Raw genomic sequence first — 72,089 nt, forward strand, 5'->3', positions numbered from 1 at the left:
AGGATCAGAATCAGGCTCTAGATCTTCTTTCTACATTGTTCTTACAGTAGTTAAGTCTTATCGTTGAGGTCTTATTTCACTATGTTGACATAAGCTTCATTCTATCTCTGACAAACAGGGTATATAGGGATCCAGAGTTCTTCTTTGACAGTGTTGACTGAGCCATACATGAGAAGATAACAGAGTAGGGCCACAGGAGAACTTGGCGTGGGAGATTCTGAGTGGAACTGTAAGACAGCAAAGTGAACACAGACACTGAAGGACAGATGAAACACTGGAGGAGGACGAAGAGATGAAATAGTTAATGCAGCTGGCCAGGCCCTCAGTTGTACTGGGAACAGGGGAGATGCAGAGGAACCATTCATGGACTTTATATCCAACTTCCTAGCTAAACATAATGTAAACATAGACTATAGCAGCCTTAGAGTCTGACGTCTGGCTTTCAGCCACATCCTCTGTGCCAAAGCACCACTATGGCAAGGTCGTATGTGAGGTGCTACGGTGCCTTTCAGCCATTTAAGGTGGCCTTTCCAGGGCATTTCTCAGGTGCTTGGATGCTTCTGGTCAGGAGTCTGTGTTGGCTAAAGAGTTGCAAAACTTGGTTTATGGTACTAAAATTGTGTATTTTGACCCATGTCCGCATGATCAGTTTGGCACAATATTATACCTTACTAAGTGAGGTGGAATTAAATTTTCAGGTAATTACCACTGTTTGGCATATAATATAGATTAAGAATGTTATGATTGTGTCATTGTTTTAACAAACAGGATTCAGATAATACAAACCTGGGAAGGTCCTGGTTAAAATTACACTTCAAAGAAGTTCAGAGGTTTATGTACAGCAGGTCATGTTTAAATCAACCAGCCGTAACTGTGTCCTGTAGTGATGCTATATTGTTCCTGTGTGATTGTGGTTGGGGCATTTTCATTTTCATAATCTCACTTCTGATTGCAGCATCTCTCAAAGAGGTTTTAAGTGTTTCTTTTTTTCTTTTTTTTCCCTCATGGTGTCACTACAGGCCACACCTGATGTATCCTCAAGAATCCATATACACAAGCCTCACCACTCTGGAAGAGGTATTTGTGCTCTGCTGTCTCCAAAGGGAGAGTTGTCTTCCATGAGCTGCTACAGGGAGCACAAGAAATGGATAACTGTTGGGTGAGCATAAATTAGCGTGTGTTGGTTTGAGTGACTATACAGCTTGGGGGCTTCTCTTTCTACAAATCTTTAATTTATGCCCCTGGACAGTCGTTATTTTCAATATGAAAGAAGACAAGGCAAAGAGTCAGCAGTTGTGTTGGGCAGCAAATGTAGCAGATATTAAACTGTATACTAACTTTCTGGGCTTTATAGACTGAGACATTTTACTAAACTTTTAGAATAAATATTTTTATAAACTGGTGAAGGTCAACTGCAAAGGCAATGTTATTATCTGGCTTAAAATTATTACCTGTGAAGTGTTGTTACTAAAAGGTTATAATGTTCAGGCCTAGTTCTCTTACTGCTCATCATTAAGATACAGTTTATTGAAAGTGTTAGCAAATGTATGGTTCAAACGTAATTTCATTATGTGGAAGTCATTTTTTTTTACTACAAAAAGAGGAGGAGAGCATTTGGCAGTATCTACTTATGACAGCACACGTGACCTCCATTCCAGCTATTTATGTCGTATGCTAGCGTTTCATCTGTGTATTCCCAAAGTAGATCTGCTGTAAAAAGATGACCTCTGTCTTATTTATGGGCAGAACAGAGGTGACAATGGTCAAAATGCTGAGATTCTGAGCTCCTGACATTTTTATCAAACCCAGTAAGGCATTTCAGCTGGAAAACGCTGAAGTTGTCAACATACAATTTTTGGATATTGTGTCCCTGTCAGATTTTCTGTAATTCAGCATTTGTAGATGTTATTTTTACTTCTAAGGGAGTGTCTTACACCACATTTACTGCCTCAGACATTCCTGTACAAGCATGTAATTCATCCGTTTAATTTTCAAGAACCTTTCTGTCTTCTCATTAAATGGTAATTTCCTGTATCAGAAATTTAATGCCCTCTCTAATTGTAGGATGATATTTGAAGATCAGAAAATTATTTATTTTCATATGCTAAGTGGATTGGGGGGGTTTGGAATTCAGGTAAAATGCACAATTTTTTTTGTTTCTTATTGCTTTTGAGTTTTTACATCAAGTTGTTTGCAAATTAGTACTTTGACATTTTCATCACAAAACGACATACTAACCCTAGTCCTTCAGCTGTGATGAAAAACATTATTAAGATTGCAATGTCAAGCTTTCAGAAGCTAGGGGGAAAAAATGGCATCTTGTCTAACTTGGCCCTTACCTCAACTGAAGGCCTTTACAATATTACCTTTAATTATATGAAAACGTCCATTTTTCCCTTGCCATACTTAATATCCAAAGTAGACCTGTTTTGTAGATCAATTAGAATCATGTAATGAAGAAACGCAGGGTTTTGCTGCAGAAGTTGGAGAACTTGCTTGAGGATTCCAGGAAGAAAAAGGTTTGTCTATACTATGGCAATTACAGTTTGCCTTGAAGAGATGGATTCCACTCTTTCATCTGCCACAGTATTTCTGGACATGTTATTGAAATGAAACTTTTTACACATGGTCACTGGTTTCCTTCTTGCTTGGGATCATGAGGAATGTTCTGAACACTGAGAGTGGAAAGCCGGGGCAATGGGTGCTGGACTTTGAGCACATAAAATGCTATGCAGTAATTTCAGAAACGTGATGTCCAAAGTGAGTGCGTACATTCAACCTCAGCCTTTTTAAGCCTATGTTTCAAGATGTTCCTCACCTCTCAGGGTATTTTGAAAGTGAATTATATTATGGCTTTGAAAGATAACAGTAAAGTAATGATTGGGTCATTTTGTCTTCAGAGCAGTGTTTGAACTATGCACAGTAAGAAAGCCGCAGATACCCACGCCACCATGATGAGGACAGAATAAATAGTTGCTCATTACATGAAAAAAATCCTCCTCCACTGTGGCATGCAGGTGCTATACAAAGAAACAAAAAGTTAAAACACACTGAAAAAAATCATAAGAAAGCATACTGACAGCTACCTAATCAGACTGGAAATATCTAAGATGGGAGTTCTTGGGCTGTGGTATGTGTACCACTAGTGGTATGAAAACTATTTCAAAGTGGTCTCAAATAAAATCTGAGCATCTGAGCAGAAGAATGTCTCCTCTTGCATGTGAGTTCCTCTTATCGCATTCCCACAGGAAACTGGGATGAAGATCTGGAAGCATGAGTATGGTTTGGTTCATACCACATTTCCACCACCACCATCACTTGTATGCTAAAATGCAATTCTTTCTCTAGAGCAAACTCAAATGGTTGCTCTAGGCTTAAAGGATGGCTCATTAAGTGATAGGTCACATTACCTCAAAGTGCCATGTTATACACTTACTCCCCTCCTCCAAGTCTTATTTAGCAGGGAAGATGAAGCTAAATGTCATTGTGTCCTAGGCATATCCTCAGGTGCACTTCACAAGCTTTTGCCACGAAAGCTAATGGAGCCAGTGTTGTTGTTTTGTGTGATTTAAAGTAATTTGCTGACAGCCAAAGAACTGTGAGTATTAAATTGCATCCCAGGCATTCTAGTAGATAAACTATAACAGAGACTTTTCCCACCTGCTACTCCTTAAACCTGCCCTGACTCTTCTTATCCCTAGATTTCGTTTTCATCTGAGTATAATTCCCTGGCATTCACAGTTTGTATTCCTCAGACTTCTCATAGCTCCTTGCTCAGCACGTCCAGTTATCTCTCCAGTGATCTCCAGTGTTTCCTCAGCCCAGTCTCCCCGACTGTCCAGCCCCTGAACCCCACCTTCCCCCATCTTTGTCCAGGTCTCAAGTTCTGTCCACAGGCTCAGGCTATTTGTAACTGAGGCACAGCAGAGTCTTTAGGGCTTTACTACTCAATTCTGCATTTTCAGTGAGCAAATATTTTGAAACAAGTTTTTCTGAAAGTCTATAACTTAGCTGAAGCTGGGTGTTTTCACTGTAATGCTTGCTACATTTTTCTGATTAGAAGTTCCTGTTACAATGAGGTTGCTGGATAGATATGTACATTTTAAAAGTGTATTTAAATGAGTACTTTATATCATAATATACTCTATAGCTATGTAAACAACAATGTATATGTATATAACTATGTAAACTAAAAGTATAGATATAAGCTTAAGCAATTTTGCGTAGGTTATGTTATCTGAAAAATGAAAATTTCTTAAATGCATTATACCCAGCTAATGGGTAAACTTGTAATTAGTCATGCTGTGATTAACTAATCAAGTAAGTAGGTTAATTAATATGTGGCTGTGCATTTAAGAACCAGATTTGAACTCAAACACATATTAAAAATGATATTGCAATTTTATTTCACTTGGAATATTGATTCATCTGAACATTTATTCAAATAGAAGTGAGTATCCACTTAACTGCTAACAATATATAGATATACTGTGATTTTCAGATCAATACAATGCATCAGAATTAATGGTGCCCACTGAGTCTTAATCAATGAACAAAATTAAATGAGCAGAAGAATAACTCAGTATTTCCAACAGCATGGGAGGTGACAAGTAACGTTTCAAAGACATTCACAACTGACAAAGAAAAATGTATTAATGCTTCCTATTTAATATAGAAGTAAATATATGGGTGTACATCTTCGAATATATAGTTGTAAATACACATATGTGTATTAATTTGAATCTAATAGAGCAGTAGTATACAGTAATATGATTAATACGGGGCAATTTAAAAATAAGTTTAGTGGGCAGTCAGTGCTAATGGATTTACTCTTGTACCAAATAATCTATGCATAGCCATTGACTAGTCAATTACTAAAAGCAGTATTGATTGTTATCTTTTCAAAGCTAATATACTTAGGTAATAATCATTGGTAATCACTGGCTTACATAAGTACATAAGTAAGCTCTTTTGCTGTCTTTAAACATATACGGATGTTCAAAACTCTGCAATATTTATTAATACATGGTATCTTGACAGAGTCCCAATCTTCCTGCAAAGTTACTGCACTTCAGGTACTTTCTAGTACTTACAGATGAGTCTGAATGCTTTGCTGCTGTTTTTGAGAAGAGAAGGGAATTAGGGAAAGCCTGTTGAATATTCAGGAAAATATTCTGCTGCATAACTGAAGGAACAGGAGATCCATAAAACCAGTCCACAGAAATGCTGTGCGGTTTGTCAGTCTGTAGTGGAGGTGAATACTTCCCTGTGATTAAATCAGTGTTTACATTCCATTTTTGGTATTCATGCATAAACTGCTGTCTGTCAGCATGCAGCATTTTCCACAGAGGATTCAGAAAATAAGGTGTTTGGTAAAGCCAGTTTGGTGCTGGATAGGAAGGATAGTGTCCCCATGGCATGAAATAATTCACAGCAAGGCAACGCTCCAGCTCCTTTTGACATCTTCGCTTTCGCGACCTTCGATGTTGTCTGAAGTCCCCGTGAACAAAGTCATTTAAGTTTGATGGATGAATACTCCAGTAGTTTCCTTTGCCATCTTCACATCTTCCCACCTTGATGAAACAATCGTTTAGTGAAAGGTTGTGCCTTACACTGTTCCTCCAGCCTCGACCTTTGTTCCTGTAGAAAGGAAAATTATCTTCAATATATTTGTAGATAGCAGCTAAATTCAGTTTATTTGTAGGGGAGGAAAGAATTGCCTTTGCAATTAAGGCTATGTAAGATAGGGGTGGCTTTTCCAGAAATCTTGCTTCATCCACAGTCACAGAAAGACCCTTCATGACACGTATGTGAGAGCTGGGAATTCGGGTTGCAATCTTGTGAATCAGTTTTTCTTTCTCTTCTCCTCCTACTGTACAGGTGTCTAGACTTCCTTCATTGTTTTCAGAAAAGTCTTCACTCATTATAGCAGCACAAAGTCTAGCATTTATTTTAAGCGTCCTGATATTTTACTGCAAGTAGTCTGTTGAATAATTGGCTCACTGACTATAACCATCAGGAGAACAGAAAGTCGGTCTTTAAATGTGCTGCTTTCAGGTACCCAGATTCCTATTTTATACTCTGTTAAGTCAACATCCTTAACAATGAAAACTGAACTGCCTATGTTTACAAATGTCAAGGTGCAAGTCCTAGCTGAATGAAAAAAATACAAAATAACTATGTTAAGTATGAAGATAAACAGACCATGACGTTAGCCTCTCACTTCATTATAATCTGAGAAAACACCCTTCAGTGTTTCCCATTGAAACATAATGATTAATGAAAAATTGATGGTTGCTAGATAGAGTTGTGAAAGGATTAGACCCTCCAGTGATATGCAGAACAAATTGAAACCAACATGTATGTTCCTGTGTTCTATACTTAGTTAAACATGCTGTATTTAGTACAATAAACATTTGTTTTACGTGCTGAAAGAAAGTACTGTGTGGAATGAAACTCGCTATCAAATTTTGTAGCTGAAGGATACCTATTCTTGGTGAAACTGAATATAAACACCAAACCCCCCCAAATTGCTCCCTGTTTTTCTTATAAACTCCCTGATCCCAATTGAGCAACTAGTTTTCATGCTGAGCATGCATGTGACCCATCCTGCTGACCCAGGAGACCACTTGAGGGAGCAAGTACCACTCAGAGCAAGTGAGCGCTGTGCTCTGGGACCCTCAAAGCATGAACTGTTGCTTGAACTTTGACATTGCTCTCAACCTCCTGAGGTCTGACACTGTTTTGGACAAGATACTCATCTCATGTGATTTGTCAAAGAAGGTAATTAAATATGTTTAAATATGTTCTAACACAAAACAAAAGAAAGTGGTAGAAGCTTTGAAAGAAGACGTATTGTCCTCTCTTGGGTCACTTCTGATCTTCAAAACATGTATTCCCAAATGAGATCTGTGTTTCAAGACATCAACAACAGCCTCAAACATTCAACATTATGAGATTGAATTTGATATTGTTGTTCAGGCTCTGATGGATTTTTGAAAATAACCCTTGTTTGCTTCCTTCAGATGCTAATTGTGGCAAAGAGAGAGAGAGAGGGACTAGGGCACTCATTAAATTGATCCCTTTCCCTCTGAGCTTGAAGTTCACATCCTGGCTGACCATCTTGGTTGGGCACCTGCAAGCCTTTTCTCTGGCTTTCAAATCCACCAGCCCATTTTTCAGTTGGTAGGCACAATGTTTTTAGATCAGGAAACAAGTCTCATAATGCTATATTTCACATGGATTATCCAGCATTTCTGTGTCAGGGCAGAATTGTCACCTATTTGCTTGCAATATTTAATAGAGGAATTTTCTGCTAACCATTGGGAATGGGATGTACCTGGTATTTTAACAGCCTTGGCTCTTTAAAAGTCCTAGTGATGGCATGATGATCTACTAATTGTCTCAACAATGACTTCTTTTGAAGGCATCCATTTGACCTGCTCTGTCCCTACCAGAAATTGCCTGCCTGGCACATCCCAAAGTTGCCATCTTTCCATTACTGTTGGCTTTTCATAACCTTCTGATGACTAATTTACCCAGTTTGTTCTCCTTCTCTCTTATTTGCAGCTGAACGGTTGCCAGATCATAGTAGAAATTGTTGAGATTAGCTCTGAAACGTGTGATCTGGCACTTTAGACTATTTATTACAAATCATCCCATTTCTGTTGCTGCAACTGTAAGCAGGTCATGTCTAAAGGGGTTCCTACAATAATAACATCAAAAGTTTGATTTCAATTCAAAATACTGGATTTGTTATAGATTATTAGGTTATTTCTACTGAGATTTGGATTTTTATGGAACACTGCAGTTGCAAACTGGAGAACAAATGCCGCTCACTGTGACAAGGACTAGATGTTCCTTCCCCCTTATCTCCAACAAAGAAACATAGAATCAACCACGTGCTCTGCTATTTTAGCAATGACTTTGTAAATGGAGAGGATTTTATAGAAGGACTAGGCACAGAGACAAGACTTTGAGTGCCTACAAATATCCAAATTAAATAAAGAATAAGCAAAACCAGCTTAAATTTTTAAATTTAAGCGTAATTTTTTTTTAAATTTAGGGGTTTTAAATTTTAAGGGTAAGTTTTCAGAAACTGGGGAAACTGAGGTTATTAAAGGGAACCAGACTGAAGTCTTCAGAAAATTAAATGTATTAAAGGCCCAAAAGTCAAAAGCACAAAACTTGAACTCAAATCCTAAGCAAAAAGAAAAATGTGTAGCAAAGGGTTCTGTACATGAACAGATGAACAATCCTTTCAGTAAGTAAAGGAAGATTCTACAGGATGATCCAAAAGAGCTACATTTGGAAAAGCTGAAAGCCCTGATCTCCAAGAAAAATACCCTTTTTTTTTTGTCAGATAAGCCCTCAAGGAAAATATTAATCTTACACTTCTGGGCATCCTGCTTGTTTCTCCTTTCTCTGCTTTATTTCTGGAATTAACTTTTGTTTTCCTCTGACTCCTGTCTTTAAAGGCAAAAGGGTTAAAAGCCCTCTCCCCAACTGAAGGTTCCTTCTAAAAATGTCAGGCAAATTCCCTGTTTATTCTTTGTGGGAATCTCTTTGTCACTGCCTGAAATGTCCGCAAAGCTTTCACATTGGAGGGACAACCACCTTTACTGGCTCAATGTCCAATTTTATCTGAAAAGAAGAATCAGGGGCAGGGGAAGCATAGACTCCTCTTACTATCCAGACTTTTTCCAACCTGGTGAAGCAGATTCTTCTTCAAATATCCACACACACCTTATTAAAGCAGGTGTCCTTATGAGGACAGGCTGAGAGAGTTGGGATTGCTCAGCCTGGAGAAGAGAAGGCTCTGGGGAGACCTCTTTGTGGCCTTTTAGTGCAGGGGGTTGGACTAGATGACCTTTGAAAGTGCCTTCCAACCCAAACTACTCTCTCATTATATGATTCTCTAAAGCAGCATTTTTGTTACTGCTTCTCTGCAGTGCTGCTAAAACATAGGATGGTCAGAAATGTAAGATTTCCCACAAAACACCATAACAAAGAAGGGGCTAACTTTATCAGAGAGACTAATTACATTGTTTATGATTTTGATTTGCCAATAAATGAAATGCTTTGAAAAGATGAATGGGGGAAACAGAGCATTTGGAAATTCTGTTGCAGTAATGTAATCTCTTCTAAATTTTCACTGTGCGAAGATTGTCTTTTCCTCTGTCAGTGTTTGGTTCTCTATCATCAAGTTAGGTTAAAGAGAGTTTTATCAGTGACTTAGCCATTATTGTATGAATGCAGGCTATCCCCTTGCAATGATTCCAATGCATTATTGTTTATGTTTGTTTGTTTTGTGTGTGTGTGTTTAGGGGGGTGTTTGTTTTGGTTTTGTTTGTTTTTTAATATTGACTAATACTGCAATTTTTCTGCTTGGCACTGTGAAAACAACACAAGTTTTAAGGAGTGAACTTGTTTCTACTCTGGGTCACAGAGTAAACCAGTTGCAGTCATAGCACAAGGTTTTGTGAAAAAGAATAGACACTGCGTAGAATCTGTAACTAAGAGCAGAGAACTAAAGGCAGCTTTTGTCCTCACTCAGTCTATATTACTGATGTTTAACTTCAATCATGTGAAATTTAGAGACAAAATCTTCCGTGAGTGAAATGCTGTGCTTTCTTCCTTAGCTCTACATACTTTAAGAAAGAATTGCTGTTTCAAAATACCTCTTGCAATATGCCGGCAATGTTTTTTCTGAAGGATGTAATCTTTAAGATCTTTCTTCCGCCTCTTGTTCAGCACTTTTGACCATTTGACAGTCAGCTAAAATGGTGTTCTCTGCAAGTAGAAAATGTTTTTATGCCTTTTCCTAATAGATTTATTTAATAGCAATAAAGTAAGTAATACATCTCATATATTTAGCTGAAGAAGTGCAGTTTTCTAGGGCAGTGGGGAATACACTGTTAGGAAGCCAAGTGGAACCAGATTTTGTACTGCTTTTCTGTAGTTCATGCTTAAGACACAGTTGTTTTTCAGTTGACACAGTGTGTGTTTTCTCCTTGCAGTTAAGGCCAAGAAAGATCAAATGGACAGTGCTAATAATATATATGCCAAAAACATAGACAGGTGCAAGTATTTTTTAATTAAAGGCCTATTTGGCTACTGCTTTTGTTTTTCTGCTGCATGTTTAATTAAGCCCCAAGCCTGCCAACTCTGTGACGCTCTTCCCTGTAATGTTTATTACCCTGTTTAATAGAAAGGCTATCTCATATAGACCTCTCTTATTTTCTACACAGCCTTCTTAAATTCTACCTGTTGTTTCTACTGTTACTTGAACAGTGTTTAAAAACACCTGGAAACCATTTGTCTTTGTTCAACTTTTGAATCTGATGTGTTCAGAAACAGTAAGGAGGATGAGGCTTTAGGAAAGAAGTGATTAGAGAAGCTGTCCCATCACAATGTTCTAAAATTGTCTGGTGCTGTTACAACCTGAAAGGAAATAGTTACTCTGATGTATCACTTAGCTATTTTTGAGCACCATTTTGTAAGATGCAGAGAACAAATGATATTATTTTTCATTACAATATTTTCACAGTGTTAAAGCAATTCTTATACGTATAATTATGCTTGATTTGGAGTAACTCTATATTCACTTTTGATAAAATACTTGCACTGTCATTAAAAGTTTAACCCGGTACAAACTGTCTGGGCAAGTCCTAAATCAGGTGGAAAACAGACATGAACCTCTGCCTCCTTGCACTGAAGAAAATTAAGCTTATGGATAGGAAATTCCTTTCGACAAGAGTGTGGCCTTCCCCTCTTCTCAGCTATGTTTTTGGTCTCCACCCTTATAGCCACTGGTATTTCTTTCTTGTGTGAAGGCAGAATCTTTCCCTCTTTTATGTTGTTTATTTCTCATACAACATTTTTATTTCTTATTTTAACTGACCTAAGTACATGCTGCTTCTCTCACTAGATAATGTCACCAGGCTGAAGACTGTTGCTCAGTGGTAGCACTTAGGCTAAACTGCTAAATAACCCTTTGATTCCCAGCCCCATGTTTCTTTAGATCCATGATGGAAATAAGGGGTTTGAACTCAGTGAATGGCAAGACAGTTACAGGTAGAATAATCTGAGTCAATTAAAGTCACTAATATTACTCGGTTTAAAAAAATAAACATTTGAATACATTTTTGTTTTTGGAACATCCTGCAGCCTTTGTCATGGCATATAGTGATTAGATGACTTGGGCAGAATGTCTAACCTAGTACCCGCTGGAGCCAATTGAAAGAGTTTCCTTGACTGAACTGGTACTGGACTAGACCAAGACAAATTGCTGTTTGGTTTCACCAAGCATTAAGAGAACAGAAATTACAACAAAAAATAATCAACAGATCAAAACCCTCTTTAAGTGGACTTCAACCTGTTTTCATAAAGTGTAGCAGCAGTACTAGTTTCCGTAGTTTTTCTGCTTTTCTCCTTCCATTTTCAACTGGAAATAAACCCATTCTCAAAGCATGATTTGGTCTGAAATACACCTATCCTTCCCCCAAGTGCAGTCAGTGGGCAGCCCTTCTCCTTCCTGCACCTCTTATCTCTATGACCCCCCAGAGTCCACCGGGGTAGTTACCTTCCCATTTGCATTTGTCTGTGCAGTTTTTTGTAAAGAAACATACAGAATGAAAAAGGGGAAATGGCTTTTCACATAAATAGGTGTAACCATTACGGTAACAATGTCATAAATAAGTTCTCCTTGTTTGCACAGTTAGTGAGTAGTATTTTCTTAGATTGTGTTGACAGAAGAAATTGAGTTGCCATTGCAGCAAGAAGCCTCATTTGCCAAACTCAACCTAATTCACACAATACAAAGCCAAAATGTGCATGCAGCAAATCAGCTCTGCAGCTATGTGTAGAGCAGTAAGCAGGAGTAGGCAGAAGTGATGCTTCTGGGATGCCACCAAGTGAAACTGTGGACTCTTCCATGGGGGAAGCACTGGAGATCTCACTCTTTTCTTATACAATCATGAATATATGGCTGTATAGCACTATCATCTGTTTTTAAATAAGAAATCTTGAATGCTTTTTACTGTTGGGCCTTGTTGAAAAGTATGGCATCTTACAATACTGGTCCAAAATCAGTGACATCCCCAAGGTTTATGAGCTGTGGTAGGCATTATATAGTTCAGGGTAGAAAGCTATTTTATAATTCTCCCCTTGTATGCCATTGTCTCAAAGTATGATGGTACTAGAGAAGTGTCAACATTTTTACAGTAGCAGATGGGACAGCTATTGAGAGGTAAAGATGAAGAAGCAATGGAAAGAACTGGAGATGCTCTCATGGTGTGGGAGGATGCCTCATTAGAAAAAGGGATTCAAGAAAGACGTGGTTTACCTTGCTGTCTGGTAACAGACATACCCAGATCAGCTTTAAAGTTACCAGGGTCACCCTAACAACAGGGGAAAGTATTCAAGGTGACCTGCAAGGCCTGAGCCATTTGAAAATGTGTATGAAGAGTCAGGTTTCTAACCTGTTGCTGAAATCTGTGATGATGCCACTAGTGCTGTCAGTCTCTGACATGGCTAATTCCAAACAAGTCCTGTTGTATTTCTTATCTTGTATCGTGCTATTAGGTTGTAGTGTAGGTGTATCCTTTGAGGCAGACACAGGGGACATAGGAGAGGTTAAGCAATATGAAGGAAAAAGGTGACATTTCGAGTTCATGATCTTTGTCCCATAAAGACTGCATATTTCCATGCATGGATTGCCATAAAAGTATAAGCCAAATGTCGACTGATTAAGTTGATTGAAAAGCCAGGGTTTCTTTTCCTATCATGGGAAGGTACTCCTCACAAAACTTGAAAACCCTTTAAACAATGTAGTGTGTTTCTTCCTCCTGTTTATAGCTGTGTGGCACAGGATTTGTGTTTCAGGGTTGGCTGCACAGATTAATTCTATGAATGGCTTTTCTCCCCATTTGGCTGGGTGATGCTAAATGCAGTCTAGCACTAGATGATTTCATAATCTAATTAGTGATGAATTCAGTCATATTTACAATGGTGAGTTACAAGTTCATCTCCAGTGTACTCACTTCAATGTTTTAGAGCATGCCTGCTCCGTTTAGATTGTGATGGCTAATCTTTAGTTAGAAAAAGCTGGCATAGTCCTAGGATCTGGCCCATTGAGTTAGCATGGTATAAAGCCAGGGCAGAATGTGACATCACACTTTTATATCTGAAAATATTGTAAAAAAAGGGCCTTGAAAATTTATGCAGGAATAGTTTACAATATAGAAACTATTTACCTAATGAGGTATACACGCTAATCAGAGATGAATAGCTCCTCATTTGTGTAATATGCTGAATTCGTTGTGCAACATAAGTTGATCAACTAAAATAGCTCAATTTCTGCAGTTTAACTATGCAAAGAAGTTAGTTTTTAAATACTATTTTTCTTCTTAGCACGTAGAGACATAAAAATAGGGAATGCAATATTCGAAATGTATCGTTGAAATTATAACACCTAATACTGTCAGATGGAGAACAGGCCAACATAGCTCACACATCATAGCTTCTATTAATAGGCCTGACTCCCTTTTGCAATGTCAACTGTAACATTAATCCTGTTTTAAACCACAGTGTCTCAAATAACAGCTGCTACTAGCTGTACAGTTGTCTTTCAGTTTATATCAGAGAGCCCAATGGAGTCTTCTGAAGGACCTAGTCAGGTTAGCAGAGCTAACTTTTTAGAAGTCCCCGCTGTTAATGATTTCTCTTCAGAGGATGAAGATGTTAAACCTAACATTAATCTTCGTTTCTCTCCACTTCCCCGAAGGAGGAATTCTGCTTCTTCAGACGAAGAGGAGGCAGATACCCCCACCACCATTGCAAGAAAAGTTTCATTTGCTGATGCATTTGGGTTTGATCTTGTGTCTGTTAAGGAGTTTGATACCTGGGAAGTTCCAAATACAGGACAAAATGATGAGATAGAAGATGAAGTTTTCCCTCAGGAGGAATATTATTTCTCTCAACTGTTTACATTACCTGCTTCACAAGAAGAACTTTTGCAAAAAGTTCGAGAGCAGAAAGTCCTTTTGGAGTCAGTCGTGTTCCTGCCAGGGATTACCTGTATGAACGGCATTATACGAGTCCTCAATGTATCCTTTGAAAAAATGGTGTATGTTCGAATGACACTGAATAACTGGCTCAGTTATTACGATATCCTTGCAGAGTTCATGCCTAATTCTTGTGGTGATGAAACGGATCAGTTCTGCTTTAAGATTTCTTTGGTGCCTCCTTACCAGAAAGATGGAACTAAGGTGGAGTTCTGTATACGCTATGAGACATCGGTTGGTACCTTCTGGGCAAACAATGACGACAAAAATTACACCCTGATTTGTCACAAGAAAGAAGCTGCACCCAAGGTGGATAATAAACCACAAAAAGAGGTTACTGATAGACATCTTAAAGGATGCCTAAAGACATCACAAAGCAGGTGAGGTTACACCTTAACTTCAGTAACTTACAATATAGACGGCTAATTCTAATGTTCTAAGTGTGCTTGCTGGAACTAAGAATGCCTATATTTTTTTCTTCTTTTTTTTTTTTTTCAATGATAAATTAGACGGAGATTTGTTTGCAGTAAAGCTCTTATATATATAAGCCAGTAGTTTTCTACAGGCAGATTTGGTAGTATCATAGTTTTAACATACGGCATGCATGCCACTCATTTGAAAAGTAATGTGAGGGTATGTAAATTATGCGTTGTGTACCAAATCTGATCTTTGTAGGGTATAAATTGAGCTGATATCAGTGAGAGCTTTGCTCCAGACTTAGGTAGCCGTACAATTAAAACACTTTACATCCACTTCCTTGGTAAGTCAACAAAAATTTAAAAGCGACACAAATCCTGGGTTTTCACATGAGTTATATCATGGTTCACTCTCTACATGCAATTACTGAAGCAGAAGTGGCACTGGTGGTTCAGGAAGCTGACAATTCAGGGAAGGATCCTGTTTGCAATTAGAATAGCTGGCACAAATTTTTCTGCAAGTTGTTGGGCTATTCTGCGAGTTGTAAATTAGGGTAATAATTATTTTTTCCTGCCACTGGTTAATGTTTCTATTTCACAAATAGTGACATTAATAATGATCTATAAGGCAGAACTGGTAATATATTAAAGAAAAAATATATAGAATATGTCCCATATTATTCTAAGTAAATGTAGGCAAGTACCATGTTAATTTTAAAGTAAAGTGGCATTAGTTAACTGGTAACTTAACCCCACATGAAGAGGGACACTCAGGAACAGTAACTTTTGACTTCCTACTCTGTTTTTAACTTCTTTCTGTATGCAAAGCAATATTGCCCAACAAGATCTAAGTCTCAATTTTTTGCTCACCAAATTTGCTGTAGATCAGTTGGAGTTCTGCATAATCACATCTATATTTTACCTGCAGTGTCCTTTGCAGTACTTAGATCCAAGCACTAAATCCATGTTGAGTTTTTAGTTCCTGTACTATTTCTATTTTCTGTGCTGTTTAATTTCCCTGGTGCTCTTCCACTAGACTGAACTGGTGGGGAATGGGGAACAAAACCAAACTGCTGCAGTGGAGGGAGCTTAGGGAGGAGACAGCCAGGGCTTTCCCTGTGTAAAATTTCCTTCCCAAAACCCAGACTCAGTGTGCTGAGCCTTTGCCAGCCTGAATCACACATCAAACCTGTGAGGAGAAACGTGCAATTAACATTAGTCCCTGTATCAGCACCATGGTATGAGGAGCAGCCTCTGCTAACCCGAGGCCTCGTTCATAGCCAGTCCACAAAGCTCTCCTGGTAAGCATCTCCTAGGCCAGCCTTGGTGCCACCATGATGATGCTTCCATGGGTGAACATCCCGGTACGTCAGAGCAAAGGGAATGATACCTTTACGTGCCGTGTGGTCAGATCCTGACATTTATGCCCAGGTCTGTACGTTGTATCTGTCCTTTAAGAAGTGTCACACGACCCATTCTGGGTAAATAAGATAGTCTGAAGTGCCTTGCAGAAGGGCTGTGATATCAAGTACCACAGGCATATGCAGGCAGTGTGACTTCAGCTTGAGTTCAGGTAGCCCACATGGAGCAGATGATGGACATGGAGAGCTGACTCTAAATTTAGTGGGTCCTGGGCTTCCAGATGCTTTCAGGGCTGACCTGCAACTTTAGATACAATTGGGAATCTAAGGTCGAATGACTCCTAAGAGTTTAATTCCCTGAAGTCTCCTGTAACATGCCTAGCGCTAGCATAAGTTGTAGAAGTGTTTCTTCTGGGAGATCCACTGCTACATCTATATGTTAAACGTACTACATGTAAGTCAGGCAGACAGGTATTTAAAAAAAATGGGAAAGAAGATAACATGTCTACTCCTCAAGATAAAATTATCTTGTCTCTAAACAGAATGTGGAGTTGTCTACCTCCATATCAGGCTGCAGAGGAATGTCTATATGTATATATGTGTGTGTGTGAGTATATACATAAATATATATGTATATGTACATATATATGTGCATATTTGTTCATATATTAACATACACACATGTATATTTGTGATATTAAAATCAAAGTGGTCAGATTCCTGTTTACATTAAGATCTGTTACATGTGTTTGGGAAACGGTTAACTAACATGCTCTTTCAAGACCTTCTTTAGTGGCAGAAGGATGTAAGGAGACCTTACAGAAAATGCAAAAATGAGCTGAAAGTATTTTTGGAATATGGTTCCAGTGGTCGCCAAGGCTTCTGAAAGACAGTTCTGGCAGATTGTAATCCAGGACCAATTTTATGCTACGGGGACTTCATTGACTTCACAGGAGTTACAGCTTTCACCAGTGTAAATGAGGTCAGCATCAGGGCCTCTAGTTTCAAAAGAACTAAGATGCCAACCTCCATTGCTCACTTGTTTTTCAAAGTGTCTTTGTACATGTTGCCCCTTTGAGTGAGGAGGAACACCCTGCAGACATCTGCAAAAGTACCTCATTATTCTCCTTCAGACCCTCATTAAAACTCCTTTGCTTTGATCTGCAGAAAAAAGCACAAGAAAAACAAACCCCCCAAAATTGGCAAAGTGAGGTTGCTGATGTGCTATGACTCCTTCATATCACGTTGAACACTGCTGCCTGTTTCTCTGCTCTCTTCCATCAGCCTGTCTCTTTCACACCTCTTGTTTTATGTTTGGATGATAAGCTCTGCAGCATATATATATATGCTCTGATGGATGTTTATAGAACGTTTAGCAAAGTGAAGGTCCTGGACCATAACTAGCTTGTTTTAGGAGCTGCAGCAATGCAAACAGATATACTCAGAAGTAATAACAATTTTACCTGTGATTTACACAATAAATATGCAAATAAGGAATATTGCTATCCATACCCACGAGCCAGACAACTTAATTTAAATATTTCTTCATAATAATCTGAATAGAAAGATATTTTAACAGGATTATTTAGGTCACTATTTAAAATTTAGAAACCTGTTTTTATTTATTTATTTATTTATTTATTTATTTATTTATTTTAGATCTTGACTCTGAGATATTTATACTTTCTCTTAAAATGTTCAATTTATCTCTTCAGTTAAAAAATAGGACTGTTAAACAATTGTGTTTTTTAAGCAGAGAGTCTGATCCACTCTAGGGCATACTTGTGTGGCTCATTAAATGTCATTAGTGAGGATTAGTTGCGTTAGTTAAGTGAAAGGAATAATATGCACTTTCAGAGGAAGTTACTGAGGAAACACAATATGGCTATCATGTTACCCTTCAGAATATGAGCCAGAACAAAATTGTGTGAATGAGGGCGATGAGGTGGCTTCTAACACCATTATTAAGAAATAAAATAAAAATTGACTTAACTCTCAACAGCTGCACCTGAAAAAAATCATAGCGAAAAGCAAAACTGCATGGAATAATTAATGCTGAAAACTGCCTAGATTTGGATATTCAGAAACGCATGACTTAAAATCCTGCCTATTCATTCCATGCCTTATTTGCTTGTGCTTCTATGTCTAAGCATGAATAGAGTGTATTCTCTTAAAGTTTCATAAATTATTTGCTTCTAACTGTATTTTTCCAAGCCAAAATTCTTTCCAATATAAATTTTAACAATTTTTGTGTTTTAAAAAAATCTTGGAAGGATTCATAGGCACAAAATATATTGTGAAAAAAATAATGTGTGAATTAATTAATTTATGTTTTGGTCTATCTGAAAGCATGCATTTGGTTTATACATACTTGTAAATATATTTTGAGGAAAAAATTTGATTCCTAAAATTTTAAGGCTGTCACTGGAGAACAGAAATCTGCCAGTAAACAAGCCTGATATATACACATATATCTAACCATTCAAAAAAATGTATATGAATTGTATCAGCTCCACTCTTTTTTTTTGTTTGACTCTTGTGCTTTCGGGACATGGATAATGATTCTGAACACAAATTTTTCCTGGTCCTCAGGTTTGGACCAGATGATTTTGTTGTGGACCCCAGGCTCCTGCATCGGTCTGATCAGACAGGGACTGGTGGGGTGTTGCATGAGGCAAACTCCTATAGATCATGCTGCATGGCACAGTGATAACGACCTGCAAACCATTTCCCCCGCCACTGTTGAGGCTGCGCCCCATTTCTGTGCTTGGTCCTGGTTTGCCATCTCTCAAGGGAGCAGCGGAAGCAAGAGCAGAAGGAAAATGGCTGATAAGCATGAGAATGGTTTTACAAAAGGGTAAAACATGTATTTGGACTCCTGACCTCTGACAAGGAAGGGGGAAGCTAGTATTTTTATCAGAACTGTTAGAGTTATCGGTCTCTTACCTCTCTAAGCCCACAAGTGATGAACTGATGTTGGTCCTGTGCTTTTTTTCATAATTGCCAGACTGTACCTTTCTTTGAATGGTAGTGCATCAATTCACTTCCCTCCATGATGCCGCTTTAAAAGAGAACACAAGCTAGGGTATCATGGTACCACAGTATGTTTGGGATTGGAAGGGATCTCAAAAGATCATCTAGTCCAATCCCCCTGCTGGGTGATGTCTCATACAAGAGCTGCTCTATGTACAATGCATGATGAGAAGGAAGAGGTTAAAAACCCCAGGTCTGTGGGCCACTGATGCCAGCTTCAGCAGCATAAATATTGAATGGTCTCAAAGCAATTGCCAGTGAGAAAATTTCTTCTGTGCATAAGTACTCTCCTGTCTTCAGCTGCTGTCTCATCACCTTTCTGATGGAAGGCAAAGGAAGTAAGTTGCTGAAGATCCAGCCTGGCAGGACTGCACTGTTCTCGGTCAGTTTTCCCTGTGCAGATGGCAGACCAGTGCCTCGGTTGCCCCAAGAAGTGCAGTTCTGCATCAGCACCTCTCAGCTTTTCCTACAAACCCATGATGCGACTAAAAAAACCAAAGACTTTTGAGGAGGTGTTTGGAATTAGCTTCACATATACTTTGCTATGAGGAACAACTGTGTAATTCCCAGCTGGTCCATTTAAAATACAGCATTTAAATTATATTCCCTTTTAATCCTTGTTCTTTTGATTATTGCACATCATAATAGAAAAGGGAAAAGGAGAGCAGAAAAGGTGTTAAAACACACATCTTCCTTGTGTACTGCTATTTAATCTCAAGGTTGTTTCTGACATCTCAAGTCACAAGTTGCACCTTGATCAGCATACAGATATGGGATTTGACTAAAGTTTATGACTATTATTAGGAAGTGACTGCAGTCACTGTTTTTATCAGGAGAGCAGCTGCTAGAGAAGCTATCCATTCACAGGGAGCCAGCTAAAGGCAGCATTGCTCTGCTGTTCAAGCTGACCTAGTATTCCCAGCCCTTCCCTTGCATCCTGGTCATTGGCAGTCTTTGTCAATTGTACAAGTAGGTAGCACCAAAATAAGGTACTTGAGGACCATGATTACTGGGGGCACAGGATAATTATTTAAGGTGATCTAAAATACGTTATTCAGACAAGCAGGATACATGCAAGCTGTGGAACTGAGGCTGTTAGTAATGTTTCTTAACAGTGACTCTAGAATTATCTTTTAAGGAAATTGCTGCATCCTTACTCTCCAAAGTAATTTAAAATAAGCTAACTTTAAAAATGTTCTACAGGGAACAATTCTACTTGGCCAGGAACTACACCCAATGTTCTTTTTTCTATGTTTAACCATAATATTTTAAAAACCGTCTATGCTTACTATTTGAACTATGAAATATATTAAAGACCCTAAAGATAGATATCTAAGTTAGTGGCATGAAGCTTTGAATTTTATCACAGAAATGCTGAAGAAACAGGTGGAAGTTACTGATGAGGATACTATGCACAGAGCAAATCAACACCCATTAAATATGCTTGTGGTCTCCTAATTGGAGAGTACCTGAAGACTGAAAAACTTTCTCATTTTTGCATTTAGTGGTTGTGAACTGTGCTACCCATGTGCCATCCATTTGTTGCACTTGAAGTATGAAAGAAGTTTCAAAACTTTAAAGTAACAACATATGAAAATGTTGCTTTACTGGCAATCTCAGCAGAATATCTACTCTGGATCTTATTAATATCAGTGTTTTCTCATTCACTTCCATGGTCCACCTTAGAATCTGCTCTTGCCAATGTTACAGAACAGAAATTTGTGCTCTAATGTATGGGAAATATTGATTGCTATAAAGCTTTTTCACTTGTTTGCATAAAACCATATAAAACTGATACTTTGTAATCTGAGTGTCATCTCTCAATCATATGATAAGTAGTATTTGTAATTATACATGCATTGATTTGCTTTATACTTGTAAGATTTTTCTTGCAGTTACTACAATTTTATCAACTTATCTAAATATATGCCAATACTGTAACACTATTACAACTGACTCTTAGAGATCCTTAATTCAGCAACTGGCTTGATCCTGCAATAGGCACAATAAATAATTTAATGAACATCAGGAGTCTCACTGAACTTTGTGGAACTCTGCATGTGCAAAACTGTCCTCGACTGTTAATATTTACAGGACTGGAGATTATTTCTATGCTCTTTCTGATCACTGATTAATGACCTTCATGCACATAGAAATTTATTGCTAAATGAACTCTTGTATTCCATTGTTCAATGACTCTTTTGTTTAGGAAGATATCTGTTTTGCAAATCGAACCAGGCTGGTAGTGACTATTTCAATACGCTGTCCCCTGTCCACTCTTCAGGTATCACAGTTCATAAATGTTCAATTGGGAAAAGAAAAAAAACAGTTCCGTTACATTAACCTTGACTTGGCTAAATGTTAGTCTTAAAAAGAGGTTTAAAGTCAGTGAAACATTAACTGAGAGCACTGGAGTCATATTTAATCAATGCATTCACTACCAGTGTCATTTGAGCTGTTTATTCTGATTATGAACTTTAAGCCATGATCCAGTCACAGCACTGCAGCTCTGAAATCGAAGCAATTGATTCAGCTCCAGTGTAAGTCCAGAGAACAAATTGCCCACCGTATTTTTAACATAAAATATGGATTATCTTCTAGTTACAAAAGGTACAAAAATGGTCCAAACAAATACTTTGCAAGTCAAACACAGTCCCTGCTTTAGGGCAAAGGAAGAGATAAGACCTTTTGAATACCAGGGAAGCATGGTAGAAGTGGCTATTTGATCCCTAGGCTTTCAGTGACACACAGGAAAATATTACTTGATATGCCAAAGCATAATGGGGGGCTTGGTTTTCTAACTATGTCTCCACTCTCCTCCTAATCTGTGGAACCAGCTGATACTCTGACACTAAACCCAGAGATTTATTACTGCTGGTTACTAATAGAGTCCAAAAGAGCACTGAAGAGCACTGAGCTACGCAACTAAATATGAACTAGTTGGAGCTGACAGGTCCTTCTTTCCTTGCACGTAGGTACACCAAATGGATTTGCACTTACATTTTGCTTTGATGGATAATTATTGTCCCTGCAATAATGTTTATGGCTGCTGGACAATAAACATAAGTTGTCCAAACTTGGATCACTTCATATTATGGTAGAGGCTCAGGGAGTTTGTCAGTATTTCTTTCTCTCCAGCTACTCTAGTAAATCTGCACCAGTTCCTCCTAGGTTATATTCCAGACCTTCTTGATGGAAATATTGATACCTATCACACAGCCGCCTTCTTGCTATGTGGTAGTAAGACAGCATGTGAAATAAAAGGTTATAAAAGTCTCCTCTTGGCATGATAACACCTGGGAATTTTATCCTCTTCAGGTACTTGTTGAATTTACAATTGCTTTCCAAGATTTAGATCACAGTTGTCCTCTCTCAAGAAAGCTAAGGCTTTCTGTGGTCACCCATTCTGTTCTCCTCCCCACTGGTGGTATCTGTGTCTTAGTCTCACCTGACTGCCATTTATCTATCTACAGTCTCTCTGAGGCATCTGTCAGCTTCTTGCCTACATGCCTCAGCATATTGCAGTCAGCCTCTAGGAAATGAATCTCTTCTGACATGCCAGTAGGGAACTGCTTCTTCTCTACTTTTTCCATGTGAGATCCAGGGAAAGACCAGGTGCCACATAAGCTAAGGTCTTTTTACTCTCAGATGTATCCAAAACTGACACCATCTTGAGAGAAGTACAAGACCTGTTGATGGTATTTGCTTTTCTCTCCCTCCATCTTTTAAAACAGTGGGAGAAAAAAGCAAGAGAGCAACAGAGCAGCCTGCCCCCAACTTCTTTCTACAGCACCATTTTGATACTAGATCATGCCCCTTCCAGACAAAATAGCAACTTCAGAAGCATATCTTCTGACCTTATGCCAAGCCTAGCCCTCAGGAAATATGACTCCTCATTCACCTTTTCCTCTTTTTCAACCAGTTTGCCCAGGAGATAGGTAATGCCAATAGTAAGGTCCTGCTTTACTAATGCACAATGGAGTTGTCACTAGATCTTTTGTCTCTGTCCAGGGGAATCTTTCCTAAAGAAAGTCTCTGTTTCTGAAGTAGTTAGCCCATTCTGTTGAAGGACTTAAGCTATTTTCTGATCAATCCGTGTGTAAAACAGTTGTGTAACAAGACTTCTAAACTGATTTCTTTTCAACATTGTTATGTGGATAATGTAATAAGGTACAACAATCATGGCAGAGGTATAAAAAGTTGCTGAAAAAGTTGCAATATTTCTGTTCATATTTGCTGTAGATTAATTTGAGGTATAACAGACTTATAATACATGGGTTTTTTTGCAGTCTTCATACCTATACTAATGAGATTTGGGGATAGATAGGGCTATATTAAAGGTTTGAGTCTGACACAAAATTGGTGTTCAGCTCCTAGTTCAGACTGCATAGCACTAAGGTCTTCGAATGGACAGATATACATTTATATTTAAAAAAAAAAAATTGTATGAATGTTTTGCCATTAAAACTCAAGGTCTTTTTTAATGAGCTAGAAAATAAAGACTAATTTCTTGGGACTCTGTTTGCTTTGAGGCTATGATTATTCTCATCCCAAACCAGGCCAATGCATTTTGTTCTGTGCCACCTATGTCCCTGCTTCAATCATAAACTAAGACTGAAAAATGAAAATATTAGTAATTGGAAAATATAATCCCCTGGATAGCACCAATCCAATAATCTTAATAAAAATAGGTTTATTACAAACATTGCCTGAATCCTACTGGGAATTATCTTTTCAGAAAAAAACACTCAAATTCCCTTTCAGCTTCTCTCTTGATCAATTGTCCCCCTCGATACTATTAATCATCATACTACATACTGCTTATTCTGAGCATCTTTTTCCTTTTCACTTTCCAAACTGCCTTTCCAATTTCTCCTTGTTTAGAAGCTCCTGACAGTCCTTTATGGTCCTTTTGCAGGACCACCTTTTCTCCTTTTCTGATGTCAGCTCCTTTACTTAGATGAGATGCCCAAAACCAAGGGGAATTTCCTCAAGGTGGGAAATACCACAGATTAATATTCCCTTCCTCAGATTTCAGGCATTTAACTAGAGGTTCGTCGTGACTCTATTTTAATGCAAAATACTTGTGAAGGCTGCTAGACTGACTCTCCGGATAATGCAGCCTTCTGTTCACAGCATAGTTTCAAAATGGCAGCTGCAGTGCAGGCCTCAATTGCCACGACAGCGTGCGAATATCCTCACCCACTGCTCTAATGATGAGCGGGTCACTCCATCTCCCTGCCTTCATCCTCTGTGTCCTGACTATCAACAAGGGAGCTAATTAGTGTCAGTCCTGTTTGTTTGGTGGCACTTACTTACTAAGAACTGGATTGAACCTTCTCTAACACTGTTGGAAATTGAAGGTCATATAAGAAAATCAATCTTGCCTAGATTTGTAATAAGGGCTCTGATTTGATGTACATTTTTGTTCTAATAGGATCACTTGTAATGGCATAATATTTTAAAACATTATTTAGTAATTTCTACTCAATGTTCACACAGCTATTCATTTACGGCTGTTGACTTTCTTTGCAGCTTTTGCTTTAATTTCTGAATATTTTCCTGCATGGTCTGTTCAGAATCTCACAATGTAATTTAAATTATTGGTTTCTGCCTTGATTAAATTAAATTATTTTTCTGTTGTGCTTTTATCTTTTAAAAACTCCCTGAAAAAATGAAACATATAAACAGAAAACAATGATACTGCCACAGATGACGTGTAATAGCAGCGTTGTGGTTCAGGCACACATAACATGACATCTCCATAAGGCGGGATCATTTGAAGCCGAAATTCTCTTAGTTAGGAATTGGTCATATTTTCAGGTGAAGCCATCTGGCAAGTAGAAGTCCAGATGTGTGCGTTAGGAGCTCAGAACTGAGGAATGGTGCTCGCCGAGCTTCAGTTGTCATCTGCTTTTTTGCCAGCATGGACAGCAGTGCTCCACGCCATGCTCACACTGCTCTTTGCAGCCTTGGTCTGTCTGTAATTTGTGCAGCTGAGTTGGTTTCTGCTGCACCTAAGGTCTAATTCCCAGGACTTTACCTTGAGTTTTCATATAAGGCAGTTATTTTAGCCCATGGACACAGCCACCTGCCCAGGCCCACAACCCAGCCATCTCCCCAGCTCTGCTCCCCAGCACCTTCCTCAAATTCAGCCCAGCACCATCAGCTTCCAGCACAGCTATTATGCCCCTAGGTAGCATTAAGATCAGCTGCTCTTAACAGTAGAAAAAAGCCTGGAATTGACTTAGAGCATTTCCCTGAAAGGAAGGTGGTGCAACCGAGCACTTAGTTTCTTTGCAACTTTCCTTCAGAGCCATTTTACTGCTTTTGTTTTTCTCCTCTCTACTAGTGGATATGGTACTTCAGAGCTCACACATGCTGCAGCATTGACACCAAATGCCTTTTGCTTGTTGCCATCTTTGCTCTGCTGCTCACTCTGTCCTCTCCTCCAAACCTGGGGAAATGCTCCCCAGCTCTGACTTTATGTGCCCAGCACATCTGCCTTCTTGACCAGTAATAATTCTGTGTCCAGATGTTTAGTGCTCTCCCTAAGGTCTAATATTTAAATCGTATTTACTTGGGTTTTATCCCTATGTCCTATCTTAAAAGAACAGAGGAACATTTAATTTCTCATGTAGTAATGTCACTTTTCCTGTATTTTCTTCATATCTACCATAGTCTATCGCAACGTATCTCCTTGTTGGGTGCCTGCCTTTTTTTGCGCACTCTAATCTTCATATCCTGCAAATCTGGTTTGAATGATTGAAATTCTTTAGCAATCATGAAAAACTTTATATTTAGATGATTCCTAAGAAAAAATGTATTTCCTTAATTGCTAGCAAATTCTTATCAATACCTTTATATACAAATTGTTATGAAGATAAGCTATTCTTATCTAATCGTTTCTAGGAGTTTAAGACTGTCTCAGCAGGAGTTGCTGAGGGATGAAACTTCTAATGATGATTTAAAGCAGTGAAGTGTGTAGGCTGAAACTGAAATAATTATTGCTGTAACCCTCTAAGCACTCTAAGTTCCTCAAGAGAAAATACTTTATTCAGAACAGACCCTGAACAACAAAATGCTAAAAAAAAGTAAAATAATAATAATAAAAAAAAAACCCTTGGAGCAGGATGAAAATTTAGAACTAGAATCAGTATAATGTGAGGATGTTCTCAACAACTGCTCACAAATGCATCAGACATCACAATTAAAAAGGAATAATAATTATGGCCTCATTCTAAAGTAGGTAATATTCTATTCCATTCAATAAGCCATGAACACTTTAAAACCATCAGTGTAATCCACAAACCTATATTTACAACATTAAACTGGATGTTCTGCCTTTTCAATAACTGTCATCTCATCTCTATTATTTTCACCTCAGACTCTAATTGTTTCTTTTATAGGAGCTAACCTACCAGTGTCCTTGGCAGTACAGTTTATGGCTCATGCATTTACAGTAATTGTTTGGGCAATTTGCCACACAGTATAACAATCTTCACATCACAATCAGTTTTTATAATAAACAGCATTAGTTGTGAAAAATACAAGTGATGCATGATTCTTATAGTGGATAAAGGGCACTGAAGATGCCCTTTAGAAAAAGAAATAAAAATGCTCAAGCCTTGAACTGCTTGAGAAAAATACTGATGTCACAATAGAGCTAATTAATTTGATGGTACAAACAAGAAGGGGAAAGGGCCTTGCATTCATTAGTGTCAATTCTAAATGAGAGCAAACCATTCATAAAAAGAATATTCTGCCTTTATTTATTCAAAATGTGCAGGTAAACAGATTGTAAATAAGCACCAGTTCCTGTTGAAACTGTGATTTTGCTCCTTATCTTCATCAAGGCACATTGTCTTCTTCAGCCACAGGAAGCTCAAAGCCTGAGTAGGTACAACTTGGAGGTAGACCTCTGGGCAAGGCCAGATCCTGTTGCCCACCAGCCTGGCTGGCTCCAGTGTGGTCAGCACTGCTGCACACCACTGGGCACTGGAGCCACTGTGCATGAGTCTGCTCCTGGGAAGCTGAGCACACACTTAATGGCTTCTCCACACAACACATAGGTGGTTGCATGTAAAGATGTCCCACCACATGTGGGTTTGCTGCAGCCGTTTTGTGGCTTCTCAGTTTTCAAGCACCCAGAAATAAGAGGTCAAGCATTGCTCAGTGGATTGGCTGTTTGACACATCTCCAACAGCCACAGTATTTTCTGGCAGAAATTCTCCAGAGGAGAAATAAGGTATATGTCCTCTTACACCAGTGCACAGGCAGGCAATCCTCAGCCTCCTTGTCATCTCCACACCACCTCATGGACCCTGGCTTGTGCCACTGTGAGGGAAGGACCCAGGAAGCACAAAGGTGGCTTCAAGCCAAGGTTGTACCTCCCCTTCTTGCGCTAGGTTGTGAATTCTGTGGCAGCACCAGGTCTTAAGACTAAGAACCACATGTAATAAGAAATTGCGAAGTGATTGTATTATGACACTATACTTCAACAGTTGATGACATGAGTATCAATTCAAATCAGTACAAGACTTGTCCTCATAGTGAGTTTTGGACTGAGCCTTATGGAGTCAAAGAATGAGTTTATCCTTACTCGTTAAATATTTAGTTCATATATTTGGTAAGAGAGATAGTACGGAGACACCATCACAGGAGAAGTCAAAGTCTGCACTTTGGAGATCCACACCAGGATCCTTGATGGCTCCTGAACCCCTTTCATAAGTTGTCAAACAACAACGGAGAGGTCAGGACATGTTTTGGATCTAGATCCCAGAGGGTGGGAAGGTGTATCTTCAGTGGCAATCTCACCATGATAATGAGACCAGAATCAAGCTTACGTTTTTAATTTTTTTCTTATAGTACCAGGTTTTTTTCGCTTCTTGCATTTTCTTCTCTCCATGAATTGGTTTTGCTAATATTTTCTCCGCTGTCTCACTAATATTTTAAGACCATTATAAATAGAACAACCTTTAAAATGTTGTTTTCCAGTAAGCCAACTCTTACGGGAGGTTATGTTGGTAAAAAAAATTGGATTGAATTCTTACTCTACTGAGTTGTACAAACAATTTAATAGAACTTTAACACTCTGTTTAGAACTTTACACATATGCAGTCTTTCCTACTGCTTTCCAAAATTCCTTCTTCCTTAGAAATTTTTTTCTGCTGCATGTTTGTGGGTTTTGAATGACATTGCATACAATGTTACTGAGGCTCAGAATTACATGTGAAAAAAACCCCTATATTTAGTTTCTCATCAATGTCCTTTTAACTCAACTCCTCCAAACTTTTTACAGGCTTTCTGCTTCCAATGTGCACATAAGATTTTAAAAATAATTTTTGTTGTTGCTTTTTTTTTTTTTTTTAAATAAATGCAGCTATTTCCTTCCCTGCTTCCTTTTGACATGCTGCTAATGATACAAAAATAACCAAACCAAAGTGCCAGCCCTTCCCTCCCCTCATGTCCCTCCTTTCCCCAGCTCTGTGGGGTCACAGTTCTGTGCAGGTTGCCTGTTTGGCTCCAGTGACATATCAAACCTGATCACTTATCTGCACTAATTTACTTTTTGCTCTTCTGCTTCTCAGTAAAATGTTGCAGACACATTTAACTACTTCTTTTCAAGGATTTTTTATCTTGTTTACATCCCAGTTGCATCATTCTTCAGCAGGGCTAGCTATTTTTTGCATTAGATCCAAAAGCACTAGTTGCATTGAAGGTTGCTGCTGCATTAGGCTCCTCTTATGTTTAGAAATCTGAACTGAAATTAAAATATAATTATAATTTAGTTATCAACTTCCATCTTGCCAGCTTCTTTCATGAGGACATTTTAGCATCAATTAGAGGGCAGAAGAGGATTGTTTTGATATTTGAATCCACCTTGAAGTAAAAACCAGAAACATGAAAGATTCTGTGACAGCTTCAGCCTGTCTGGATTTTAAAATAAAATCGTATTGTAAACTTTTTCCCCTCTTACATGTTTTCTAAATATTTGAGAAATATATTCTTCAAATACTTTAAGGTCTCCATACCTCTTTAAATTTCAGATTAAATAATCCATTCCCACATTTTCTTTTAAATATGAGTTAATATAAAGTTGTTCAGGTTGCATAAATTTCAAGAGTTTTACAGGTACATTTTTGTCTTTCCATACTCTGTACTCCAACAATTTTAGCCTTTTCCCACTTTCTGTAAAATAAATATCTTGTGATTTAGGTATTCAGATCTAGCATAAATGGATATAACACAGAACAAAGTGAACAGTGCTGCAGGTTATACAAATATACAGACACAACTTCTGCCAAATATTGGTGTGTGAATTGAAACCACGACAAGCTATAACAACCTCACCCGTTATGAAGAGATTAGTAGCTCCTGGCTATAGTCTCAAGCTTGTTTCAGACCAGACCAAAGCACCTACTGTTCCTTGTGAAATATGCCCTCCTGAAAGCATAACTCTCAGGGCATATAGCTACATAGGAGCATTTGAAATAGGGCTGGACTGGGAGTATAGGACCACGAAGTCTTATCCCTTAGGAAATGTGTTGCATAATCCTGTTCAAAAAATATATCCATGTTTCCATACCAAGACCTTCTCAGTTTCAAGTGCCTGGTACTTGCACTGAAAGATTGCAGGATATACTTTTCTAATGTTTACAGATCTTCTTTTAATTTTCCACAACATTTTTTTTAAACTTTTTCTCTTAATATATTAACAAAGTCTTGCTGCTTAATATCTCTTCTGCCTTCTCAGTATTTACCCCTTTGCTATATTAATAAGAGACATTTATTTCTCCTCTCAACTTTATTTTGCTAGGCTAAAAATAGAAATACTCCATTTGTCTCCTTGGTCAATGTACATTTTCATCCCACCAGTCTTGTAGCCCTCTTCCGCACCTGTTCTAGTTTGAATTAATCTTTCTCAAACAGCATATACAAATGTTCCAGAGGAGCTCTTACTAGTGTCTGGTGCTGCAACATGAATATTTCCTGGAAGTCTTTCTTTACTGAGAATGCCTTTTCCGTCATTTCACTGCAGAACTCTATTTGCCTTGTTGCCACAGCCAGCTCACACTGGTATCTTGGAAACATTTTCTGCAAAAAGCAAACTCATATTTTTCTTGCTCATCTGTTTCTTCCAGTTTCTGAGCCCCCATTTTGTGTCGGAAATTCTTTCTAGTCCCTAAATGTGTAACCTGGCACTTTATAATTTTGAATTTTATCCCTTATCTATTATTCTGATCCTCCAGGCCACCCATTTGTTTCAATCCTCTTCTGTGTTGGTGGTGTCTCCCAGCATCCTATCTGCTACAGATTTAATTTAACTTTGACTTTTTGTGCCTTGGTCTGTAATAACATGACTGACTAAGTCTGATTACATGACCGGTCCTGTCCAATTCCTCGGTGATGTCTGCCAGCTCCGCACAGCGCAGCTCATGGGGCCGCCCCACTTGGCACTGAGCCCCTCTCCCACCGCCCAGCTCTTGTACTCATCTCCCTCTTCTCCAGTTTAATTAATAAATTTCCCTTGTGGCTCCACAACAAATGCTTTAATGGAGTCCAGATAGAATAGATAACTGATTTTTAGACAAGGGAAATATAGTAATCTTACCAAAGACAGATATTATCGGGTGAGATCGGCATTTTTATGCAATTTTCCATTTATCTGTATTTATTATCTCATTTAAGTTTTGTTCTAAATCTGTTGTGAAAACTTTTTGAAGACACCTGGGCATGTAGTTGCCCTGACACTACTTCTCTTCTTTTTCCTAAATATAGCTACTACTTCTCCTACTCTTCTGATACTGTTGCAGTAGTATCAGCACCAATTTGATAGATTTGAATAACAAAGATTTTAAACTAACGTGTGATTTCTTCTATTCCGTCTCTCAGTATTTTGTGTTAGAGATTATCTGCTTGTCTTAACTGGAGTGTATTTAAACACCAAGTTCTGCTTCCAGACTGGATAAAACAGTATCATTTTCTAAATCTCTTTTCCTCTGAGTGATGCTCTGTAAGATCTCTGTTCCTAAAAGATTCTGCCCCACTATTAACACTGTGGTAGGAAAGTTTAGAAGTCTTTTCATTGTGGGGTTATTAGTACATTATCTGAAATCTTGATCAAACCTCACTTCTAAAAAAAATTCCTGTTTAACTTAAAAAGATGCAATCCAAATCCTTAGCATGTCTTACTATAACCCAACCCTTTCTGAAGTCAAAGCAATATTGCTTATTGCTCCAATTAATCTTTTTTTTCTCATCACTTAGATATTATCTATTTACTCGTCACATCTTTAGCATTCAAATTTAACCATTTTTCTCTGTTTGGGATGCAAATTCCAAGTAACTTTGGGATTTCTGAACTTCTTTGTATAATGTCCATCAACTTCTCATTCCTCTTAGTCATACTAACTAGTCCCTGAACTTGCCATTTTTTTTTCTACATGCAAAATTATTGTGATAACCTGTTTTTATTCTTGATTTCTTTTTGTCACTTAGTCCAAGTGAATGTCAGTTCCATCAAGAATTAATCATATGTGCTTAAGTATTTTTTTTGAAGCTGGTAGAAATTCTTAAGTTCCTGTTGCTCATTGTGAAAATGTACCCCATTCATCTGAAGGAGAAAAGGCAATTGAACTTCTGCAGGTATACAGGTATTTACATTGGAGGGAAACTGTGCCAGCTAATATAATTAATTTTTACAGATTACATTGTTAGAATACCCAGCTCACTAAAAAATATAAAAAAAAAACGAAACAAAACCATTTTTGAAGTGAACACAAATCTTGTGTCTCTTACTACACAATATAGGTGCATTTAGACCACCCCCACAACACAGTGAGATTATTGATTTTGGAAACAAAACCTGAATTAATATTATAATTAAAAATCTTACAATGAAATGCTGATAGTGAGCTACAAGTTTTTCAGAAAAAATGTGAAGAAAAAACAGTCAGTCAAAAAACATGCTAACTAGACAAATGCTTTCCATGGACCACAAGGGGAAAGCACACTGTGGAAAAGCCGTGATCAAATGATGATCTGTTTTGATAGTAGAGTTTTTCTCCCATCTAATTGCTACTGTTTGATGAAAGGGCAAGTTTTTATTGGCTTTTGGGGAGTATTTAAGTCTTTAGAGTGTATATGTATGTTTGAGATTGTTCTGCAGTTGTAGCTGCCCACAGTCTCAGCATCTTCATGCCACTTCTTAGATTACAGTAGTGCTGTTAAACTACTATTGGTTTATGGTCCTTGTGATTCACAAAGACTGCAGTAGCTATATCCTCAATTTAAGTTAATTTTAGATTTCCCACTAGAATAATTATATGAGGGCAGATATTTCTGATGTAGAAGAAAAATAAGGAAAATAACTGTTACACTGACTTTCACTGTACCCAGGTATCTGCAGGATAGGCCTGTGCAAATACTGAGCTATAAACCAGTGACCTTTATAAAATTCAGTGCAACATTCAAGAACTCATGTTACAAGCCCTACAGCATGGGTCCAGGCTGTCAGGCTGTATTATCATTGCTATTTATTACCTGTGTTGTGGTTGTGAAAATAGACTTGAGGACCAGGTCTCCAGATGCTGCTAGAACAAGAGTTAAGGACAAATTCAACTCTGAGGGACTCAGACCGTGCACTCTGTGTTACACCCCCAGCCATTAAAAGTCAATCTCTAGGTTCCAGTTTGAATTTAGAGTTAAAAAGTGAGATTCACTCAGCCAGTTTCAGTTATCTAAAACATGGTTCCAGCCTAAGGCAGTCATTGTAGGTTCCCTTTATGGTCAATCTCTTCCAGAGGCAGAGAAGCTCCTTTGAAGGATATGTTGCTCCGTCTTTCTCATGATGTCCTTGACAGAGGGAATGAATCTCCCTTTGGAAGCATTAATCTCTCACAGCTGATAATAGGGCTGATGCACAAGACTGCCTGGGCACAGGTGCTTCGACAACTAAGGGTAGATAAGGTAAACACCATGCCGGTACACACCCATAAGCATCCAGCTTGAAGCAGCTTTATACCTGTTCATTTAAATGTTCAGAAAACAAGTACTCCTTAGCACCCTTATTAAAAGAATGGGTCTATGTTTTACACTGAAAAGGAAAAATAATCACTGGATAGGGAACACAGGGAACAGGAGACAGAATCGAGTTTCTCTTTTCTCTAAGGAATGAAGAGTAAACTAAAGAATATGGACCCTGCTTGTACATCAAACTTCCAGAACAGTAAGTAAATCTGCCCTCCAGTTTCATCCTGGATGGTCTGCATCCTAGTAATTTGGGTAATTTTTGGCTGTGTGTGCTGTGGTGTTTTTAATCACATCAGGGCTGGATAGAAGCTGAAATTGCCACTCACGTTGGATGTGAGCTCTCGCTACCAGTAGACTATTATGATAGATATGAGCATCAACATCTGTCCCCTTCTTCTGGGAATGCTTCTTGAAAGAAAAATATGTGTTGAGCTCCATTCCTTTAAGAAGTAGATGTGGGCCTCTTCTAGCAGCAAAGGATGCTATCCCTGCTTCCCAAAAGTTGCATCCACATCGCTGAACACCGCAGGTAGCCAGCTACCTTCAAAGAAAAGCTTTGACACTTTTTTTTTTCTCCACTGGATAGCAATAGAAGGTTTCCTGCTATGCCCATGTGTTTTTGGGATCATTATTTTGGGGTGACTGACTCAGCTCATGTGTTATGTGTGACTTGGCTACTGATTTGGGGGTTTTGCAGACATTGTATTAGCACCGAAATGCTTTAATGCATCTGCATCATGGTTAATCCCCAACCTACACAGTGTCTAGGCTTATGGAAGCAGGTGGGTGAAAAAGATGCAAAAGGGCAGAAGAAAATTTCGAACAAGATGTAACACTAAGGCAAGCATTTGAACAGATTAACAAAAAAAAAAAAGAAGAAAAAGAGAACAATGGTGTATAAGTAATAAGCATTAATGGTTTACCTTAAAAGTCCCATGGATCTACTGAAAATAGGGGCCTGGCTCTGCCTGCCTTTTCAGGACGAAATGCAGTTTATAGCAACTGCTGACAGGGGAGAGTAAATCTTGGTGTGAGTAGGAGAGTGAGAAACATGTGGAGGCTTATGCATGAACCGGAATTCAAGTGTGACATGACATTCATATAGATAGCAAGAATATTCAGCATTATTGCAATTAATGGTGAAAAAGAACTGTTGAGAGGGTGTTAAATCTTGTGCTTCAAGGACAGCTTCTAGCAACAAAAGGCCAAGAGGAAATGTAATAGGGTAGTGCAAATTACTCCAAGTATTTTCCTATAAGAAGTTTACATTTTCCCCCGAAGTATCTGGTGGTGGCCAGTGTCAGAGATCAGATGCTAGACTGACAGGATCTTCTCTATTCTTTAGTCTGGCATTCCCTATAAAGGCTGGATTTTAAAAAGTTGGTGACAGTCGATGTCTAGGTTCTTTTAACAGAGTATAAATTTAGCAACCTCCTTCTGAATTAAGCATTTAGGTGGCAGAGTTAATGTTATATCAATTCAAAGGAAAGACACTAAGATAAAATAGAAAGGGAAAAGACTAATATTTGAAAATTAGAAAGCAATTTTCAGTAACAGAGATGGACGGCTGGTTGAAAAACGCATAGATTAAGACCTAGAGAAAAAAAAAAATTGCTCCTCATAGAGAAATCATTAGGAGTGATATAATAATTTACATTTTACATAAGTGACATTCTTTTTACTTTTTTTTTCCTTTTCATCTAAAGGTTACATCCCTATAACCTCGCGATTCAAACTGCTATCACTTTGCATTGATATTGATGAGGACTGTAGGCACTCAGCGTCTCTCTGTAGATGTTTGTCATGTTGGACCTGGCCTTTGTTTTCACAGCCAGCAAAGCAACAACAGAAATTACACCAGCTGCAGGGAAGCAGAATTCATTCCTGCTGGCCAGGCACAGCTTAGCAACAGGATTTATACTGTATACACACAGGGAGAATCTTTTTATTTATTTTAGGTAACAAATACATATTTTTCTAGCAATCTCTGTATACATACAAATATTTCAAAAATATAAGCAAGAGAGAGGCCCAGTCTCTTGAACACATATATCCTTCCAGACCCCTGCCTGACCCCAAAGTTACGCTCTCCTGTCACTGACCCATCTAATCACCTTTGTGCTGCTTTCTCAGAAAAGGCCTGGGAAAACCCATCAGCTTTGCAATGTAATCTGAAGGTCAACACATTTTCATTTTCTTGGCCAGTTCTCTCTTTAACCAAGACTTAATATCAGGTCACTCAAAAAAACTACCTTTTATAAAGCTGTTCTTTTCAGAATATCAAACAGCATTCAAAATGTTGTGTAATTAACTAGTAGTCTTTATAGTTGAGTCTAAGAGGAATTAGAACAATTTTTTTTTTGCAGAATAACACAGGAAGTTTCTTTTTGTTTAACAGCAAAGAAGAAATATTGGCAACATCTGACAATGACACATGGAATAATTCAAGGACTTCAGGTACAACACCCGGTTTAATTAGTTCTTCCTTACTGCACATGTTAATTAAAAAAAAAATAGTGTGAAAAACAACCTTATGTAAATGATTCAAGTATGTTTTTGTTAACTCTTCAGATGCAAACATCCCAGAGATTGTTTATTCACAAGCAGAAGACAAAGACACCAAAACAGCTAATGAAAATATAAAAGATAAAAATGCAGAATACAACCAGGATGATCACGAAGATGATGAAAAAGAATTAGAGTTGCTGGTAAGTGTTATACAATTATATCTACAGTATTAAATGATATGAATCCATTTACGCTTCAAAGCTGGTGAAATGCTCCCTTTTAACAGAGCTGACTGATGTACTAATTTACAAATGTAAAGCCTTGGTCTCTACTTTCATTGAATCTCTAACTGATTCAACAATAGAAGGTGCTCTGATTTCACTATAGTGCAGCAACTTTTTCTAGTCTTAAATTAATTACTTCTCCCTTTTACTTCTTTACCAGAGGCTCTAAATGACAGTTTGAAGGAATTAGAAGAGTAGCATTTCAAAAAAATCTCTCCTCCTAGTTTCTAGGATAGGAATATTCTTCCATAAATGCTTGGTATTTAGTAAAATTCTCATATTTATAGTACTGTTTGTTTTGGGGGTTTTCAAAGGATAACTATGTAGCATGCTATATGAGCAAAATAAATATACTTATCTTTATAGCAGCAGATTATTCTGTATCAGTATTTGACATAAAATTTGTTAAAATAAATTTCACCCTCAGTGAACATTCAGTCTATTCGGATTTGTGCATGTGCATGTGTGTGTGAGGTTTGGCTTGCATTTTTCAGTATGGAAGAAAAAATGGCAATAAATGAGACACGTACAGCAATCTATTCTTCTCAGTGTCTGTTCTCAGCTCATATCATTTGGGTGCATAAATTCATAATCATAGATTATAATAGCTATCACCTGTGAAAATGTGAATGCTGAATCAGACAGGAGAGGAAGATGGGAACCATTCTTTTTTTTTTTCATGTTGATAGAGAATAAATTCCTCTTATTTGAATATAATTTTTTCTTGTCTTTTACTTGAAAAAAGTTGAAAATTGTTGCCTATTGTGGGACCTTTCACTGCCTGAAAGTCAGTGTCTCCTTTTTTTTTCTTTTAATGGTGAAACATTAAAAAGAAGATCTCTCAAATTCCTTGTTGTTCTCAGTCCACCCTTTTACAAAAAGCAGGATCAAATATAACCATTTGTTTATCAATTGCCAGGATTGTCCGTACAATAAATGAAGGGGGAGCTATAATTTAGATGTTAATTTGCACTATGTGCCCTTTAATGAATTAAACAATGAAGGCTTATAATAGATGGAAATACAACCAAATCTTTGAAATGCGCAGGCATTGGCTCACAAGACAGCTGTGCAGTTGACAAGTAACATGAGCCGTATGTGAGAAGAAGGGGAAATCGTAAGATTTGCATATAATTATTGAGATCATGCAAATGTCAGTTATGAGGAGGGGAAAAAAACACAGGCATCTCGCTGTTAAATCCTGACAGTTGGCATCACCGAAGAACTCAAATACACTTGAGCACTGGTTGGCAGAGGGTCATTAAAACAGAATTTGCAGAGACATTAGTTCCCTCACTTTTCTTTGAGTGACGTTTTACTATTAATAGTTTGCAGAGGCTTTGCAGAAAACATATTAATAAGAGAAACTGTAATGGGGTATCTACAGCAAGTGCAAATGCATAAAGGGGTGCCCAAGAAGGTAGCCTCTAATTGATCAGCCAGTGCTATCAGTGTGACTGTGCTAAAGTGAGAAGAGAGTGCAATGACAAGCAGGCATAGCTGAATAATACAATATCATGTTTGGGAGCTAGGAGGGAGAGTGATTAGTTTCTGGCCTTTTACTTCGCTAATCTCATTTCCAACTCATGTCTTACCAGATTGTCTAAAAACCGGTCTGGTTTGAAGCCTGTAAAATGGTCCCTGGGAGAAATGAAGCACAGATAATCCTTACAGTATTTGTCAGTGTGAAATGTGTCTTTGTTTTACTGGACAATACTGTACATTACCAGGCTTTGATGTACTGTATCAATGCCCTAATTTAAGTGCCAATCCTCCCCCACTCACCTCCCTCTCTCCAAACCTAGAACTGCATGTGTAGAGAATGAATTAGCCTCCCTTTAAGGGAATATTCTCTTCAGATTTAATTTGTATAAAATGCACTAGCAGCTTACTGAACTCATGAATAAAGAGAGAGGGTTCTGAATGCTGTTTTATTTCCTGCTCCTTTCAGCACCACCATAAAGCTCATTACCTATGTTAAAAAATACATACAATGCAAATTTTGCAAATGGTTTGGAACACGTTTCCATAAAATCTTTGTTACTGAAAACAAAACTTTCCATAACAAAATCCTGACTCCTTAATTTGGCATATTTTTGCAAAGTGCTTTTTGATCATTCTTTTCTATTCTATTGTTTCAGCTAAATCAGCACTTCACAGGAGCTAGAGGTACCTCTTCCAGAGATGAAAGGAATTTATACACAACAGAACCAGTTAATTTTCCAAGTGAAACTGAAGGATTGGAGAAAAAGCTAACCTGTATAGAAAGCAGCAGTGACTTACTGAGACACCCTGTGCCCATCAGCTCCTCATCCGAAAACACTTCACGAGCGGCAGGAGGAGAATTAAAAGATAAAGTTAAGTATTCCCTAAGAGATTATGATACTCAGTCATCAGGGAAGGAAGTAGCTGCTGGCTTGGTAAACAGCGGTGAGCGGTCGTTGGATCGTACTGGTACCAGTGAAAGCCTTTTATCAGCAAAATATTTTCCTGGGACAAAACAGAATGAGGCTATCGATACTATGACTACTGTCTCAAGCCAACAAGAAGAGAGCCAAACAGATATTTCAAAAGGTAAAACAGATAGTGCCTCGGGAAGTAAGATGATGGAGAGGTTATTCATCAGTGAGGATGCTGCTGATGCCTTGAAAGGGGCCTATGAAATGAGACCAGAAACCATTTCTCCGGAGCATGATGAATCCATGCAATTAAATGCACGCGTAGCAGGGACGCTGGATGGCAATGCTAATCCAGCTCCAGCGCACCAGGTGCCACAAATGTCTCACCAAACTCTGGATTCATTGTTGTCAGACACTGACAAAAATGAAGGAAAAATTGAGATGATTGAAAGCAAAGTTCGGGTACATTTAAGAGGAGATTTATATGCTGACACTTTTGCACATGATGATGCCTCTATAGATTCTGCCAAAAGCCAATATACACAAAAAAAAGGAGTTGGTGAAGTGTCAGCAAAGAACTGTAACACTGATGCAGGTAAGGAGAAGAAAGTAATTGAAGTAGCAGACTTAGCACTAATCGGTGAGGAGGAAGCACCCAAGCCTTTCAAGTCACAGAGAAAACACGCCGCCAAAGCGTTGAACACAACGCCTGTGTCAGCTGAAGACAACAAACAGGCACCCTGGCCTGCACAGGCAGATCCCCCGGCATCCTCTCCGTGGGATGAAAGGAGAGATGAAGACACTTGGGAACACAGAGGATTCACAAGGTTAAAAGACAGAGGAAAGTCAGACAACACAAACGAAGGAAGACTGATAGGAAAGGAAAGGGAAGCAAACCCCACAGAGCAGAGGTGGCACGAATGGGGTAGCGAGGTTCGGTGGGAAGCAAGGGGGAGCACGGGGGCTTGGGGTTCAGCTACCACAAAGGAAAAGTCTTCTGTCTCTGAGAAGGGTATCACAGAGGAAGCGGAGGCAGGTACAACTTATATAATTAAAACAACATCAGAAAGTGCTCCAGAAAAAATGTCTGCCAGTGAAAAAGCAGTAATTGCTAAGCTACCTCAAGAGACTGCACTAAGTGACAGGCCCACAGAGGAAAAGGAAACAGCATTTGATACACATGAAGGGAGAAATGATGGTTCACATTATGCTCTTTGTCAACTCAACACAGTGGGTGTATTATATGACACCGAATTTGAAAAGGAATCAGTTTTAGGTATTTATAATGCACGTGTACATGAGACACTGCAAGGAGAAACGATGTCTGTACGCAATAGCAGGGAAAAACGTGCCAAAGCACAACCAGACATCGGCAATATTCTACCTGGAGGAGAAGCAGTAAAGGCTTCTAGTACAGAAAAGAAAGCAGATTTGCAGCAAGGTTTATATTCAGAAGTATCTAAATATCCCCCAGGTGTCCAGAAGCATCTATACGGTGAGGAAGCAGAAGTGCTCTGTAGGGAAGAAAGCCGTGTTGGCACACTTTCCTATTCACGTGCTGAAGCTGAAACAAAAATGCCACCTTCTGGTACAAATGCTGTGCCAGGTTATCATTATAAAAGCTCTTCAGTGGCATCTTCTGAAGGGGCCATTGTGGCAGGAGATAGGGAGCATCTGTATAGACACTTTGAATTCAAAGTCATTGACAAGGTTGCTGCTGAGTCAGGGTACAATTTAAGTGTACCGAATGAAATGACATCTATTAATAAAAACATCTCTCCTGAAGCTTCAGACATAGAGATTTCTAGAGAAGGAAGAGGAAGGAATATAGGTCAACGTTTCCATCAAGCAGAGTTCAAAGAAGAGAAGTCATCAAGGCCAGAGGTTTCAATTAGTAAGCCTGCTGAAGAAGCTGGAGGGAGAAGCTCTCAATCTGACCGTTTAATAACTGAGCGGAAAACGCTAAACTGGCTTGATGACTCACAGAAGGAAAGCCAGCACATTTCCGATTCTGCAGATGTTTCTAACCAGAAGAGTGAAGCGCTTAAGTTACCTAGTGAGCTTCCAGGCTTAAAACATATTGCTTGCAAAATATTTTATTTCTTCTTCTTTCTTTCATTTGCTGCAACACTCTACCACTATGATTTGATGGTTTGTCTTGCACTCTACCTGTTTTCCTTGTACTGGCTATACTCCGAAGGAGGAAGAAACAAGGAATCTGTCAAGAAGGAATAACATTGATTGTCAACTGTGCTCAGGATCCATGGTCAATAGTCTCCAACCCCTCCAAAGCATTTTCACTGTTAAAGAGCTTATTCATTTTTAGAACCAAAGCAAGTTTTCCACTGAAGCATCTTTTAAAAAGATTACATATGAAGTTGAGTCTTCATGTAAGTAATTATACTATATAGGACCATTATGTTTGGATCATTAAATACCTATATGAATATGAGTTCTGAAGCACGTCAAGTTAGAATCCAGTACAGCTGTTGCTCCTTAGAAGGATATGAAGAAACAATGCTTCATATCTCTTTAGTACTTAAAACCACCATTTTCTTGCATTAATTTCTATTGCAGTAAAGCTTTGTATTTCTCTGGGATTTTTTTTTTCTAAGGTTTTGTGTCATACATAACACAAGGAACGGTATAAAAACTAAGTCAGTATTTTGGTATTGATATTACAGTTGATAATCTGCTAGTGTAATTAACCAACACTCTAAGAAGTATGACACCTGTTGATAAGCTAACATTTTTTTCCAAATTTTTATTTCATTGTTTTGACCTAGAGCTCCAGCTGTACCACTGTTTGAAAAATGTAAGGCTTTGACTTTGGTAACATCATGTAACTTTCAGGATGTAACTGCATAGCAGAATAGATAATGTTGTTTCTACCCTGAAGAGATTGAAGGCCACAGCCACAGGCTTCTTACCATTCGCTCACATGCACAAATGTTTTTGGTTTTTGTAAATGAGGACTGTGTAACATGACTGAGAACTTCACTGGATTGTTATTACAGACAAAGCCTTTGAATTACATTTTTTCATCGTGTTGCTTAAGCGTATCTACAAAGCATTAAATAAATTTTACAAAGGAGTGCCATGATTGTGTTGAGCATGTCTGAATTAGGTTTACTGCATTTTTCCATGGCTTGTTACCTGAAGCTAATCAAACACCAAGAGAAAATACAGGGAATAGCCCTGGCATTCAGTGAGGCTACTTTGTGTGGTTTGGGTGAAGCAGGAAAGCCTGGTATCTGCCCGCAGGAGAGCCCAGGATGATCCCACACAAGAGTCCCACAGGGCAGGCGCACGGGCGGCTCTGGTGTTCCATCATCGTGGGTCTCCCAAGCTGGGTCATGCACAAAGTTTGTCCAGAAAGAAAACAATAGATAGATTATGTTACATTTCAGCAATATTCTGAGTGATAGTCACAAATGTCATCGTAGGTAGTCTGTTAAAAGAAACACCAAGGCTACATAATGTTACTGACAGACTAGAATTTAAGAAGGAAAAAGTGTTGTTTTAAGCTATATTTGTTTCACTGCCACTGTGAAATACCACATCAACTGTGAAAGTTTTAGTTGCAACATATAGCTGAAGCTACATAATAGTGAAGTTTTTTAGTTCTTTGCTTAGCTCTGAAATATTTTACAATAGTTCTAAAATTTATTTACATGTTTCAGGATGTTAGGGAACTCTGATACATGATGTATCTTGGCATTTATGTTCTCCAGGGGGACAGAACTGTGGAGCACACTGGGAGTGGTGCATTCAGCAGAGTGAGCAAATGTGTGGGTGTTCTGTTGCCAGTGTGCATGCTGATGGCTGGATACCCTGAAAACTTTTGACAGCAATCCATAAATGAGTGATAGTGTTGCCCTAGAGACATTCAGGAGTGACACAGAAGGCTGTGATACTGGTCCAGATGTTCAAAGGTGTATAGGAGCTAAATGTTAATTGAGATAAAGAAATTAATTCAGTAGGCATTAGGAGCTAGATCCAATAAAAAGCTTAGGCTTAGACTTAAAGCAGGGTTGATGTTGAATCTGTATAAGTCCAAAACAATAATCACAAACCCTTCTTTACCTGAAGACCACAAATGCTAAAAGAACCTAGCCTTTTCTTGATGCTTATAGGCACTTTTCAAAAAAAAGCATGACATTCCCTTACTGTTGGTGGTTCACTCTCTAGAGTGTGACAAGCCCCTGGTCTAAGTGGTTCAAAATTTCAGCTTCACTGGGACAGAGATGTCACATATTGCTTTGCTTCCCAGTACAGCGTGAGCTCTTGAGTAGTGTCTTATATATTCTGAAAGGATCAAGGTCCTCAGTTGGAGAGCCCAAAAGGTGAAGACACCACCCTGCATATGTCCTACTGAAATTGTCAACATGCAGTCAGGTACCAAACTCCTGGGGCCAGAGAGAACAAGCACATGAGACACATTTTAGTCTAATAGTTAAAAACACCATGCCAGTAAGAAGAATATTTAGATTCGGTTTTCAGTTCAAAACCTTCTTCAATCTAATTTACCTTATTAAAGCAAAATTCATAAAATTCAGAGCAAGGACCAAAAACCAGGTTCCTGTCCTCTTAGGTAAATGTTCTATCTGCTAAACCACAAGATTCAAACCCATGTTTGAATATCTTCAGCTTTACCAAACCTGGCTCTTCCATCCAGCAGGATGTAGTTTAATCATTAGGCTACTGTTGTTGTCAGGAGCATTCTGATCCCCAGGGCTTGCAAGGACCTCTGTGTGTAGGTGGGTTCCTTCTTTCTCAGCTGAATTAAGCTGAAAATGCTTCTCTGCTCAAAATAATAGCTAGTGTGCTTTCCATTTGAGGGTAGAGCTGATTGGACAGCAAGAAAAGGGGTCGGGGTAATTGATGGATCCAGGACTGTGGGTGAAAGAAAGTCATTGAATTGAATCAGCCTCTCGAGAATGGCAGAAAAATGTTACAGAGAGCCCAGGAGAGTCCATATGACCTGCAAAAAGAATGCAGAGGATAAATAGAGAGGATCTATTAATACAGACATTCATTAAAAATTAGTAGGATTTTAGTGTGTGTCATAATATACTTAAACCTGTTGCTAAATATCAACTAAAATTTAGCTAAGTTACTTGATTTTCTAAAGAAATCTACCTTCAAACAGCTGTATTCCTGTGTCCAACAGGTTAAACATCTGGGTCTGTCATTTTAACACGTACAGTCGTTCAAAGTCGGAATTTAGGGTAAATATTTGAATATTAGAATAAGCATATTTCATCTACATACAAGTGGAATACTGTTAGCATTTCTCAGATTTGGAATGGGATTTTATGTTCTATATTTAAGTTATTTAGCCAGCATATCGTACCTTATGATTGCAAAATAGGACTCTAGACTGATCTGTGAACACAGGTGCCCGAACTTATAAGTATTTATATACTTAAAACAACAAAGCAAATAATTTTATCTTTTTTGTTTATCATTTGATAAGCTATCTTCTAAAAATCCTCTTACTTCTGTTTATAGTATGAAAACAACACCTTTAAAACATTGGCAAAATATTTGGCTTTTACTTACAAGTAAAAGGGAATAAGTGAGGTGTTGCATTTTTGCAATGATTCATATTTATCTGCCTACTAGGCCTCAATAGCATATTTCTAGTTAATACTTTCATTCCTAGTAGTTTCTAGTTATTTCTTTAGGCTGTGCAACAGAAAGAAGGTATGATCCTATGTGGCAGGCCCATGGTCATGAAAGGCTCAACTCTGATATAATACAGAGGTTAAAATTAATATAGTGGGTTTGATTGCGTTACTACAGTTATATGAGGTATACACATCCCATACCATGAGAGATGTGTCCCATGGCTATGATCTGAACTGTAATTGCCATAATTACATTAGTTTTCATATTGTGGCATCTGTAATCTGTTGAATGTAATAAAACCTAAATTTGTGGCAACAGGGAGAGGAGTGGGAGGAAGTTCTGTACCCAGATACCTTGCTAGGAGATAGTGACAACAGGCCACATCATTAACGCTTCAAATATTTGTTGTTATCAACTTCTTGTTGCTTCTTATCCATCAGTGACTTTTGTCTTGACAGTAGATAGGCTACAGAAACAGGCTACAGGCTTTAAAGGTCTATTTAACATTGGAAATGAAAAATTAGGATGACGGAGTATCCCTGAAGGTAGGATAATATGGTAATGTTTGGAGTCACTATACTGAATTTTAGGTGCTTAGTGGCACCTCTGAATAAAACACTTAAACTCTCTAGTCATCTGACCTGCAAATGAGAATCGAAAGAGACAATGTGCTGAATAGGGACCTGCCAAAGTTTTCTAATAGGAAACCCCAATGACTGAGTTGGGTTCTATACCCTTCCCCTGTCACAGGGATTAAACACTTAATGCTGGGTTTCAGGGACACGTTTTTATCAGGTTTATCAGTTTTCATATTCTGCAGCTCTCTTGTGCACTGAGGAACCTAATCCGCTGCTTTCAGAAACAGAACGCTTTGCAGAAGACAATCCTAGCATTTTGACTAGAGAAAGGACAAGTTTAACCCCTTAAAGCATAGATTGGGACTTGTGTACTTTATGTGAAATTCTAGTTAGGTAAAAGACGAAACTGACGCCAAGACCTTCATGTCTTCTCAGTGAGGTCAGCTTAGTCTATAACGTCACTCTTCCAGGCCTACACCAATGCCTCATGAACCAGGACTGAAGAATTGTTCTAGCCATTAAGGTGTCATAAGAAAAGGGGTAACATCTCCCATGGCTGAGCCCGCTGTGCTTTTTGAAGAACTTGATCTTGTAACTGTACTTTTAGGTCAGGCACCTACTGATCAAGCACCATCAGGATTGCTCTGCTCGGTTACATAGACTGGGCCAAGGAACTGGATTGGCAAAATGTGTAAATGTCTAAAGATACGTGGAATTTGTGGATTTCTGTCTTAGACCTAGAAAGGTGCTTAAATCCCAGCACAGTCTCACCTCAAACAGCTATGTCCTTTTGTGAATCTCAGCTGAGCTTTCAAAGACTTGCAGCTCTTCTGAGAGCACTGTCTGCAAAGGAAACCATAGAGGTACATGGATAAGGATGGGACTGATCTAAGAGGTCTTGATGCTTCTGAGGTTCAGAGTTGCACTTCAGGGTTGAGGTGGTAATCCAGAGCTTGGATCTTCTTTGGGTATCAGTGGAGTTTATTTGACCAAAACTACATATGCCCAAGTGAGGATAATATTTATGAAACAGTGTGAGTAGGTTGAAATGGAATTGATAATTTCTGCATTCTGAGCAGGCATGAACTAGGTGAGCTGAATCATTTAATGAGGGAGATACGTATGACTTGGTGGTACACATGAGATATGTGTGTGCATATGTGTGTGGGTGGCACTAGGACAAGTGGGTGGAAAGGTGAGAGCTAGATTTCAAGGGCAAATGGAGAAATAATAAACAGAATGGTTAATTGGAAAGTTTCTGGACAGCTTTCTCTAGAGAAGTGAAAGTTTAATAAGTTCTGAGTAGATTGGACAGATGATAAATACAGTATTAGCTATATAAAGTAGTAAAATTTAAAGTATATGCTAACTTCTTTTTGTAACTTATCAATTACTACTTAATTGAATTATAGTGGAGAATATCCTGCCCTTGACCTAATATTCAATGATTCAAGATTGGAGCATTGCTCTGAGGACAAGAAACATGCACTCCTTCTCAGGATTCTATAGCCGTCCAGGGAGAGACAGCCTGTAGTTGGAGCCACGAATCTGCCTTGAGGACATTAATGCTGGTCAGTCCCCAATGGCATGTGCATCAAGAGAAAACAAGAGTACATGTCAGCCTGCAGTTATTGGTGCAGAAATAAAAAAATATATGTAGATAGTTAAGCTCCCACCATGCCTGTGGTGCCTAGTATAGGTTCCTGGGACCACAGTACATGAGCGTGCCTTGCATATGTGTGATGGCAGGGAGATGACAGGACATAGATGAGCCACTATATTGGCTGTATTTATTTGGAAATGTATTCTCCTTTTCACTAGGGGATCTTTCTGGGGCTGAGTGTGCCAATTGCTTGTGCTCCTGGCACTGCCTTCTCCAGGGAAGACAAGACAGCTCCATACTGCCATACTTGGTGTCTTTGAAGAAGGAATGAGAACTGCCAAGTGACAGACAGTGAAAGAGCCAGCTTACTAATTAAGGCCTTTGTATTACAGACAGATGCTTTCAACTCCCAGGGCAATCAGGGATACTTAGGAGTAGCCTGAACTCTTTAAATACAACAACAGTGACCTGTTTGGGGGAAAGTCCTGATTAAGTTCCTCAGAAACTCCTTATGTCTTCATATAAACTACATGCCTGTCCGTCCCTCTCTACTATGGATGAGCCAAGATCCATGACTGATAGATGACAAGGGTAGGAGACGTCATGTGTAGGTTTCTTACCTCCTTGAATAATCTTGGCTGTTGAATAGCTTGGGGCAGTTAGATACAGCAGGCAATGTCTTGACCATCCTCAGAATTAGGCAAACCTCTGGGAAATGCAGCAATCACAGGGGCACTTGGCTTGTGCCCATCATTATTTCATGTTATGAGGGACAGAAGTCAGGCTTTTATGAGAGATTATGTGTGAAAGAGAAATACTGGTTGATAAACTACTGGTTTATCCATAGCAAAGTATTTGCTTAACAAAAGGACCTTTTAAGTACTAACTAGAACCTTTATGCAATTTTGTGATGTAATTTTAGTGTCTAATCCTTTCATATAATGCGGTATTTTTGTAGAATTATGGTAGAATAACTAATAAAACTTACAAAACAGAGGGAAGAAAAGAAGAGACAGAACTGGAAAAGAGAGAGACAAAGCAAGAAGCAAGCATGTGTCTGCATTGTTCCATAGTAGGTAAGAGATTCAGAAACTGGAGAATTACCTTCTTCCAAGTCAGGTTGAACTTGTAATCAACACATCATTGTTCTCTAAGACTTGCTGCACTCCAGGAAAGGGCACAAACCCAGACAAGCTTTTTCATTTCCCCCCTTGTATATTGGTAATAACAAAATAATCAGTAATAGAAAGCAAATTAATGAAGGCTTTGTTCCTGGGCACAAAGGCAATGCCCCTGTTGCCTTTGCAGGGTGCTGTAAATGCAGAGTATTTGGATGACGTGGTCGGGACGTGCTAACAGCGGCTTTTCTGGTATTCTGCTTCCATGTTTCACACACATTCGCTCGTGTGATCATTATTAATCACTTAAGCCACTTACGTACCGGAGCGTAAACACTTGCCATCAATCTTACGCTAAAAGACTATGGTGAACTGCACATATAGGAGCACACTGTCTTATTCATTACATGATATATAATTTGGCATAAAGAAATGTTTAAAGAAGCTGTTATTATCTTGTACTTATCAAACATTGCAAGACATAAAGTTCAAGAAACTCAACACTAGCAACTGTGGCTGCGACCTTTTAGACTAGCTGATCTGGACAGACATACACCTGCAGCTGTACATCATCTTCTAGTACAGACATATCAAGTGAGAAGCAAATATTGTGACTTTTCAGAAGTGTGTTGTCTGATACTGCATAAGGCAATAGCATGACTTGCCATGTACTTTCCTTTTAATTCTACAAAAGTCAAGGACATACACATTCAATAAACATTGATTATAAATTAGATTAATGACAACTGTAATCTCATTAATTGACTTTTTAATAAACAAGTGCTAAACCATGTTCTATTGTGTCGATAAAAAGCTACATTTTTTTGTTATGCATTAGGCATCACAATTTTGATGTTTATTTGTCCTGTGAGATATTTAAGCCAGTCATACTCTTGTGGACAAGTTTTCTTCACAGTTCACAGGGCTTGACCCAGGGGAGGGCTCAGGTGCCCACCAGCTGGGAGTGCAACCCAGACCCCTGAGTGAGGCTTCTGTGCTTGTTATCCAATACAATGGAAAATGAGTTGTTTCAGAAAGACATCTCAAAAACCTACTGACTATGGACTCACCTCTCTTTTGAACAGAAATTCACCTGGTGAGCTTAAATAAATCCAGAATTAGGTAGAAGCCATGGCCGAGTATACACAGTGGGGAAGAGATGCCAATACTCTGGAAAGTCTTACCCCCAGAGAACTTCCTGGTCAGAACTTGAAGCTGGGGAAGACTGGGCTGCCCCACCACTCCTCTGCGCATCTGTTTCCTTCTCTGGCATCACTGAGAGGAAGGGACACCAGGGCTAATGTCAGATCTCCTGATGAGAATGACGAGGAAACCATAACTTGGGGCACACTGTGGACCCTGGCTTACAATGGAAAGCCATCGTGAGTCACTGGATTATGACTTTGACTTTACATAACTCAGCTCCACCTAATTCTTGTTGCAGGCACCTGAGACCTTTATTGAATATAGGCTAGTATTATTCAGCCTTGGTGCATGAGAACAGACAATATTTTGCAATAGAATTTAATGTTGCTCTTAATTAAATTAGCAATAAAACCTCACAGTTCCCATTCAATAACTACCTTGTTTCTGTCTTGACATCATGGCTGTAATTAAGAGAACTTCCTTTTCAGGTGCCCAGTTCTTTAATACTTAGGTCCTTTTAAACGTCCATATTCCACAAGCACTCCCATTCAGTTTGACATTATGGAGACTTCATTTGGCTTCTCTTACATCTGCTTAGCACAAAGGCATATTTATACAAAGATATAGCAGATACTTTATTCATATGCGAATAAACCCCATAGGATTAATTCATTAATTACCATTACATTAGTGGTAAGCCAATCATGGCCCAAAATGGACAGGTGCCAGATGGGTTGGTGCTGCAGTCAAGCAGATAGAGCTCTGCCATGGTGAGTCTAGACAGAAATGACTGCAAAAGCAGAGAAGTCAAACTCCTGACCCTGCCATGTCTGTTGAATGGCTTCTTCTCTAAAGGGAAAGAAACCCTCCCCGTATTACAGATCCTGAAGATTTCAGGGAGAACCCCTCTAACCACAATATTAAAATTGCAATCCTCCTTCTAGTAGCTACCTTGTTGTGTTCACAATATTTTCCCTCCTATTTGTCATCAAAGGCAAAGCTGTTTATTAATCATGCTATAATTCCTTCTCTTGGCATGAAGGCTCCTGCAGCAGGTGATCTGTGACTGTAGGTATGTCTAAATGGTACACTGCAGGCAGGAGGGGCTTGGTCAGCTCATACACTGGGTCAGCACAGGCTGCTCTTCTGGGCAAAAATGGTCAAGCACACTGCCAAGTGTGACTGGTGAGCTCTCCCTGGGATGAACTACTCTGAACTATTGAGGTGTGAAAATGGTCTTTGGTTGGTGCAAATTTTGGCACAATGAGCCCACATTCGCTTGAAGTAATGGAAGAAATAGCTTATATATTGACTGGGTAATGGTGAAGGTGCTGAGGAACTGAAGGTGGCCGAAGAGGCTTAAAATCATGCCAAGTGAATTATTCTACAAATTCCAATCTGGAATGCCTGAACTCTAGACAATTTTTTTTACATGGATTTGCTCTTATTGACTTCTTCTACATTTAAAAAATGTACAAACTAGAAGTTTTATCATGTCGCTTTGCAATGATACACTTGCAATTTCAAGAAATTGATTAAAATTTCACAGTGATACTTAGAATTAATTCTCTCAAAGTGTTAGTAGAAAATCTTTCAGTAAAAATCTGAGCATTGGACAGCACTGACAAAAAATGCTTATTTAAAAAACTACATGCGTAGGACACAACCTGTAGAGTAGTTCTGTGTTGCCTGAGAGTGACTGGAAGGTCTAACAAATCACACTGCATGACTTTTGAGGTAATTTTGTCTGCAGCCTTTGTTACATGCTACAGTGAAAATCTATTTCCTTGCATTGTATTAACAACACCTCCTTGCTATTATTAGTTATGCTCTGTATTATGAAGACCATGTATTTTGGGCTGAATATTTTCTCATAACAACATACTTGAGACCACAGCTACATGTTCGTCCCTTGAAACTGAGGGGAAATTAAAAATGCTGAATAAAATTACAAATATAACAAGGAGAGTTTCTGAGGATCCTGCCTGCTGCCTGGGAGCTGCAGTTGCCTCCACTGAGCTGTGGAACGAGAAGAAAGCAGAAAAGAGGATAGAGAGGAAGCAGAAAGAAGCCATTGTGGCACAGTCCCTTTGTCCCCTTGTGCTACCTGACTTATAAGTACTGTTTAGACCAGCAATAACTCCTCTGCTTAGGATCTATACTCATCCAGTGCCTGGATGCTGGGAATAATTTAGGCTGGATTTAGGTGATGAACCCTCAAGCGACTGGCTCTGTCCTTTAGTGAGCACAGGTACATCCCCTGGGCTCCGAGTTCCTCTGGTTATTGAGGTGAGAGGCAGGTCTGGTCGGCAGTCCCAGACAGAGCAGGAGGGGGTGGAATACTCAGGGCAGAAATGGGGAAAATTCTGCACTGGAGTGGAATTTGGCTCACTGCTTTGCAAGAGGTATGTAAGCTGTTCATGCCTGGGACAGCATTTAATTCAGTATTTGAACAACTCTTGGTGCAAAAAGGTCCAAATATTTAAGTCTAAGAAGAAACAGCTGTGTTTTTAAAGGTATTGGGGTAGTGAAATCAATGAAAGATGGCTAAAACACCTCTTAATTGGGCTCTTATATCTTAATAAAATATGTGGGATAACTTTTTCTTTTATAAAACATTTTCAGAGCAATTACTGTATTATTCTTATTCTAACAAGTAAAGAGATTTCCAGGCCAGGTGGAGGGCTGTACTAGGGACAACGTGACAGTTGCAGACCAAATGGGGACAAATATCTCTGAAACTTGCTGGCTGTTTTATCTGCAGGAAAGAGGGATTGCAGGCTGGTGGCAGCTGACAGGAGCCAGAGCTCAGGGATTTGCTATGTGAGTGTCCCAGGAGCCAAAATGTTCTTTGACATCTCTGGCAAAAAATGACCATCATTATTATGATCTCCTGCATAGCACGGGTAGTGGAACTTCAAATAAATGATCCCAGGGTAAGAGATGGTGTCTTTTAAAAACAGACCTGCCTGTGAAAGAGGTAGGTTTTAAAGAGGGTGAATGAGAATGTATCATATCCTTTGATAGTCTTTCCCAGCGGTTAATTATTCTCACTGTCAAAAATGCATGCCTTTTTTTCTTGTTTGGATGTATGCTAATTTCAAACAGGTGTTTGATTTTGATTGTGCAATTAAAAAACTGTGGAGAAATCTACAAGGCACTTTAAACAAATGGAAATTCTGAAATAGTCCTGTATTAGAAAACTTCATAGTTGTATAATTACGATAAAACGTTTTTTCATTTCTCTCTTTAGCTAGCTTATAATGATTTTTGAAAGAATTTGGCATTTAAAGCTGTAATTAGGAAGTTGCAAGACATTCTTATTACTGTAAAACAAATGTGGATTTTATTTTAACTGGGAAAAACACTCTAAGTTAGTAGTTTATTACCAGCTTAACTATACGGCCACAGCTTTCGCCAATCAAAACAGGACTCTACTAAGTGTGAGACAGACCATTCTGTGACAGCCCCAAAATAAAGCTGGTCTCAGAGTCTCAAAGGATAAAATGGGGAAAAAAATAACAAGTTAAGACCCATGTGCGGTTGCTGCACTGAGTACTGAGTCACAGTACTGCCTTACCCACCTCTCTATGGCCTACGATAGCCTTTCCCTACATGCATGATCCTACAGAACATCTCTGGCTGTCTGAGAGTGGGCTCTATGAGCTCTTGGCAGTGATGCTGCTGCTTGTTCACACACAGCCCGTGGCACCACATGTGGCTGCATCCAGCTCCGGCCAAAGCAGCTGCTTAAGGGTCAGAATTATGTGTGAAGGATCAGCCAAGTGTGGTGGTGATGGTGGTGGCGGTTCAGCCTAAGGCCTGCACACAGCTGGAGCAATGTGGGCCCACGTGATGGGAAATACATTTGCCAGTAGCCGCATGACATCAGCCCCTGCCTTCCACAGACTGCAGATGGGGAGATGCTGAGGTTCAGTGTGCTGTTTGAAGTCTTTACTATTATGGCTTCCTTCACCAAAGCCCAGCTTTATGTCCTCAAGCGTATATCCTAGCATATCTCACATGAAAGGTCTGTGTGGATTTCCTTTGTTCTTCACACACATTGTTAGCAACAAGATCTTGCAGCATCTAAGAGCAGAGCAGAACTCTGTGAATATAGCAGAATCTCCCTCTTGGGATTTAAATCAGTTCTGGACATATTGGACATGTAGTTTGGACTAAATATACTTTATAATGCTCATCTCTTTCCTTGCAGTTGCTCAAGAGGTAGCAGAGAAACAACAAGCAGAATGGGAAGCAAAGATTTTGCTTGGATGGATGTATTTCCTTAGTGAATCTACATTTCTTCCGTGGTAGCTTAGACACACTGCAGCACAAGCTCTCTAGCAAGCTGCCAGGTCAAGATGTGACTTTCAGCTGGCCAGTGGGAAAAAATGATAGGGCCTCTGGCAAGTGAAATGTCAGTAAAGAGGCATAACATTTGGCACATTTGTGAAGGTGCTTTGTGATTTTGGGTGCTCAGCTGAAATAGAATATGGACCAGGCATCTTTGATGGGCACAGGAGCTGCTTTTGGAAATATTAGCTGTGATGTCTCACACATGATGTAGTCACGTTGTAGTCAGCAGGGCACTGTGTGTCATGACATAGCACAGAATTTGCACCTGCAGTGTTAGCACAGAAGGGCCCACTGCTGTTCTAACACCTGTGTAAATTAAGATCCTTTCCAAGAGTTAGGACGTTGACTTGTATAAAATTAGGACAAATAAGATCACGTAGTGAATAGTGATTGAAAAATTCTTGAATTATTACAGTTCACACTAAGACATAGCAGCATAAACTGAAGTTTGCATCAGTGTTTTCAAGGCAGTTTGATCTTAGATATTGTAATTACTAATTCCACGGTAAACCAAGCTAAATGAGAATGAGATTTACAGATGGTTTGTTTAAATGTTAATTTTTCATTTGATGTTATTTTTATTTCACAAATTATTGTTGCATCCTGCAGTGCTCAGAAACTTATTTTATGAAAGAACACTTGTTACTGTGAGATGTGCTTGTGAGTCACAGCACAGGGAGACAAACAATGTTATATTTGTCAGCCCAGGAGCACTGATGTAGCTACAGAACAGAGCTGTGTCCCAGGCATTGCATGAATCTTTAACAAGGCTATCAGTACTCCACCTAGATGCTATAGTTATAGTTGCACTAGGAATAACAGCTGAAACTGTACAGATATGTGGCTTCCAAATCATTATTGCTGATGCTTATGTACTAGACTTGGTGGAAAAGACATAAATCGAATTTTAAATGTCCAACACGGTCAAGCTGAGTTAGTGAAAATAAAATGCTTTTGACCTTGTAAAGTGAGCACACAAATTTCGTGTGTGAATTTATTAAAATCCTGCGTTTTAAAATAGCCTTTGTGTACCTAGAGTTGCAAATTGCAAAGGTAAGTTTTAAAGAGGAAACAAAGAATGCCTTGGCATGTTAAATGACACAAGTTTCTTTGGTCTCATATATTACTTTCACAGTCTCACTACCATTAGCCTCAATCCTTTTGAGTCCACCACACCAGAGAAGTGAGATAGACAAAGTGAATTCTCCATCATTCACTTCTTTATGTTATTGTGAGGATCAATAAATGCCCATTCAAAGAAACTGAGGTTAAGCCACTCATTAATCCTGCCTCTCAGAGATTCTAAAATATGATTTTTTTTCCTGTGTAATCTCCTTTAAAGCATGCAAAATGCAGTTTATAGAAAATGGGAATAATATACAAAAGAACTTGATGGAAGATTAAGCAAATATTTGTACAGGGAAAACTCAGTGTTCATTGAACTGGTTCTCTTGTAATCTATGGTTTGGACACTTGTAACACTTTTTTCTTGGTAACTTTCTTGCTCTAGGTCCTGATTTCCCTCCGTATTTTTTTTTCCAAAAGATTCATGTTACTTCACAGACAAAAAAGTGTGTAGTTGAATATAAATGGCATTTGGCAATATTTTTTAAATAATAAACTTGGAATATAAACAAAGGAATTGTCAATGCATGAGTCCAAATTCAATGAACAGCTGCTCAGAACTGTCAGACAACTCAGAATGGCTTTGCTTATGCAGCCCTGTATTTTTTCACTCTATAATTTTGATTTTCTTTCAGCTGTCTTTTCAGTAAACAGGGAATCACTTGCATTAGGCTCTTAGGGCCTTAAAACACCATGGCACAAAGCAATTGTTGCAAATCTTTTGTGCCCTGTAACTGAAATGCTTTACCTTGTAATGCATATTGCAAGGACATTATGCATTATGCAAGGACCTTGCAATGCATATTGCAATGCCTTGATGCTTTCCCACCGAGACTTTCGGTGCCGGGACCTGCAGGAGCTCCAGCTGTTTGAACAGTACTGTGCAGACCGGCTATCAGCAAGGTCTGCTTCTGTTTGGTTTTGTGTTTATTTTGGCAAAACCCCTAGAGTTAACATTTGTTACTCTAAAACAACTTTAAAACTTGCTTGGGAGTGGACCATTCAAGGTATGTACAAACAGATATCTATGCCTATATCATCTATATTTATATCTGTATCTATACCTATATTTGTATCTATATCTATATATCTGAGCTGAAACACATCTCTGGCTTGGAAACAGAGTAACTACATGTGTCTGACCTAATAACTTACCTTGGAATATGAACAAAGAAAACTTAATTTGGTTTGTACCTATCTACTTAGACATAAGTTGTTACTCAGACCAGGGTCCACCTAGAATTCCGGAAAAATAAAGAGGTTCCTAACTGAACGCAGCTGACCACACAAAAGGATGCTCCGGTATGAAGAGAGGAAGGAAGCATGCAGCTGGAGCTGTAAGGAGAGGGCATTCTGCCTTGCCAGCAGCGGCTTGCTCTAAAATCAATTGTCAGCATGCATCCCAACAATGTAATATAAAGTGAGAGATTTATTGCAATACAACGTTATAAACCAAACATTTCAAAACAAGTGCATAAAATGCCTTAATCAGAAATAATTTTACTTTCCTCAAAATGGGTATTCTTAAAACCTAGAGGACTCTTTCTTTCCTAGAGAAAGAATTTACAGTAGTTGTATTTTACATTTTATTTCTGTGAAAAGTTGGTGAATTTGTATGAAAGTCTAGTCACATTCCCTGCATGAGTGATAGAGAAGTATGTACAGAGCTTCTTGTCTAGATAATTCATTGCATTACCAATCCTATTCTGTAATGTTAATGGGATACTGTACAAGACTACCACTGTATAGGAAACCACTCTTAAATCCATTCATTTCCCTTCCATCACAACCACAGGAAGAGAAAGACAATGGCAGGATGGATTTTATGTCTATTCGGCTACATTTTGTACACAAAGAGAATACAAATATATTGTTAGTCTTGCTCTTTATTAATTACCTTGCTGGCTATTGACTCAAGCTCAGGTGGTATATTTTTCAAAGGCCTTAATAACCTCTTTGTGTTCTAGGCCAGTCTTCCTCAGTCTTTTCAGGGTGATGATTTCTTATTTCAAGTCGATATTACAACCACCCTTCCAACATTTATTGTAGAGTAAGACTAAAAAATGTTTACACACAGTAATAGCAATGACCTGGTTTAATCAAGTGTGTTTGGAAAGAAGGACCCCATCCATGTCTAAAAGTCAGCCATCAATGACATTCCTGGGGTCTCCAGATGCCCACTGCCCCAATCTGGGACATGACTCAACCTGTGCCCTAGGAGGTGCCCATCTTCCCTACCACACAGGAGACCAAGACAGGTGCTGTGCACCCAGTTCTTGTCCCATTTGAGACAAAAGAAGAGATTTGCACCCAGACTGGAGAGCCAGGAAGAGCTACACAACCCAGCATCCTGTTTTTAGCAAGAAAACACTGGTCTTTTAAAGCTAAAGTCCTATATGGAATGAAATAGCAATGAAGGGTCACTCGTGGTGGTTGAGAGGAACTGATCTCAGGTACCTTGATGGTTTTGACATCCTGAGAGTTATTCTGTGATTTCTTTTCTTTTACATGGATTCTACTCATACTTTCAGCTCTTTGCAAACCGACTAATTTTGCAGTCACAAAGTATCACAGGGTAACGATGATCCAGCACTGCTGCTCCAGGCAGATGGTGGCTGCTGGCTGAGGAGGTGGCTGCTGGCTGAGGAGGTGTCTGATGTCTGATTCCGCAGTTCTCCCCCTACTCACAGAGCCCAACATTTTCTTTGGAAACCACACATAGATGCAGGTTCAGATATGACTGCGGTGTCTCGTTTCTTTGCACCTCAGGCTTCAACTGTCCTTTTGATTTTGTGGAACCTCATAAATTCTTTTCCTTCAGGCCAATACTTCTGGCACCAATTCACTGCAGTCACCTCCGCAAGCCAGAATCTATTTCTGCACTTGAATCTGTCTCTCTTTGAAGCCATTACAGGGCAGTTCAGTCACCTGCCAGCCTTTTAAAGCACAGTAGTGTTAATTCAACACAAAAGCATATCGGAGAAATAACAGCTTTCCGTATCTGAAATAATGGGCAGCCAGTGCTTGATGTTGCTTTAAAACTCAGATAAAATAGCTGAAGAGACTACAGGCACTCTGCTGTCTGTCCAAGAAAGGAGTTGGGTCCAGCTGGGCTTACTGGTTTTGTTCATTTTTCTGGACGTTCCCTGGTTCCCACAGAGCTAGAAAGGAGCTGTGTTGCATTCAAAGAAACTTGCCAGGCTGGGCAAACTGCTGGTCCTGAGACGATTCCTGTGTCCTAATAGTCCTGGGCTCACATGAAAAGTGTCCTTTGCAGAGTAAGTACAGGGTACCATGGAGCATGAGAAAAGTTCCTGGAACAACATGGAATCAGTTCAGGTCCTGTGTGGCCAGAGCAAATAAATGTGGCAGGAGCCAGCTTGATTCCAGGGGGATCAGCTGGGTGTTGCTGTGACGTTTCTAAGTGTTTTCAGCTCTGAAAGTGCCTTGCAGGTTTACATGAGCTCATTCTCCATAGAGACGGCTGGGTTTGTTCATTCCATCTCTGAGCCATATGGAAAGCAGTCAAAACCTTCCCGAACCCACAAGCCAGGGCTGGGAAGTAATGCTCTCCCACACGTGCCTGCCGCCTGTGTCTGCGGCATGGATGATCCACAGCAAAAATCAGATCATCGTGGATACCAATATATCAAAACAATGCATAAAACCCATAATTTATTAAGTTGTTCCTTAGCTTTCATGACCTGATAGGTCCAAAGGACTTCAAGTACGACTGCATGGCCTGTTTGTCTTGGTCCCATGTTTGCTAGTTTTAGGCAGGGTGTCTGTGAGGCAGAACACCGTTTAATGTCTCTTCAGTCCTTCAACTACATAAACGTAGGTGCTTCCTCTTCAGGAAGGTGGCTTTCTGTGACCTTCCAAAATGCTCTCTGTGATTCATCTTTGGCTGCTGTGGTTTTGCCTTTATTTACCTGCCAGTGCCCTTAGAAACTGCTTTAAGTGCTCGTTGTTGTGGCCACTCAGACAGCAGAGTTAGAATTTGCAGGCCTCCAAAGATACGTTTGCAATGCTGTGCTCATGGTGTATTTAAGAGTCTTGGATTCTGTAAGACAGGTTTCACCTATATCCAGGAACATTTTACCCGGGCGTCTATGTACTTCAAATATCTGCTTCAAATTGAAATACAGCTTGTGGGGTGTGGCTTTGAAGGTAATTCCAGTTTTTTATCAGGTCAGGTGTTTAGTTTAGAACTCTGTAAGGGAAACCTAATATGGCACTGTGTAAAACTAATTCAGATATGGTGGAAAAGCATATCAGTGTTCCCAAGATAAGGAGAAGTACAGTTTCACGTGCAATATTTGTACTCAGACTTATTTTCTGCCTGTGAAATAGCAATGGGTCAAAAGACAGATAAAATCACTTGAAGTGATAAGTCACAGTTCCCTCGTGATTATTATCTTCCGTGCAGAAACACCACCCAAAGTTCATGATATAATGCTACATTATTGTGGTGGTTTTGCGTGAAAATTGAGCTGTGTTAGGCTGTATAAAAATACTGAAAATATCTCTTATTGAATTTCTTGCTTACTGTAAGTAGTACCTACTAAAGAATGGAGTACCAAAAATAAAATAGAAGTGTATGGTACAGAAAATTACTAATCTGAAACCAGTTTACTACTGTAAAGTGTATTATTCCAGCAGAGTTTGCATAGCTGCCATGTCACAGAGTGAAACATTTTGGAAAACATCAACCAAGTTGGAGTTTGCATTATGTCTCTAGGGGATTTTAGAAAAGGAAAATAAAAATAGGTGTATTTTTTTTTCCTATTTGATACGCTTCTTCACATTAGCTGATTAAAACACTTGGAAGCAAAAGTGAAAAAAACAAAAAATATTGGTTTTATTTGTCAGTAATCTTTAAGAATCTTTGTCTTAATTAGGCTAGTAGAATCTTTATCATGACATATTTTCTGTATCCAAAAGGCCTTCAGAATATTTAGTCATAATGCAACAAAATGATAAACTGGACCATAAAATATAAATACAGTATATACACATGAGATAGTCATATACATGAATAGAGGAGACATAAAATTCACCATAAAAGATGATTAACCCAGTTCCAAGGAAAGACTCACAAGTGGTGATTTCATTAGTGAGTTATGGGGGTTTCCACATGAGTGAGGAAAATAATGTGTAATGGTTGCTCATTACATACCCTATTTATTCACTTGGCAACTTTAGAAAAAGTTTTGTCCCCAGCTAGGGTTGGGAATAGTAAAAAAAAAAAAAGACAGAAGATTTCCTAGAACTTCAACTTCTTTGTCTATGTGAGTTTTTTTCACTAAAATGAAAGTTTGTTAATGCAAAAGTAAGAAAACAAATCAACAACAAAAATCCCTAAAACCCAAACTCCTGTCATGTGTAACAGATAAATAGAGTGAAAGTATACTGATTTTAGAAGTGATTTGGTAAGGACAAAAGTAACATGTCTGCATAATGTCTGTGCAAACTTTTTCAGCATCAAAGCTTCAACTTCAAAGTAAGACCAGGGTATGAATCTACAGTACCATTACGTGGGCAAAACTGAAAAAAACCTCTATGTTGTATGCACTAAGAAATATTTTCCAGAGAGCAAAACTAACTAAATAAGTAGATCTATTTTTACTTTGGAACCGAAAACCAAGATAAAGGTACAGAAGTTCCTGGGAAGAGTTGGAGGCTGTGAAAACATCTCCCAGCTGTCTTCAAACACTGCTGAGTATCAAAACCACAAATGTTGAGTTCACAAATAACAACATGTTGTGAGATACTCCACTAGCCTACTTCTGATATAACACATAGCACCTGAAATTTATTTCCAGCCATAGGTTTAGTGGGAATGTTTACAAACAAAAAAGTGGAATCTTGATTTTTTTTTTCTTTGCATTTCCATTCCATGGCATTTTTGTGCTATGAAATGTGCTAATTGAAACTAGTCAAATATGAAAACACGCTCTTTAATAGAATAAAAATGGAATATCAAAATGGAATTAGCATTTTTGGTACAATTCAGAGCAAGAGGCTATTCAAGAAACACTGAGATTCATTTTGGAAACACACAGTTTTGAACATTGCCAATGTTCCATGTTTCATTATTCTAAGAATTTCTAAAAAATGTCAGGGTACATTTTTAATATATGCTGGGGCAATTTTTCTCTGAATAGAATTTTTCTTTTACTAATAATATCAGTAAAATTAATGATTTCAAACAATTTTCACTGTATCTTCTCTCAGTGTGAGTTCTACCAAAATCTATGGTGTTTTGTTAATGTTGTTGAAACTTGAAATACAAATAAGCTTTTCATGATAAATCTCCCATTATACCCTCAGCAGACAGGATACAGTTTGGGCTGGCTTGCTCTACTTCTAGTGGAGGTAAATGCTTTCTTTGTGTAGTCCCTCTTCTCACATATCTGTCTTAAAAATAGCTGCAATAAAGACGTGATATGCCAGTAATACTCATTAGGCCAGACCTGGAGCAATTCATGATGTGGATTAAATTTCTAGATATTGAAAATTAATCTAAAATTCTGACACTAAGTAACACAGTAGCATCATAATATTTGTATCTGAAATGTCCCAACAAGAAGTGATGTGGTTCATCAGCTGATCCCTGTCCTGATGGATAACACGTGAGTCTTTCTGGTTAGTGAAACAGGTAACTCAGCTGCCTGCTTCAGGGAATATGGCTGGCTGCTTACATTTCACATTTTCTGGGCATGAAACACCAAAAACTTGATCAAAAATTTCCTTCCTAAGTGAAAAAAATAGAACATGCCTGCTTTCTGCATGCCACTTTATATGAACAGTCTGGCACATTTTTAAAATTTTAGTGACATTTTCTGCAAAACAGCATGTACTACAGGGAAAGTAACAGCCTTTTTCATATATAATCGATACTGTACCAACCTGGTTCAAAGACAAGTCAGACTAACAATACTTTGAGATGGCTGGCACATTATGCGTTCTGGAAATTCTAATTTTATGTAAATTTGGGAAATGTATGCATGTGCCAGGGTTGCTCTTTGTTCATGCACTGTTTTAGCATGTCTAAGTAGGAGAGGCTGCCATACAACATGGGTTGCAAAACAGCAGATGGGGGTGATTTAGTCTCTGAGGAACTCTAATTTCCTCTGAAAAAGTACTCAGGTTTGTTATTTTATTACTATGGGGAAATATATATTTTAAAATATATTAACAGTTAGTGCTTGTCTAGTTGGAAAATGTCTCAGAATACCTTTAAGAAATAGTTCTCTATGTGGACACTAATTCCTCTGTAAGAGTCCACTGTGAAAATGGATTAAGTAAAACTGGAAAAAAAAATGAAGTCTTAGTGTTGAATAGCATCTACATAGAGTCTTAGAGCACAGCAGTCACTGTGCTTGATATTCATGCCCTGACATATTTTGTCGTAGCTTCCTCATACAGACCCACACTTTATTACCTCCAGATGCAGTTATGAAATGCTACTATTTCTTTCTGCATTTTCTGATAAAATTCTACACTGAAGGCTGATTAGGGGTGGCAAAACTTTGCAGTCAGAGATTGAATAGTGCATCCTTGAAATACTCATTTTATGCAGATTTAAAAAATAAATACATTTACAATGGTTTCCTTTTTGTTCTGCCAGTGTTCTGGCATGTCAGATTAGTGGTAGATGCCACACAGCAGGAGCTAGGAAATTCTGTGTGAAAAAGAGATGAGGTTTAGAGTCATTTTAGTCCCTGTCAAGACCAGAGTTCCCAAGTAAAGAGACACAGATTTAATAATGTTGTAATCAGGATATTTTAAACACTTAAAGGGTTCATGTGTGTATTGTCAGATTATTTGCCGGAGCTTCATACCCAAGCAACTGTGTGCACGTGGTGGGGGCATAAGAAGAAAGGAAACTTGTATTTACGGTGCTCTTTTACAGTACTTTAACCTCAAAAAGTTTTGTGGCTGACACAACTTCAATGTAGAATGCGAAACTGACATTCCTGGAATCCTCATTTTGGTTATCACCTTTCAGATATAGAAAGCAAAAGTGGCTCTAGGTCTTGTTGGGAGTAGGATGAGGTCAGTGTACACAGGGCTTGATCCACCACTCACCTCAGTTTGTGCAAAAGTTCCCACTGATTTTGACTGTATAAAATTGGGATACTTATGACAAATTTATGGTGGTTGGGAAAAGTGTGGTTATAACTTTTATAGAATGCCAAGATGTATTTGCATGTTGAAATACTACGTTCAACTGAAAAGCTGTGATTTGTCTGTATTCAACTTGGACCTTTTGAACATATAATTAGGCAACAAGAATCTGTTGTATTTCTTTGAAAAATACTGGTAAAAAAAAAAAAAAAGAGCTGAAATACTGCCCATGGAGCAATCACAAAATTCACTGTGGTGATGAACCTTTAGTGGTTGACAGGCAGGTATGGGTTTGCAAAGTTCCCCCACTAAGCATTTATAGGACTTCCAAGTTTGAATCCATGTGTTCACTTGAACACTTTTTAGGTCCATTTGTTCAGGGCAGCCTTATAGGATTGTCCTTTTCCTTGATCTCTGGCTTATATCTAGGCCTAGAGTGTCTCCACGGCACATAATCTTTAAAGTGAAACCCAAATATACAAGCAGCCAATGCCCCAGGAACGTGCCTGCTGTGTTCTCCTGGTGACAAACATGTTTCTTCCTCAGAATTACCCTTTCATGGAGGTTTGAGCAAATATGTTTTAGGGAAATTCATTTTACTTTGCAAACATCTAGTAACACACAAATGGAGTCAACTACCACGTTTCAAACAAGCCACTGCATATCCATCATGCTTAGCAACTATCAAAGTACACAAGACCATTTTAATCTTTCTAAGTGTATGTGTATTAGCAGGATCCTGAGCTTGAATTTTACATTCTTGTGGACACGAGGACCCAACCACCCTTATTCTGTTCAGCTATGGAGAAATATGTGACCAAACCTTGGATCAGAGACAGAGAGAGACAGAGAGATTTAACTTGCAGGCTGGGATATGCAAGCCTCTTGATTTTTAGTTTTCATTGGAGAGGATTCTGTTTCACGCTATCTGTCGCTCCTTATAAATCATATCACAAATTTGAAATCTGAAGCTTGGTGTTGTTGGCATTTGAGCCTAATGTCAAAATGCTTTTGCTGCTTTACCTGTGAAGTAGACAATCTATATTCAATGTCCTTGAAATTGTCATTTTGGTAGACTCTGACCTTTTTCATGCAGAGCAATCTCAGTTTAGAAGCCCAGATAAACCAAATACTGTTAACATTCAGTAGCCCACTTCCTCACTCATGAAGTGGGAGTTATGAAAATAAGCTCACCAGTGGAAGAAAAAAGGAATAGCCGGACTGCCCTTTCACAATCTGCCAGCCTTGGGCCCGCAAGGAGTTGTAGAAGCTTTACTTGTCCAGGGGCAGCATTGGCAAGCCCTGTGTCTGACCCATAAGGAAAAGCACCACGTATCTCATGACTGTTTCACTGACTACACCTTCCATGACACTTATAATGCTAGTTTTGCGTAGTCAGTAAATGATATTTTTGCATTTTCACAGTTGAGTTCATCTTGGATCCAGTCTTGGGTGTAAACCTGATAAGTTTACCAGTGTGCAGCTTTGCACAACTTTGGACAACTAAATATTTTCCACATGTTCAGTGCATCTGTGTATCACATTAATTCAGGAACATGCATGATCCAAATAGACCCTGAAGAGCATGACATCTGACTTTCCAGAACCTGCAGATTAAATAAAAATCCAAAGTATATCCTGGAGCATGCATGCATGCTTAGAAGCTAGTATATTGGTATGACTGAAGCGATATAAGTATATAAAAATAACCTTCCCATATTAGTAACATCTTTAGTTTTACTGAAATTAATAATACATATTTCCATAGTGGAATAATGACTATAAAATAAATATGTTTTTATCTTGCCCCTTATACTTATTTACATTTTGCATTAGTTATACATTCTTTTTTGCTTTTGCATTTATTTTTTTCCGATGTATTACAGTTACACTCTAGCACCTACTTTCAGGCTACTTCTGCAGTGCACTTCTTTCCTGGAACCACCTATGAGGGGTATATCCTTCACTGACAAAACTAGTGCTGTTTTGTCTTTGATATTCTAGGTCTTATAGCCATATCTAGACTCAAAGATTGACACAATCACTGCATCTCAGGTTGTGCCAGGGGAGGTTTAGATTGGATATTAGGAAAAAAATCTTCACAGAAAGGGTTGTCAGGCATTGGAACAGGCTGCCCAGGGAAGTGGTAGAGTCATCATCCCTGGAGGGGTTTAAAAGGCATTTAGACGAGGTTCTTAAGGACATGGTTTAGTGCTAGAGTTAGGTTAGGTTGTGGTTGGACTCGATGATCCTGAGGGTCTCTTCCAACTGAAATGATTCTATGATTCTATGTCCTACTGATGCAGTAAAAGGTACACTTTTAAAATATGTTTGCATTTAAAATTGCAGTGAATAGTGGGGTTCAGCTGCGGTTTTAAGCTGCTTTTGTACACATAAAAGCTCAGATTTTGAGGTCATGGACTGTGGAAAAGCTTTGCACCCAGCAACCAAACATGCTGTTATCAAGCTCTGCTTTTCTCCTCAGAAGGAAATTACAAAGAAAGGGTGATGTGGATGTGTGGGTGTAACTGTATAATTAGGCACATATTTCTGTATTTTAGCACATGCTGTCCCCTGCTGGGAATAATCATATTACTGGTAAAAGTAATCTTTAAGTGCAGGTATGTGTTCATCCTTCCTCCTGCCATTCAAAAAGGTAGGCTGGTAAGGCGTCCTTTGCCTTTCCCTCTCAGACAAAAGTGATCACCACAATGCCAAGAAGGTATGTATTTCCATTTGCTGAGTATTTCACCCCATCAGATGGGATTGCTGTATGCAGGATGCAGCTGAAAGCACTGCAGGGTTTCCCACAAGAGGGTAAGGACATTGTTTGACCTTTCCAGAGGGTGGGCTGCTGTGCACCCATGAGCATGTCTGGTGTCCAGATTGGTTGGCTACTGAAAATCTTCTCATGGTGCTAGTGATTGCTTGCTGGCTGCTGCAGGCAACCCTCACTGAGCTTCTGAACCATTTTACTTTACCAGAAGATGTCAAATGAAAAGGAGTACTCTGCAACAAAACTGTTTTCTTGCAGTATTGAGAGATGAACATTTACATTCCCCATTTCTTCTGCCCACAGGCCACAGAATCACAGAATGGTTGGGGCTGGAAGGGATCTCTGGAGATCATCTAGTCCAACCCATCTGCTAAAGCAGGTTCACCTAGAGTAGGTCGCACAGGAATGTGTCCAGGTGGGTTTTGAATGTCTCCAGAGGAGACTCCACAGCCTCTCTGAGCAGCCTGTTCCAGTGCTCTGACACCCTCAAAGTAAAGAAGTTTTTCCTCATATGCTTCAGTCTGTGCCAGTTGTCAAAACCTCCCCTCCTCACTACAATGCAGAGCAGCAGGTGCTCAATGAAAAACAAAGGTCTGGGGCATGAGGGCAGCCTGGCTGCTATGGCCTGGGGTCTGACAGACACAATGGGACTCCTGGTCTGGCCATGACTCTGTGCCCACCCCTGCTCTTGCCCATCTCCAGGTTGCTGGAACTTCCTCGCCAATGGTCTTCAAGGTTATTTTAGTGTCTGTGCTCTCAGCAGCTGCATGACAATGCAGTTACAGTATCACAGTATCACAGTATGTTTGGGATTGGAAGGGACCTCAAAAGATCATCTAGTCCAATCCCCCTGCTGGAGCAGGAACACCTAGGTGAGGTCGCACAGGAACATGTCCAGGCGGGTTTTGAATGTCTCCAGAGAAGGAGACTCCACAACTTCCCTGGGCAGCCTGTTCCAGTGCTCTGTCACCCTCACTGAGAAGAAGTTTCTTCTCAAATTTAAGTGGAACCTCTTGTGTTCCAGCTTGATCCCATTACCCCTTGTCCTATCATTGTTTGCCACTGAGAAGAGTCTGGCTCCATCCTCATGGCACTCACCCTTTATATATTTATAAACATTAATAAGGTCCCCCCTTAGTCTCCTCTTCTCCAAACTAAAGAGACCCAGCTCCCTCAGCCTTTCTTCATAAGGGAGGTGCTCCACTCCCTTAATCATCTTCGTTGCCCTACGCTGGACCCTCTCCAGCAGTTCCCTGTCCTTCTTGAACTGAGGGGCCCAGAACTGGACACAATATTCCAGATGTGGTCTCACCAGGGCAGAGTAGAGGGGAAGGAGGACCTCTCTCGATCTACTAACCACCCCCCTTCTAATACACCCCAGGATGCCATTGGCCTTCCTGGCCACAAGGGCACAGTGCTGGCTCATGGTCATCCTGTTGTCCACCAGGACCCCCAGGTCCCTTTCCCCTACACTGCTCTCTAATATGTAATCTCCCAACCTATACTGGAACCTGGGGTTGTTCCTGCCCAGATGCAGGACTCTACACTTGTCCTTGTTAAATTTCATCAGGTTATTCCCTGCCCAGCTCTCCAGCCTGTCCAGGTCCCGCTGGATGGCAGCACAGCCCTCCGGCGTGTCAGCCACTCCTCCTAGCTTGGTGTCATCAGCAAACTTGCTGATAGTACACTCAATTCCCTCGTCCAAGTCATTAATGAATATATTGAATAATATTGGCCCCAGCACTGACCCTTGGGGCACTCCACTAGATACTGGCCTCCAACTAGACTCCGCACCATTGACTACCACTCTCTGGCTTCTCTCCCTAAGCCAGTTTGCAACCCACCTCACTACTCTATTGTCTAGACCACACCTCCTCAACTTAGCTGTGAGGATGCTGTGGGAGACTGTGTCAAAGGCTTTACTGAAGTCAAGGTAGACAACATCCACCGCTCTGCCACCATCCATCCACCTTGTTACATTCTCATAAAAGGCTATGAGGTTGGTCAAGCATGACCTACCCTTGGTAAAGCCATGCTGACTGCCCCTAATAACCCTCTTATCCTTGATATGCCTTGAGATGGCACCAAGGACAAGCTGTTCCATTACTTTCCCAGGGACAGAGGTGAGGCTGACCGGTCTATAATTACCCGGGTCCTCCTTCTTGCCCTTTTTGAAGACTGGAGTGACATTTGCTTTCCTCCAATCCTCGGGCACCTCTCCCGTTTCCCAAGACTTGGCAAAGATGATGGAGAGCGGTCCAGCAATGACTTCAGCCAGCTCCCTCAGCACCCGCGGATGCATCCCATCTGGACCCATGGATTTATGAATGTCCAGACTATTTAATTGCTCCCTAACCCAGTCCTCATCGACTAAAGCAAACTCCTCCATTGACCTGGCTTCATCCGGGGTCTCAGGGGTACAGGGCTCCCCAGGACAGCCTCCGGCAGAGTAGACAGAGACAAAGAAGGCATTCAGTAATTCTGCCTTCTCTGTATCTTCTGCCACCAGGGCACCCACCCCATTCATCAGTGGGCCTACATTGCCTCTGGTATTAGTTTTATCTGCTATGTATTTGAAAAAGTTCTTTTTGCTGTCCTTGACCCCTCTCGCCAGCTGTAATTCTAAGGAGGCCAAGGAGTTCTTTGGTGAACAGCAGGATGGGTGTTATCAATGCAAAGCTGACACTGGTGGCAGTCAGAGTTCTTTTTTTTTGCTTAGAAGATACAACATATTTTTTTTGGGTGCATCTGGCTATTAAATTTCAAATAGTTCTTTTGACGCAGCTTTACTACACTTAATGAATTTCTTTATGTTCTTCTTTTTCCTCTTTAAAATTTGACTTGTTAGCTCTATGCACATGAAGTAAATTCTTGGCATTCATTTCTACCTGGCAGTGGTGAGGTGAGAAGTTTCAGGAACTGAAGCCCTATACACCCTTCATCAACAATTTTTCTATTTTGATGACTGTATTTTTGGCATTCATGTGGCATTTTCTATAAAACTTATCAATGCATCAAATACAATGACTGTCCAGTGAAGGTCTTAACAAAATTATGTACATCTTCACAATTATGCAGCTTGTGCGTGACATTCAGAAACCAAGAACAATTTTTGTCAGCTGCATTTTATGTTGATGTCCCTCTGTTTGTTAATTACCATTTTGTTTTATCTTTCTCAGCAGCTGTTTGTCTTCCCTTTTAGAGGGTAGACTGTATCACAGACTCAATGTGTTACCAAATATTTGTTTTTCTTGGAACCTCAGAACTGAGTGTTTTGGATAAGAAGATTTTTCACTGTGAACCACTGTTCAGTTTCTTTTTCCACACATTGTGCAGATAATATTAATGAAGCTATAAAGTAATGTGTGAGTAGAAATCCCTAGTATTATTTGTTCCCTTATTTAAAAATATAGTAACAAAGAGGAAATCCAAATTATCCATTGCACATAGAGACTGATTTACAATGTCAGCCAGGGGACAAGTTGACACATTGTATGGACTTAATGTGAGTCCATGATTAGAGAATGTACCTGCTTTTTTTGTTGTATATTAATAACTTTAATAATATAGACTATAATGAAATGGGAACTGTAGGAGAGCAAATAGTCTAAGACAGAGCAAACTTAACTTTTGAGATATTTTAATTTGAATGTGCTTTTTCTTTGTCCTTAGTGCCTATCTATAATGTTTCTTTATTCTCCCATTTAAAAATTATTAGTTTCCTGTTAAAACAGAAAAAAAAATCCCAACAACAAAACAAGAGGGAAAAAAAGACAATGAAATAAAAATAGGGGGAAAATTCAAATAAGTTCCACATATGTGCATATGGAAACTGGTTGCTCAATAAGACTCTGTCCATATGGCAAGCCAATGTGTTAGACCAAATTTCCATTCAAAACCTATTGATATTTTTTAACTAAAGTTCATTTAATGATTTTTTTCCTTTCTCTAAAATATTAAGGTCTTACACAAAGGATTTAGGCATCCACCAAGTTCACAGGAGAAAACTGAACCTTAGAAAACCGCTTAGCAGGACTGACAGCTTCACTCTGGTGTCTTTAGCTTACTGGTTCTTATCTACCCTGCCTTCAGCTCATGTTGTGAAAAAGGTACGAGATAGAAGTGTTATTTTTCAAACTAAAAATCTAGTAGTTATATTTACAAAAACAATGGTCTTTGTGGAACACAAGGCACATCTATGTGGAAGATGAGACCAGGCAAAGCTCATGTCCCAGCTCCAAGCTGCTGGAATAGGGCCAGATTCAGGCTGGAAGCTGTATAGCCACACAGAGGTGACCCTGTCTCCATGATAATATGCTGAAAGAGAGATTATATTGGTATGCACAATTTTTCTGGTTGTGTTTTATGTTCTCCTGGCTTGGCTCATTCTGGGAGCAAAGATGAGTTCACCATACAATACCCTAGACCCTGGTCCTTAAGGTGTCATCCTTGGAAGTAGGAGATGTTGAAGTTTCTTCACTGCCTGAGAATGCTCTGCATGTTTGGTTCCTGAGGAACCTCACTGGTGAAAGTAAAGGATACTCATGATATCTCTGAAAATTAATCCTAAACCCCTACATCCCCACTATCTGTCTTGTTTGGGCATGAGTTTTGCTTTAGCAGAATTAAGTGGTTTGGAGTCTAAGTTTTATGATGATCCTATATTCCTGTAGACATGGTACCTCATCTATGCTTTAAATGGTCACCAGGCTGGTCCCTAATATACAATACAGATCTAGTCTATGATACTTACATCCGTACAAAATAAACTGTAGTAGTGGGGACTACTGAGGATACAAATTTGAATCTAAGGTATAAATTTTGAATTCACCACAATAGTTACTTTTCTGATAATAACAAGCTGAAATAACTAATTTATTACATTCAAGCATAAAGGTCTTAGGGAAACGTGGATGTATTTTTGGTTAATAGACATAAAAATAGATTCTTTCCTTGCATAGCAAAATATATTTATGATTAATTAATTTTAAAAGATATTAAATGAAAGGAATATACTTCACCGGACTTGAAAATCACTCTTAAGGAAAACAAGCTGTGGGAAACAAGAAAATGTGTGCATTACCATTTTGTGAAATAAAAATGCTCAGGAGATTTTCAAAGGTACAGTCAGAAGCTTGATACTCAGCTGTCACTTGTGGCTTTAAAGTCCTTCCCTCGTGATGAGTAGTTGCCTGCAGGAGAGCCAAGGGACCAGATCTCCCTCCACTCTAACGAGCGTGGTGGGAGCACGTGCCTGGGGTTTAGGCAGAGGGCAGGAGAGGCAGCACGAGGTGAATCACTTCTCATCCCAGCAGCCTAACCTCTTTATTTTTATTACAAACATTTTTCAAGTGGAAATGTCTGTGTGAGAAAGCCATCACAAGCAGTGGCCAGGCCTTGGCTGGTCACTGACAACAGGACTGCTGTCACACTTCTGTCCTGCTCAGCTTCCTCAGCATTCCTCATAAGTTTAAAGAAAGAATGTGCTTTTTTACATCTGTTCTGAAGCTCTAGCTTTTTGAAGAAAAAACATAAACCAGAAAAACATAAAATAACAGGAAAGATATGTTACCTTTGCAGTAGTTTCCTTTCAACTTAAACTTTACTATAGAGCACGAAAACTGAGCAGTTAGTTACAGGAGAGGTGTCACACTGGCGCCACTCTCTTGTTGTTCTTACTGAAAAAAAGATTTTTATCAAGAAATGCATGCGATGTTTAGACTTTCACAGCAACACCTCTCAAATGTAATGTTACCCTAAACAATAACATTGACATCTGTTTTCCTAAGCACTATATTGGTTAGTACAATGACATCTATGTAATTAAATATGCAGATGGATGTTTTAAATTAAGTTTTAAAACATTTTGAGTTGCTGTAATTAAACCAAATTCACTATGGAAAGAATCTCAAATCATCTTTGAAAGAAAATTATGTATGTACCATATTTTTTATCTTTCATTGTTAATACAGCAACATACAGTGGTGGCAAAGTTTGGGCACACGTTACTATAGTTTTCTTCTCCTGCCATGTGTATGGCAGAGGTCGATGACATCTGGGAACTATTGATGTTTCTGGAAAATATTCTTAACTTTGCTCTAGGTTGAGTGATAATTTTGGCCATTGTTAACATAAATAAATCACAATATTTGAATCAGCTTATTCTTTTTAAGTATAGGTCAATAAAGATTCATAGAAGCATAGAATGGCTTTCAGAGCAACTGGAGGTTTTTTTACTGGTTTGGATAACCATATCTTTATATAAACCTTCTGAATTATCCAAATCTCTTATGCATATTAGGACAGAGACAATAAAAGTATGGTTTTCACTGGAGTAATTTACCACTTTTGACCCTTTTCAGAGCTGAATAAAAAAGATACGTCATGCTGTGTGATCTGGTGGGTTAAAAAGCAACATTATTATTTACCATAATAAAGTTTTCAGCCTACACTTATGTCATGGGAGCGTAGTTAGTTCAAGACAGTCTTTTCAGTCATCTCTTGAACACCATACATACAGAAATAGGCACTGGGGTTAAAATGAATGTTTATATTACAGAAAAATAATGTATTTGTGTACATAGGATTATCATACCTTGTAAGAATGCAATCCTTCCAGATGCTGCTATTTCTAATTATTTGTTTCACAGAAAGTCAACTACACTTGACCAAATCTAGAGTCTTGATTAAGCTCAATAAACCAGCAGTGAATCCAATGCTTTTTGGCTCATACTGCACTGTCTGATTTAGGTCCTGCAGGGTGCACTGCTACCTTGCTTGCTGAGCTGAATAATTATTTATATCTCAGTGAACACTAATATCACCCCTTATCTAACTTTACACAGGCTGTCAAGTTAGCAGTTCCTGAAGAGATCATTCAGCTAGGCAATGTTGTCCCACACAGTGGGTCAGGGTCCAGCTGCCCTTTTCTCATTCTGTGGGGATGGCTTGAAAGGGCTGGAACAATGGTTTTACACAACATTGATTTTATAATCCCTAATCTAATGTCCCCAGGGGAGACTATAATTCTATGTAACAGGCATAAAACAAAGAGATAAATGTTAAAGTTCCTAATGAAAATGGAGGCATCAAGGACCCACTGAGGGTCTCTCAATTTATTTTCAGGCTAGTGATTCACACTACTTAGGTAAATTATTTTTTAAAAAGCATGTTTCTTAGAACAGCACAGTACAAGTAATGTATGTAGCACAGTGCCAAGCTTTGTCAAGTTGCTAAATTGAACCCACATTGATTCCACATTAATCGAGTTTATATAATTTAGTGATGCTGTACAGTAAGCCTTTATGAAAGAGTATTTATACCTAAGGTATACGCTGAGGCACCGAGGCATGAGGCTGAATTTATGCCATTTAGCTTCGCATACTCCTACAGATATAGTCAAGAGAGTCTTACTTCGACTTGGAACGAGAAATTATCAAAGAATAAGGAAATTATCTGAAGCCTTAATTCATAAAATACTCATTACTTTTGTCTACAACTCCACAGTCATTTCAGG

General features: G+C 38.9%; 1 protein-coding gene across 2 annotated transcripts; it reads left to right on the forward strand.

Annotated features, from left to right (window-relative positions):
* Positions 1–1,081: 1,081 nt before the first annotated feature.
* On the forward strand, positions 1,082–47,827 carry PPP1R3A (protein phosphatase 1 regulatory subunit 3A). Of its 2 annotated transcripts, XM_082055051.1 has the most exons (5): positions 1,082–1,159; positions 13,787–14,446; positions 35,309–35,367; positions 35,482–35,618; positions 37,844–47,827. In XM_082055051.1, the coding sequence occupies exons 1-5, from the start codon at positions 1,119–1,121 to the stop codon at positions 40,334–40,336; spliced, it is 3,390 nt and encodes a 1,129-aa protein (XP_081911177.1). In that variant the 5' UTR covers positions 1,082–1,118; the 3' UTR covers positions 40,337–47,827. The 2 variants fall into 2 exon arrangements, with proteins under 2 accessions (XP_081911177.1, XP_081911176.1); XM_082055050.1 differs by lacking the exon at positions 1,082–1,159 and having other exon boundaries at positions 13,629–14,446.
* The last annotated feature ends 24,262 nt before the right edge of the window (positions 47,828–72,089 follow it).

Source organism: Streptopelia decaocto, assembly GCF_964273445.1.
Source record: "Streptopelia decaocto genome assembly, chromosome: 1".
Taxonomy (NCBI): Eukaryota; Metazoa; Chordata; class Aves; order Columbiformes; family Columbidae; genus Streptopelia; species Streptopelia decaocto.

Coding starts and splice junctions, on each gene's coding strand:
- PPP1R3A (XM_082055050.1), top strand. CDS start 13,653: ATGGAGTCTTCTGAAGGACCTAGTCAGGTTAGCAGAGCTAACTTTTTA. Junction 14,447..35,308: donor CTAAAGACATCACAAAGCAG/GTGAGGTTACAC, acceptor TTTGTTTAACAG/CAAAGAAGAAATATTGGCAA. Junction 35,619..37,843: donor AAAAAGAATTAGAGTTGCTG/GTAAGTGTTATA, acceptor CTATTGTTTCAG/CTAAATCAGCACTTCACAGG.